General features: G+C 38.8%; 6 protein-coding genes across 9 annotated transcripts; 3 read left to right on the forward strand and 3 right to left on the reverse strand.

The window, feature by feature from the left end:
• Positions 1–7,865: 7,865 nt before the first annotated feature.
• On the forward strand, positions 7,866–15,673 carry LOC104111675 (uncharacterized). 4 transcript variants are annotated; one of them, XM_009621422.3, is made up of 9 exons: positions 7,866–8,191; positions 10,610–10,722; positions 10,802–10,977; positions 11,594–11,661; positions 11,766–11,867; positions 11,945–12,100; positions 14,330–14,449; positions 15,057–15,186; positions 15,263–15,673. In XM_009621422.3, exons 2-9 carry the CDS (start codon positions 10,622–10,624, stop codon positions 15,370–15,372), a joined length of 963 nt encoding a protein of 320 aa, XP_009619717.1. In that variant the 5' UTR covers positions 7,866–8,191; positions 10,610–10,621; the 3' UTR covers positions 15,373–15,673. The 4 variants fall into 4 exon arrangements, with proteins under 4 accessions (XP_009619717.1, XP_070051122.1, XP_018631668.1 ...); XM_070195021.1 differs by having other exon boundaries at positions 10,802–10,842; XM_018776152.2 differs by lacking the exon at positions 10,610–10,722.
• Positions 15,674–22,163: 6,490 nt separating this feature from the next.
• LOC138904391 (uncharacterized mitochondrial protein AtMg00820-like) lies at positions 22,164–22,592 on the forward strand. The gene has a single exon (XM_070192893.1). It carries the CDS (start codon positions 22,164–22,166, stop codon positions 22,590–22,592), a length of 429 nt encoding a protein of 142 aa, XP_070048994.1.
• Positions 22,593–27,645: 5,053 nt separating this feature from the next.
• On the forward strand, positions 27,646–28,912 carry LOC104111674 (uncharacterized). The gene has a single exon (XM_009621420.4). The coding sequence runs from the start codon at positions 27,747–27,749 to the stop codon at positions 28,623–28,625; it is 879 nt and encodes a 292-aa protein (XP_009619715.1). The 5' UTR covers positions 27,646–27,746; the 3' UTR covers positions 28,626–28,912.
• Positions 28,913–44,610: 15,698 nt separating this feature from the next.
• Positions 44,611–49,727, reverse strand: LOC138904393 (uncharacterized). Its single transcript, XM_070192894.1, has 4 exons — positions 49,390–49,727; positions 48,758–48,984; positions 47,074–47,519; positions 44,611–44,652 (listed from the first exon to the last, which is right to left on the reverse strand). The coding sequence occupies exons 1-4, from the start codon at positions 49,725–49,727 to the stop codon at positions 44,611–44,613; spliced, it is 1,053 nt and encodes a 350-aa protein (XP_070048995.1).
• Positions 49,728–50,873: 1,146 nt separating this feature from the next.
• LOC138904394 (uncharacterized) lies at positions 50,874–51,494 on the reverse strand. The gene has a single exon (XM_070192895.1). The coding sequence runs from the start codon at positions 51,492–51,494 to the stop codon at positions 50,874–50,876; it is 621 nt and encodes a 206-aa protein (XP_070048996.1).
• A 5,800-nt stretch (positions 51,495–57,294) lies between these two features.
• Positions 57,295–59,004, reverse strand: LOC138904395 (uncharacterized). Its single transcript, XM_070192897.1, has 2 exons — positions 58,584–59,004; positions 57,295–57,995 (listed from the first exon to the last, which is right to left on the reverse strand). The coding sequence occupies exons 1-2, from the start codon at positions 59,002–59,004 to the stop codon at positions 57,295–57,297; spliced, it is 1,122 nt and encodes a 373-aa protein (XP_070048998.1).
• Between the last annotated feature and the right edge of the window lie 13,085 nt (positions 59,005–72,089).

Raw genomic sequence — 72,089 nt, forward strand, 5'->3', positions numbered from 1 at the left:
CAAGATGTATCTGTGCCCGTTAGAATATGGGAATGGTCCCATAAAATCAATCCCCCAAACATCAAAAAGTTCTACCGCCAGAATATTTTGCAAGGGCATCTCGTGCTTCCTCGTGATAGTTCCAGTTCTTTGGCATCTATCACAATTTTTAACGAAGGCATGTGCATCCTTAAACAATTTTGGCCAATAAAAACCTGATTGTAGCACTTTTTGGGCGGTTCTATCCCCGCCGTGATGACCTCCATATGGTGACGCATGGCAGTCATGTAGTATAGCCTTCATCTCTTCCTCAGGAACACACCTTCTCACCAACTGATCTGCACACTGCCTATATAGGAATGGCTCATCCCACACGTAGAACCTTACATCATGTAGGAATCTTCTTCTATTGTCAGCTGTCCATTCTAGTGGCGTCACCCCACTTGCGATAAAATTCACATAATCTGCATACCATGGGGCTTCACCTGAGGTGACTGCTAATATTTGCTCATCCGGAAATGTTTCTTTAATTGACCCTCCTTCAGCTACATGGTCCCGACTTTCTAATCTGGACAAATGATCGGCCACTTGATTTTCTGTCCCTTTTCGATCTCGGATCTCTAAGTCAAATTCTTGCAAGAGGAGGACCCAACGAATCAGCCTCGGCTTGGCGTCTTTCTTTTCAAATAAGTATCTGATAGCTGAATGATCTGTGTAGACGATGACTTTGGTTCCCACTAGATAGGATCTGAACTTGTCAAACGCCCACACCACTGCAAGCAACTCCTTTTCAGTCACTGTATAATTCATCTGAGCTGGATTCATAGTTTTGCTTGCATAATAAATGGAGTGAAAGATTTTATCCCTCCTTTGCCCCAACACCGCTCCAATTGCTATGTCACTTGCATCGCACATCAACTCAAATGGTTGTGCCCAATCGGGGCCAATGATAATTGGTGCAGTCACCAATCTTCCCTTCAGCTCCTCAAATGCTTTCAGACATGCATTATCAAACTTGAAGGTAACATCTTTCTCTAGAAGCCTGCACAAAGGGGAAGAAATTTTCGAAAAATCTTTAATGAAACGACGATAAAAACCTGCATGACCCAAGAAACTGCGAATGCCTTTGATGGATGTCGGCGGGGGCAATTTTTCAATCGTCTCCACCTTTGCTTTATCCACCTGTAGACCATCTTTTGAAACCTTGTGCCCCAAAACTATACCTTCACGTACCATGAAATGGCACTTTTCCCAGTTTAGCACCAAGTTCGTCTCTTCACACCTAGCTAGCACTTTATCAAGGTTCATCAAACAACTATCAAAAGAACATCCAAACACAGAAAAATCATCCATGAATACTTCTACAAATCTTTCAACCATGTCAGTGAAAATAGCCATCATACACCTTTGAAAAGTCGCAGGTGCATTACAAAGACCGAAGGGCATTCTCTTGAACGCATACGTGCCATAAGGACATGTAAATGTAGTTTTCTCTTGGTCTTCTGGGGCTATAGCAATCTGATTATACCCCGAATAACCGTCCAGGAAATAGTAGTATTCCTGGCCAGCTAATCTATCAAGCATTTGGTCAATAAAAGGAAGGGGAAAGTGGTCTTTCCGGGTGGCATTGTTCAGTTTTCTGTAATCTATGCAAATTCTCCATCCAGTGACAGTTCTTGTAGGAATTAAGTCATTATTTTCATTAACTACTACGGTTATCCCCCCTTTCTTCGGCACACATTGAACGGGGCTTACCCATTTACTATCAGAGATTGGAAATACAATACCTGCATCAAGCCACTTAATCACTTCTTTTCTTACCACTTCTTTCATGATTGGATTTAGTCGGCGTTGGTGTTCTACACTTGGCTTGTGTCCGTCCTCCATGAGGATTTTGTGCATGCAGAAAGCTGGACTAATGCCTTTAATGTCAGACATTGTCCACCCAATTGCTCGCTTGTGCTCACGTAGCACCCTTAATAGCTTTTCTTCCTGTAATTTAGACAAGTGAGCAGAAATAATAACAGGTAAAGTGTCAGAACTTCCCAAATAAGCATATTGAAGGTGAGGGGGTAGGGGTTTAAGTTCCAAATTTGGAGCTTTTTCAATTGACGGCTTTGGTGGGGGGCCACTTGGCCTATTCAGGGGCTCAAACGGGATTATTCCTTGCATGTAACCACATGATGTATCTAGGATATGCATCATCTCCTCAACCTCATCATCCATCTCCAAGCTATCAAACATCATGATTGCTTTTTCTAAACAGTCGTCTAGATATACACTCGTGTCAAGAAGTTTCTCATCCACCTCCACCACAGATATCATAGAGAGCTCCTCATAGTGGCGGGGAAGTTGGATTGCTTTGTAGACATTGAAGACTGCTTCCTCGTTGTCCACTCTCATAATCATTTTCCCTTCTCTCACTTTAATTATTGCATCGCCAGTAGCCAAGAGAGGTCGTCCCAATATGATTGGAACTTGTTCATCAGCCTCGAAGTCTAGAATAATGAAGTCAGCTGGGAAGATGAATTTTCCAATTTGTAGCAGCACATCTTCAATCACTCCTTCGGGGTAGGCTATGGACCTATCAGCTAATTGCAACATCATGGTGGTTGGTCTCGGAGCTCCCAGACCTAATTGCTTAAACAAGGATAAAGGCTTCAGATTTATGCTTGCACCCAAATCACACAGAGCACGTCCCACGTCAATATTACCGATTTGTACTGGAATGGTGAAGCTGCCAGGATCCTTAAGCTTTTGGGGAAGCTTGTTTTGGACCCTTGATGTGCACTCCTCAGTAAGTGCAACCGTCTCGAACTCAGTCAATTTCCTCTTATGAGCCACTATGTCTTTTATGTACTTAGCGTACTTTGGAATTTCACGAAGTACATCCACTAATGGAATATTTAATTGAACCTGACTCAACATGGAGAGAAATTTGTTGAACATGCGATCGTCATTCCTTTTCTGCAATCTTTGGGGGAAAGGTGGTGGTGGCCTTGTAACCTCCATTCGCTCTGAACTTGCATCATCTTCCTTTGACTCTTGTGTTGCCTTAGGTGTCAACTCCCCCCCAGGTATAGGTTTTTCTTTTATCTTCCTTGGCACTTCCTCTAGTTCCCTCCCGTTTCTAAGTGTAACTACATTAACTTGAGGGTTCTTCTCTGTATCACTGGGAAGTGAGCCTGTAGGTCTAGTATTTTGGTTTGCTGCTAACTGCCCCATTTGCCTCTCAAGATTTCTGAAATCGGTCCTGAGCTGTTGATTGTCTAGCAACAACTTTTTCAGCAAGTCATTCGTACTTTCTTCCATTTGTTGGGGTGGCTTCTGAGGTTGAGTAAAATTCCCTTGAGGCCTATACTGATTCTGTTGACTTCCGCCCCATGAGAAGTTAGGATGATTCCTCCAGTTTGGGTTGTAAGTGTTCCCATATTGCGCATGTTGATTCATAGGACCTCTGTTTTGTTGCCCCACATAGTATATAGATTCAGGATTCGTGGGGCACATGTCAATCATATGACTGTCTCCGCATAGTTCGCAACAAATAGACATCTGCTGTACATGTTGCATTTGTTGTGTTGTCATTCTATTCATCTGATTTGCCAATTTTGCTATATCGGCTCTCATGGCAGAAAAGTCATCAAGCTCAATCAAACCGGCGGCCTTCTGTTTAATTCCCCTTCGTGAATCCCCCTCTCCTTGCCAATTATGGTCATTAGCAGTGAAATTATTTAGCAAGAGTTGTATTTCACTATACGGTCTTGCCATGCAACTACCCCCACAAGCTGAGTCAAGATTCATCTTTGATGCTTCATCTAACCCATCAACAAAAGTGTGACCCAATACCTCATCAGTTTGACAATGATGCGGGCAGTCTCTGAGTAGCTTCTTGTATCTTTCCCAAGCTTGACGAAGTGTCTCGCCATCCCGTTGTTGGAACCCAAGAATTTGGCTCCTCAGCGACTTTGTCTTCTTAGTTGGGAAAAACTTGATCAGGAATTTCCTTGCTAGATCATCCCAAGTGTGGATAGAGTTCGCGGGCTCCTTTTGCAACCATTCTTTAGCTTCCCCCAACAGTGAAAAAGGGAATAGTGTCAGCCTGACATAGTCCTTGGAGACGTTCGGATAATTGTAAGTGTCCGTGATTTCCAAGAAGTTCTGAATATGCCTCTGCGGGTCCTCATGAGATAGACCCACATATTGTCCTGTGGACTGAATCAGCTGTACCATGTACTGTTTGAGTTCAAAATGCCCAGTGATATCAGGCTTCACAATAGCCTGAGTCATATTCGCAAGATTGGGCCTTGCGGCTTCAATTACCGGACGCTCTTCATTGCCTGCCATATCTATTGGCTGTGGTTGGACTGCGATGTCCAACTCTCTTTCTATTCTCGTTCTAGCTTCGTGTTCCCTTCTCACTCTATGTAGTGTTCGTTCGATTTCTGGATCAAGAGGAATGAGGTTGTTTGCACTTCTACTCCTCTGCATTCGAGAGAAGACCCTGCGTTGACACAAACCAGGCAAACTGAAAATTAAAACTTGAAAACAAATATCTAATAAAAGCTTAACTTAGTCACGTAGCTAATTTCTAAGTCCCCGGCAACGGCGCCAAAAACTTGTTACGTCCAAACACACTCACGCAAGTATACGTGGTCGTCAAGTAATAAAGTAGTGAATAAAGTATCGTTCCCACGAAGACTTATGATTAACTTTGACTAATTCAAACTCGAATAGCTTATTGATTCAAGATATTTCTAACAAAATATATAATTTTCTAACTTACTACCTACGGACGATCAAATAATGAATCGCTAAGAATTCAACACAACACTTAAATAGTTTTGTTCAACAATCAATAGGATATAATATTCCAGGGTCACGGGTCATCTAGCATTCATGTTGCATTCGTATTTTAAAATAGCTAATTGATTTATCTGAATTGTTGATTCACAGGGTTAATTTCACTCGTAAGAATCTGTCGAGTTCTTACTCGCATGCTCAAGTTAACTTAATACCTATATGTCTATGGAATTAAGTTTAACAAGAACTCATTTACAATTCCTGTATTTTAACCGAGTAAGGCAATTAGGTATATGTCTATCCTAATCGCGAATCCTTTCCCCGATGCCCGGGTTTTGAAAACTTACTCTATTTACTTCTATATGCAGTCTAGGGTTCCCACTTTCGAGTTCAACTCTAGATTCGTAGATAGTATTTCACTGTTAATTACTCAGCAAAATAATTAGAAACAGAATTAAATAAACAACCCAATATGATAAACCCAACGTCGTCAAATTAAACTTCAAACATCAACATTCATGTATACCCATGACCCTAGAATAATAGGGTTCTTAGCCACTCATATTCAGGCAATCATCCCAAATTTCATAAGATTGCATAAAAATCAATAAAAGAAAGAAAGGATAAAACTCCAGACGAATTCCGTGGTCTTTGAACTTGGTTATAGCCTTTTTTCTTCTCTTCCCCCGTCTCTCTCCTCTACAAGAGGCGTTTTAAAGCTTATATATTGCGTCCAAAAGTTGTAATCTAGAGTTCTCCTAACTCTAGTCCAAATCGGCTTCAGGGGTTGATGCTAAGGCGGATGCGACGCATCCACCTCGTCCTCCATTTCTTAACTTTGCATGTGAGGGTAGACGCGACGCATCCAGCCTTCTCTTCTACTTCCCAGTTTCGCACGCGATGGCGAACGCTATGGCCCAACTTCACTGCTAAGGTTGCACGCAGGATGATGTTTTCCTAGGTTGGATGCGACGCATCCAACCCTTCTTCCTCTGGCTAAACCACCTTTTCTTCATATTTTGCACTCCGAACACCTTAAATCGTCACACATAACTTAATTAGTCATCAAACCAATAATTACACCATGTTGGGAGTTTTAAAGATTAAATAACATCAAGAAGTGGTTAAAACATGGGTAAAGTAACATCAACACATATCGAAATATGCCAAACATCAGTAAATTGATAACAATCTGATTTATGTTAAAATTGAGAGCCTATGGCTATTGCCAGACGGATTATAAAATGAAATGTGGGCAAGAGGTGGTGTGAGTAAATAATAATGATATTTGGCACGTGAATTGTCCGTACAGTTGTGATATGAAATGAGGGCACGGGGTGCCGAAAAAATATGATGATTTAATTATGGGCACGAGGTGTGAAAATATGAAAATGGGCTGAGACCCGTGTTTACGAAAAATATGAAAATGGGTTGAGACCCGTATTTTTATGATTATGAAATGAGGTGTCCGTGTCACATGATGGCTTTTTAATTGAAAGAATTATATTCCAAATATTTTTTTGAAAGTATTTTTATTCAAAAAGAATTATATGAAAGAATTGTATATGAAAGATATTTATTTGAGAAAATTATATTTGAAAAGATTTATATTTGAAAAAATAATTATTTGAGAAAACTACATTTAAAAGATAGTTATTTGGAAGAATTATATGTGAAGGATATTTATTTGAAAAACTTTAATTAATTGGGCGTACATGTATTTATTAATTGTTGTGTGATATTTATGGTATTCTTGTTGTCTTGCTGCGCATACCACAAGTTATTTTATCCTGCCCTTATTGCTATCTGTTTCCTAGTATTTTGTATATTATATTGCACAAGTTATTAGACTAGTGAGTGTCTTGACTGTACCTCGTCTCTACTCCATTAAGGTTAGTCTTGATACTTACTGGGTACCGATCGTGGTGTACTCATACTACACTTCTGCACATTTTGTGCAGAGCCAGGTATTGGAGATATTAGACTTGAGAAGAGTTAAAGCAGGACCGTAAGGATTCAAGGTAGAGCTACTTTGTCGTCGTAGTCCCTTGGAGTCTTTTCATTTTATTGTACTGTTAAATTTTAATCAAACAGTATTGTATATTCGGTCCTCGTGATCATTTCATGTATTCAGTTAGAGTTTGTGACTCAGTACTACCGGTCTTGGGAGGTGTCATATATATATATATATATATATATATATATATATATATTCCGTTGTTAGTTTTGGTTATTTATTTAATTAAAAAAAATGGCCTCAAAATGTAATAGAAATCGGCCTAACTAATCTTAGAGACTAGGTGCCATCACGACGCCTGTGGTGAGATTTTGGGTCGTGATAGTTACGAAGCCAATGAGCTTTCGGGGTTGAGTCCTTGGGTGAATGCATGAACGACCCAATCGTTCGCGACCGAAAGCAGATCCATCTGTTCCATCTGAAATCTCGACACAAATTCCCTGAGCATCTCGTTATCTCTTTGCTTTACTTTGAAAAGGTCTGACTTCCCGGTCTCTGTGAGCACATGATTTTTGCCCTAAGCATAAATCACTCCTAAAGAATCCAAAAAAAGAATCTTTACTTATTTTGATTTTTGTAGCATTTCTAATAGATTTCTCCTTATTTGTTTGTTTGTACTTTTTAATTAATTGCATTATTAGGAATATTTTGAACCATAGAAAACTACCAAAAATATTTTTATTTCATTCATGGCATTCTAATTGCATTTTAGAATTTAATCACATTTTTAATACAGTTGTCAAACGAAAATCACAAAAAAATACAGTAGTCATTTTGCATTTTAGCTTTTAGGTTTAAATTAGTAGTTTTCTTTCATTAGTTCAGATTGTTAGTTAATTAATTAGTTAATTGCTAGATTAAAATAGGTAATTAGGTTAATTTAGCAAATTAGTTTAGATTAGGATTTAACTAAGAGTGGCCATTTAAAACAAAGCAAAGGCAAGAAAAATGAAGGAGGCATCTGCAGGGCCAAATGGCCCAATAGCTCAATATTAGCCCAAATAGAGATAAAGAGAGGACTATAGAGGTTCATCAGAATTCATAGAGAATCCCCCCCCCCCCCCCCCCCCCCCCACGCATACATTCTGACCTCTCATTCATCAACACACACGAAAAAACTGAAGCAACTTTAAAAAAATTGAAAGAGCTTCAAAAAATAGATCTGGAAAGCCAAAACAAAAAGTTCCAAAATCAGAAGAAAGTTAGGATTTGAAGAGGATTTCTAAAGCAATTTCGTCTGTTGTTGATCATTCGGCATTCTCTGGGTTTAAGAGGTCGATTTAAACTCCAATTTTTGTTGGACTTCTGCTGCTCATTGCTGAATCTGCGTGTCGAGCTCCATCTGTTGTGCTTCACCTTTATTCGACATTTAGTTGTTCGTTTTACCTTCAGTAGGTAAGCCTCAAATTTGCCTGTCACTATTACGTTTTGAATGATAATTTGTTAACATCACTGTCAATTTGTTGTTTGGATTTGCTTGCATCATCATGTTTAGCTAACAATATGAACTGAAATTGGGACGTTGTTTGCTTGCATCGGATTTCGACCGCATAATTGCAAATTGAACAAGTCCACAGATCTGTATGAATTTCTTTATTGCTTTCGTCTCAGTATGGATTTTGAGAACAATAGCTACATAATTGTGCTTTAGTAGTTGAATCAAATTCAGTGGCAAAAACACCTCCAAAACCAGCGTAAAAATAGCTCAAAAATCGCTCTTAAACGCAGCTGGAAATCTTCCAAAAAATGCAGCAAAACCGGTTGGAAAGTTGCCGAAAAATAGCTCCAATGCAGCCCCCCAAAACGCTGAAACAGTCACCCAAAATGCCCCCCAAATAGTCCCAAAAAGCTCCAAATCCCACCCAAAACTCAGCAACTTCAGCCATGAAAACACCACCTTTTATACCATGAAAGACCCATGAAACTCCATGAAATCTCAGCCCGGAACCACCCATCAAAATACAGCCAAAGTCCCGATTTCGTCTTTTCAAGTTTGCTTTTTTGGTCGTTGAATTTCAACAGTATTCGGCACCAAAATTCTTTAGTGTATTTGTCAGTTCTTTTCTTTTCTTCAAGAATTGTTTCGGCCTTTTCTCTTGTGATTTACTTGTCAGTGATTTAATGGTTCATATCCTGTTACGTGAATTTGTTTTCTATTTGAAGAACCTGCATTTGTTGAGTTTGTTATTATTAAGTTTGTGTGAATAAAGTTGAATGGGAATAGTGACTTTTATGTTAATCTAGTGGGTTCATTAGATGATTTATCAAATACAAGATGTTATGTTAGGTTAATTGAATGCCATTGTGCGAGTGTTCTTTTAGTCTTCCTTTAAGAATTGTTTCCATGTTTGAGATTCTGTAAGTACTATGTGAGAAGGATTGAAACCATAATTGAGTCTAGAAGAAAATAAGCAGGCTTTAGGGTTGTGATTTTGGAGTTGGAAGTGTTAGGCTCTTAAACTTAAGGTATTGATTTGAATTAGTTTGGGCCAAAAGAATTCTACTAGTTCACCCTTCTATAACTAATCTATTACATTTTTTTCATAACTACTCCATAATTCATGGGCTTACAATAATCTCAAACTTGGAAGAAATAATCATGAACATCGTAACTTGCTTTAGGCGCGACTAAATAAATAAATCGTGGCTATGGGTACGGTTCCCGTAGCATAGTCGTGATATGTAATTCTCGAATCAAGTGCGTGTTTCACGCGACTTGACCGTAACTTCAAATAATAATAAAAATAAACATGTTGCAAATAGCGGGTGTGTTTCACGTGGCGCGATTCGCAATATGTACAAAACAAAATGAGTGCACGACATCGCGACTTATTCAAATAAATTTCATAATTACTAAAAGCGATTAAATAAACAACTAAAATCAGTATAGAAGCGGTAATGCACAATATGTTTTAAACGTGTAATAAATCAGATAATTAGGCCAATTATTAATTGTTGAGCGACCGTGCTAAAACCAAGGAACTCGGGAGTGCCTCACACCTTCTCCCGAGTTAATAGAATTTTTTACCCGGTCTTCTGTGTTCGCGGACCAACAAGAAAATTAATTTCCTCGATTTGGGATTTAAAAATAAACCAGTGACTTGGGACACCATAATAATTATTTCAAGTGGCAACTCTAAATAAATAAATAATCCTATTTCGAATAATGTCACTTAAATTGGAAAAATTCCCTATCCCTCGGGAAAAAAAGGAGGTGTGACAGATCTAGCGACTTTGCTGGGGAAACGAACCCAGAACTTCTGGTTCAGGGTTCAAAATTCGAGCTTAGAATAACTGTTATACTTGGCTTTTGTGATTGTGTGATATTACATGTTTGGGCCTGATACATTACGGTCCCCTTCCTGCTCTGCTTGGCCCACCGGGAAGTCGAGTCACGCAGCAGGCTCGATTTTACTCGTATGCATCGATATTTTGTCTATTGTAAACTATCTTTTAAGAATTTGGTAAAAGTTTGTTATATTTAAGATCAGGAGGAAAATACTATAGGACATTAGTAAAGTTAGTTGACTGTTCCAAATTGTTTAAATAATTGAACCCCGACCTTGTATGTTCTTCTTCCTTTTTCTTTTTGGAACTAATAGGGGCTTCGTTTTGAATTCTTTCAAATTTGTGTAATATAGAGCTTGCCAAAGAGAAGAAAAGAGATCCAATTTTATCTTTTATATGCAGAAAAGATTCAATTTTTATATTTTACGCTGAATAGGTTCAATTTTTTTTTGTTATATGTAGAACAGGTTCAATTTTGATCTGTTATATGCAGAAAAGATTCAAATTTTTATCTATTATATGCAGAAAAATTCATCTATGCAACGTGGGTTTTACAGAATGCGGTTGAATTGCTGCACTGATATTAAATTCTTCAGTTCTTCAACCCCTTTGGCTCCTATTCCACTCCCTTCTCCAAAGTATGATTTAGTTCCTTTTATTAAATATGCAAATTTTGTATTGTTTTTAATGGTTTTGCTTAATGGTTTTGATTTTTAGGGAAACACATCTTTGGTATGTAATACCAAATGAAGTGAAGGGTGAATCTCTTCTGAACAAATATATGGAAATTCTACCACCTTGTGAGAAAGAACATGTGTCTAGTATGCGTGGAGATGAGCTGAGAAAAAGTGCTTTACTCGCTCGTACGCTGGTTAGAACCACCATTGCAAGATGTAAGATACTATGTTGAGCTTTTTGATATTATTTGTTTGCTATTTGCATTTTACTTAAACCCCCCCTGATATTATGGAAGACGAGTTAGAATAGACTTTTAGTAGAAGCAATATCCATTTTGTTGTAAAGCTAATGCACCCGTTTGTGGGTGGTAATAAACTTTTATGTTATGTAAATGCAATTATTCTAGTTATTCTGATATCTATATTTGTTCCATTGCATAGTAAAAGGGCAGCCCGGTGCACGAAGCACACGCATGGTCTGGGGAAGGGCCGCACCCCAAGGGGTGTGATGTTGGCAGCCTACCCTGATGCAAGCACCAGTGGCTGATGCCATGGCTCGAACCCGTGACCTATAGCTCACACGGAGGCAACTTTACCGTTGCTCCAAGGCTCCCCTTCTTCCATTGCACAGTGATTTCACATTTTAGAAGCTTATTAGCTGTTAATCAAGAACTGGAAACTGACCTAAGGATATGTTAATGTCTTTTTGAATTGATTCATTTCAATGTTAGATTCAGCACTGTAATAGGTTATGTTATCACTACTGTATTGTCGTTGTGTGTTTGTAGAACTATAAATTGTTTATAACTCTGAAAGCGTTGGTTTTCCCTAGATCAGATAAATTCTTCGATCCAGCCCAGATCCCTCAAGTTTAGGAAGAGCATTCATGGGAAGCCTGAGGTTAGTGTGATTTGAGCTTTCAGTAGCTTTCCAGTTGTATGCTCATATTTTCTCTTTATGTGTTGTATTTATGTGCCATTGAGTTTATCTGATTATGTCTACAGGTAGATTGGCAACACTGTGATCATTGTGAGCCTCCTCCTTTGCATTTCAACATCTCACATACATCATCTCTGATAGCTTGTGGCGTGACAATAAATTCTCCTGTAAATATTTTGGTCCCTCAAGTCAGTGTATGCATACATTCAGCTGCATGGCAAATCACTTATTCTTTCATTTATAGATTGGTATTGATGTGGAAGCAAAGCAAAGGCCTGTAAAGCACAATGTTTTGACTTTAGCTAGAAGATACTTCACTGAACATGAACTTCACGTGTTGACTGCTATTAAAGATCCCCATCTTCAGCATCAGGAGTTTATCAAATTATGGACACTAAAGGTTAGTTTATTGATTTCGTGATTATTGTCTCAGTTTCTTTTAGTGATGACAATGTTTAATAAGCTCTATTTAACTAGTCTCACCAATCAAAAATCTTAAAGTGTGTACCAATACTTAGTCATAGTTGTGGTTTGAAGCTATGGCTTGTTTCATTCATGTGGTTTATTTGCCTCCTTATTTATCTCCGGTATTTAAAGGGAAGTCATCCGTACAACTTTAGATGCTTCCAGTTCTTCTGGTTTTGTTTTACTAGACTTTCTGCCCTTACTTCAATTTTCTTGTTTGTTTCCTTTTGAAACATAATCTTTCAAGCTGTGGTAATCGCTGGATATTGAGTATATTTTCTGTCTTTTAGCAATATAAAGCAAGTGGATGTTGTCTGAACATCATGCACTTCTCTTTAATTCATATTTACCATCTAAAAGATGCAAAATATGCATGGAAAGAAAGGATTGGGCAATTCTACCAGATATGGAGCTTATCTTATTATTAAGGGGAAAGCAAAGGTAAAACTTTTCAGCATGGGCCATTTTATTTGCATTTTGCTTTGTGAATCCCTCTAATAGTAACAACTACTATGCCTCAACCCAAGCAAGTCGGCATCCGATATGAGTTCCCACTGACTATGCCGCTCCATTTAAGCTCATCTTGAACACCCCCTGTAGTCGAGGTACACGCAAGCTGGCCCAGATACCAACGTTATAAAATAAAAAGAAAAAAAAGCCAGAATGACTTAGTTGGAGGAGTAATTGAGAGAACTTCCCTCGTGTAAATGAAAATAGAAGATGTTGGTATCTTACATTGACAAAGGGGCTCTGAGTGATGAATGGAATAGAATAACCTTTTCTGTTTATAATTCCACTAATTTACCAAAGAAAAGGGTTAAACTCTGAGCGTTAAAGAAGATTTGTGTGAGTTTCTAGAAGGCATAAATTGACTTTCTTGGATGGAATTGCAGTATATACGAAAACAAAGGGTTTATTTTAAGAGGTTTGCTTTCTCCATGTATTCTGGTTTCTAAGCAGTAACTTGTTGAATTGTTGAGGTGGTTGCGAACTTGCAGTTCAGGTTCATATTTCCCTGGAAATGTGAAGATTCTATCAAAAGAGTAGCTTATGCAAAAGAAGTATCTCGATCTAAGTTACTCCGACATGACAGTTTAGGTGCCACACCCGTGTCGACACGATACTAGTATGGGTGTGGGTATGGGATTCGTACCGGATCTGGTCAAACAATTTTGGGTACTCTGACCACGAGTCCACGACGTACAGAAAAATTCGAGACGAGATACAATTTGATTACCAAAATCAGAACTAAAACTAGGGTAAATTTGAAGAAAATAGCATATCTTATCTAGGAAATCAATCTTTTACTTATCTACAACTTGAGAATAAAAAGGAAATCCACACTTTACAAGCTATACGTAAGTATTCCACAAAATTTCTCATAAATTGGAGAGATTTTTATTTTTCTTAATTATGTTTAGCCGGATCCCCGCACCCGTATCCGTACTAGGATCCGTATCCTCGAATCTTAAAATTTACATCTTGAAAGATCCGACCTCTAGATCCGCACCCGTGTCCGAGCAACTTAGATCTCGATTGTTGGTGTCTGGAAGTTGAAACAAGCAGGTGGCTGGACAAGCAAGAGAGAGAACAATTTTTTCATTAAATACCAATAAGGAGTTAACAACTTTCATACAGGAAATTACTTATTGTACTGTAGTTCATACAGAAGTCCCTGTGCAAAACATACATCCTATATACATTACCAATATTAGCTGTCTGCCGACATCATTTAGGCCCACTACCTCAGTGCTTTGGCAATATATACAAAGTAGTAACGCACAACCAAAAGTTAGCAGCAACATACTATTTTTACAGAATAGAAAGAACCCCAGAAGTGCCAGATCCTTCATTACTAGCTTTTAAGAATGTATTCACTTGCGGTCTATCTTACTTGGATGTTGGCTTATGACTTCCAAGTGCATTTTCTGTAGGAAGCAAGCATCAAGGTCAAACTGCCTCATCAATACACATATATGTGAAAGTTATTCTCTAGCTAGCAAGCTTATCTAGAGAAGGCTTTTGCGCCTTTTAACCTATCTATCTGCTTGAATGTGTTATCTTTATTGATTGTATGTTAGGTAAATCGAAAGTGAAGGATCAAAGTTTTCTTGTTATTATCTACTATTAAGTTGAGCCTCTAAAAAAAGCAGATTGCTTGCAGGAGGCATATGTGAAAGCATTGGGGGGAGGTTTCTCAGGTGCACCTTTCAAGACGTTTACAGTTCGTTTTGGGAGTGCAATTGGAGAAAGCCCTCACCTCTCTCGAAATTCAAATACCGAGGTATGACACAGCTACTTTTGAACAAGTTTGGTAACTTTTTCAAATGAGCTTTCCTTAATATGACACAGCTACTTTTGAACAAGTTTGGTAACTTTTTCAAATGAGCTTTCCTTAATACAAAATAAATAAACTATCTCGACTGGACTTACATTTGAACTGAAAAAGACAGAAAAGTTATTGTTAAATGGTGATGGATTAATTTGTACATACATACATAACTCTCTCTTGGTGTGCTATTAATAAGACATTATTGACTTGGAAAAAAAAATGTCAAATGGTGATGGATTCAATCTGTCGTAGAGGCGATTTGTGGGGTTACCTAATTTTTTCAAATTCAGCAAAAATGATGCCAAGCTAACAGAATCACGTGTAAGATTAGGCTATACTTGAGCTCTTGAAACAGCCAGAACGCAATTTAATCCTTTCCCGACAGGACACTTTCCCAATTTGCAACTTTTTCCTGATTATTTTACCCACAACTTCTTAAACAAGCACCAGGGCCTCTTCTGTTACTTTCCCAGTCTAATAATAGCTTCATTCAAATAGAATATACGTATACCTCAGAGTTTGAGAGAATGCTTTTATTGATAAACATATTTTATTTCAGGCATCTGAAATATCAGTGGATATGTTTGACGATCCCAGTGATCTAACAAGCAATTGGCAGTTTATGCTCCTGGAGTTGGCCGGTTCTCATTATGCTGCCATTTGCACAGAAAAAGATGTCACAAGTGAAGGTTAGCATGTTTTTTTTTTCCTTTATGAATTATAGAATTACAACAAAGAAGAACCCTAAACATGTTGTTGATTTAGGTAATAAGAATGGTCCTATGAAGTTAACAGTATGGAAGACAATTCCATTTGTTGAAGACAAGTGTGTTTCTGGAACAGAGGCAGTTCGTGTACTTTGTGGCTTTAGATAATACATATTACATGCTGCTTGCTCTGTTTCAGTCTTGAAGCAGCCATTCGACTGAAAAATTCCTTCCGTGCGCTGGATGTCTAACATATTGAGTCCAGTTCGTGTACTGTGTCTTCTTTTGTGGGTAGCAGTTGTGTTATGACATGACAACTGTATATTGGCGCTAATGTTCTTTCAGTTAGTATTTGTTGAAAGCAAAGTGATCACGTCCTCTGAAATTGGTGATTTTTTTCCTTTTTGTTATAACGGTTGTGTCTGGACTAGCTTGCTCGCACATCAACTAATTCATTGGTTATCTGTCACTTCCCACCAGTATAAAGTACTGAGTAAATCTATCAAGGCTAAAGTAAATGGGAAGAAAATCACATACTAACATTTTTTGCCTTTGCTGTGATTTGAAACCTGGTCTTCCATGGTCCATTCAAACTTCATTGATTGCTAGGCTAGGTTCTAGGGATGGACGGCGTGGTGACAGTGGACGCGGGCGTATCCGTTACAACCTATACTAGCTGATAATCAGCACTAGCAACGGTGTTAAACACACTACTTAAGTATATTGAATATTATTAGCAATTTTAGTTATCTTACATATATATTGCTGCTATAGCCTGTACTGAAGATATATCTCTCGCCGTTGAGTTAATCTGCTGCTGTCTAAATTTATTGTTGTTCTATGGCAATATACCTCCCTAATTAAAGTAAAATTTTATCCATTCACTCTTTTCTCCCCCTTCAAACATCTAACCAGGCTCCAAGTGCATGTATATATAATTATACTTGTAATATTACTGCTAACTGCTCAGAAACCTAAATTGAGGAGATGTGTTTTTTTGTTTTTTTAGGGTTTAGTGATAAAATATCTCTATTGTGACCGCTATACATTAGTTCATAAATTTAGAAGTTAGATCATAGGCTACATAGAAGAAAGTAATATTGGAATTAAAAGTTTACGGATTATGTATTATGAGAAAGCTTGGTTTGAGGAAATTCCTAAAGCAACCAAACATTGACTACATCACTAAATGGTAGTATGTGATAATAGTCAACATTTGAACAAGCAAGTTTGTTGGTAGCTACTTTTGGAAAATATGTTCTGCTTTCCCTGCTTGACTGGGGCAAATCATTACAAAGAGTAAAGAAAATATTGATACATAAATCCATTATTATCAAAGTAAATGGAATTGGAGGTGAGTTTTGGAGCAACTGTAAAGTTGTCTCCATGTGACCTATATGTCATGGGGGTTCGAGCTGTGGAAGCAACCACTAGTGCTTGCATTATAGTAGACTGTTAACATTACACTCCTTAGGGGTGCAACCGTTTCTCGGATCTTGCTCGAACACGGGATGCCTTGTGCACCAGGCTGTCCATTTTTCTAAATGAAGTTGAATGTTAATTTGTCGTATTATTGTGGGGTAGAGAGGATGTTTCCGATAGACAAAGAGTAGGTTGCTCTATTGGTGAGAACCCTCTACTTCCAACCAAAATGTTGTGAGTTCGAGTCACCCTAAGAGCAAGGTGGGGAGTTCTTGGAGGGAGGGAGCCGAGGGCCTATCGGAAACAGTCTCTCTACCTCAGGGTAGGGGTAAAGTCTGCGTACACACTACCCTCCCCAGACCCCACTAGTGGGATTATACTGGGTTGTTATTGTTGTATTGTGAGAAAAATAATAAAAAATAGTTAGATTTACAACTGGTAACTGAAAAATAGCCACAGTTTCTAAGTAATCGAAATTTAGCCACTTTTTCATGTAAAGATTAAATCTGAACAAAAACACCATTAAGATTCAGATATATTCGACTTCGAATTTTTTACATATGAGTTTCTAGTGTTGGAGTTCTAACATAATATGCGAGAAGTTTATATGCAAGAGCTCTATAATCCCGCATATTATGCTGGAACTTTCCCTGTGCTAGAGTTCCAACACAATATGCTGGAAGTTTATACGTAGGAGCTCCATAATCCCGCATATTATATTGGAACTTTCCGTGTTTCAACAAAACAATGACTATTTTTCAATGACTTTGCAAACGCCGACTATTTTTTGATTACCATTGCGAAAACTAGCTAGCCCGTGCTATTTTCACTATTATTGTTCATTTTTTGTTTCTTCATAATCATCGTCATCCTATTTATCCATAATATTTCTTGTAGACACAACCAAAAAAAGAAGAAGAAAACCATGAATGAATCCAAAATTCTTACTAAATGATAAATGAAGTGAGTATAGAATATATTTACTCATGTTAAATTTGGACTGCAAACATAAAATAAATGAAAACTGAAGAGAGATCTTTATTATTCTGTTTTAAATTTTCCATAGTTACGAATAAATGAAGAAATATCTCTGACATATAAAATTTATGAAATTATTTGGTGCTTCCGTACAAATGGTCATAGAGTTGGCATATGCATTGCTGTCAAAAGAAATGGATCAGTCACGATTTGTACAAATTAAAATCTGTCCTGAATCTGGCTAAAAGTAACCTGTTATGAATAATTAACCGTTGCTTAGTTGGAGTTGGAAATCCAATCTCTTTCAATTAATATAATGGTTATTGTTTGTACATTAACGCTATAACTATAAAGGGAAGCTGGGATAGTTTCTCAATGAAACTGCACTTAAGGGTGTACTTTAGCGGTCAATGAAATGAGTTTAAAATTATAAGTTCTCGAGTTTAAATATGAGCATAGGCAAAATCACTAGGTAATTTTTTCCCTTTGTCCAAATCTTGGTGGATAAATGTTGGCCTAGTAACTCTATAAATCGCAGAATGTTCTCATTCTACATGACGCACAAAAGCAGAAGTTAAACGTGAATTGAGAGCAAAATAGCAAGACATTTTGCAAGCAGTTCGTATGTGATTCAAGTGTGCGAACCTGAAGTTACATGAACGAGATAGAAGAACCAGCTCCAAGTGTCTGTCTTTTATTCTAGTTCAATTGTAGCAGGTGTTTTCATATTGTACTTTTCAGCTTTATCTAAAGGCAACTGTAATAGGTACTCAGAGTATTCAAGTTAGAGTTAACTTGAAGTTGTCGCAACAGTTAGAGGCTGGTTGCCACAACAGGATTAGAGTTAATCCTAGATTTGCAAAAGTATTTTGTAAATGCAGTTTTTGGCTCAGTGATTTAGTGGAGAGTTTGGAAAAATCCTACTGGAAAGTAGGTCGTGGTTTTTTCACCTTTTGAGCCAGGTATTTTCCACGTAAAATACTTGTGTTCTTAAATTTTTGCATTTATTATTCCGCAGCAGTAGTATAAAAAACACATAGAAGAACCAGGTATTTCTATAATCTGTGCACGCGAAAAATTGAATACCACACAAATCACCCCCTCTTGTGTGGTATTGAAATTAAAACATCAATTGGTATCAGAGCAGGTTATCCTTGAAGAGGCTAACACCTTAGGAGAAGATCAAGATGAGTGCACTACCTGGGAACTGGGAAGGGCAATCCACTGCTAGGCCACCACTCTTCAAAGGCCAGTATTACTCTTGGTGAAAAAACAGGATGAGAGATCACATCATAGGAGAAGACTATGAGCTATGGGACATTGTCACAGATGGTCCACTGACTACCATGAATATAAATGCTGAAAGAGAAGAAGTGCCAAAAACAAGAGTTGACTGCACTGCTGACGACTTGAGAAAATGAGAGAAGAATGCTAAAGCCAAAAAATAGCTTGTTTGTGGACTCGGTCTAGATGAGTATAGTAGAATCCAAAGTTGTACCACTGTTAAGGAAATCTGGGACACTTTGCAAGTGGCCCATGAAGGAACACCTTAAGCGAAGAGGTCCAGAGGAACACTACTATATTCTCAATATGAGAATTTTACCATGAAGGAAGGGAAAACCATCCAAGAGATGTATACAAGGTTCACCACACTGACAAATGAACTTAAGTCTCTTGGAAGGATTATTTCTGAAGAAGATAGAGTTTAGAAGATTTTGACATGACAAATGAACTTAAGTCTCTTGGAAGGATTATTTCTGAAGAATATAGAGTTTAGAAGATTTTGACAAGGATTCTGCCAGTTACTTGGGAGAGCAAAATCACCGCCATTCAGGAGTCAAAGAACATTGCCACTCTTAAGTTGGATGAGCTAATTGAAAATCTCACTGCTTATGAACTTAGAAGGCAAATCATGAAGATGGATGTACCCAAGAAGGAATGGAGCATGGCACTCAGAATCACTGAAGTTTCTGATCTAGAAAATGATGAAATGGCTATGATCACAAAGGACTTCAAGAAGTACCTAAAGAGAGGAAATGGTCCTTCAAGAAGTGGAAGCTACAACAAACCAAAGGCTCCTGAAAGACAAACCAATGAGGGATGCTACAAGTGTGGTAAGACTGATCACCACATCAAGAACTGCCCTCAATGGAAAATTGAATGGAAGAAGGAAATAGCTGAACGAAGAAACAGGAAGAAGGAATAAGTTCAACCCAAGAAGAACAAAGGATCAACAAAGGCTATGGTTGCTGCTTGGGGAGAAAGCTCAGATGATGAAGATGGAGATGAACAAGCACTTATGGCCATTGGAGAATCTGATGAGGAATCTGAGGTAAGTGTAATTCATCTCAAAGACAAGATTAAATTTTTGTCTAAAGAAAGGCTATATGAATTACTTCTAGATTTCATTGATAAATCTGAGGATGTAAACAATGAAAATGAACAGTTGTCTAAGGAATGTGTGATTTTGAAAGCAAAGTGTAAGAACTTGGAACTTAGGGTTAATGAGACTATAAGTGAAAATACTGCATTAAAGAACCAGGTTCATGCATTTGAATCAAATGTCCTAGAACTTAGATCTGAAAACCTAAAACTGAAATTAGGAACAAGTAAGAAGACAGCTGATTGCACACAACTCACTCTAGAAGAAAATGTAGGTAAACCAAAAGATGAGTTGTATAAGAAGGATGAGCAGGTTAGAATTTTGAAGGAGGATCTAGGCAAAGTCAAGCATGAACTAGACATAACTTCTAAATGGAACAGGTCCTCCGATGTACTTTCATGGCTACAGGAACATCACAGTAGAAATAGAAGAGGAATTGGCTTTGGGAATCTGCCACCTAAATTGGATCCCAAAAGCAAGTATCTCACACTTCCTGAGAACAAAATTTACATTCACTGTGGTAAGACTGGTCACTATAAAAGTAAATGCACTGCAAAAGAAAAGGCTAGTCAAAAGAATAAAAAGTTTGTTCAAGGGAAAAATAGGCTGCCAGGTTGGGCTAAAAAGAATTTGATTCATCCTTTTGCCTATAGAAAGGGACCCAAACTAGTTTGGGTTCCTAAGACTAACCCCTGATTTCCTTTTGCAGGACCAAGTGAAGGGGAGCAGCCAAATATGGTACATGGATAGTGGTTGCTCAAAGCACATGACAAGAAGCAAGAACCAGTTCCTTTCACTTGAGGACCTCAAAGGAGGTAATGTCTCCTTTGGAAATGGGAAGAAAGGTGAGATCATTGGGGTTGGTAAGGTAGGCAAGACTGACTCTCACTCGATTGAGAATGTCTATTTGATAGACGGTCTAAAATACAGTCTAATTAGTATACCACAACTGTGTGATAGAAGTAACTTGGTAGCATTCACCTCTACAAAATGCTTTATGATTAATCTTACCACTGAAAAGATTGTTTTGCAGGGAAAAAGAGTAAACAATATATATATTGTAGATCTGTCCACACTGTCAGAAAATGAACTCACTTGCTTAAGTGTGTTGGACAATGATCCCCTCCTTTGGCACAAGAGACATGGACATGCAAGTCTGAGTCAACTCAACAAATTAGTTTCCAAGGACCTGGTGATAGGGCTGCCTAACATCAAGTTCAAGGGAGATAAAGTTTGTGAGGCTTGTGCAAGGGGGAAGCAGGTAAGATCCTCTTTTAAATGCAAGAAAGTGGTAAGCACCACCAGGACGATGAAACTGGTCCATATGGATCTCTGTGGTCCAATAAGAACATTAAACAGATGTGGTAAGAGATATGTGATGGTGCTTGTTGATGATTACTCTAGGTTTACTGAGACATTATTTTTAACATCTAAAGATGAAGCATTTGACATGTTCACTTCTTTTGGTAGAAAAACTCATAAACAACTAGGTAATCAACTTATATCAATTAGGTCTGATCATGGCACTGAATTTGAAAATGCTAAATTTGCTGAATTTTGTGATGAGCATTGCATAGATCATAATTTTTCTGCTCCTAGGACTCCACAACAAAATGGAGTAGTTGAAAAAAAGAATAGGAAACTTGAAGATATAGCTAGGACTATGCTTCTTTCTAGTAAACTACCCCATAGCTTCTGGGCAGAAGCTGTAAATACTACATGCTACATCATAAATTGGTGCATGACTAGACCTCTTGTAGAGAAAACTCCTTATGAGTTACTTAAAGGGAGAAAACCAAATATATCCCATCTTAGGGCATTTGGATGCAAGTGTTTTGTGCACAACAATGGTAAAGACTTCCTAGGCAAATTTGATCCCAGAAGTGATGAGGGAGTATTCTTGGGATATTCTTCACATAGTATAGCTTATAAGGTCTACAACAAAAGAACTATGTGTGTTGAAGAAAGTGGTCATGTGGTTTTTGATGAAACTAACATTCTTTCTGAGAGACAGGAATATGATGATGAAGTAATTGGGCTGGTGAGAAACTTAAATAAAACCACAGCCCAGACTAAAGCTGCACTGGAAGAAGGAACATGTGATGAAACAAGTCCTTCTACCCAGTGCAACCTAACAAGGGGAATATAACAAAGAGGAAATGATCCTCAAACCTCAATGGAATATGTCCCTGAACTTGTTCCACAGCAACAAAGCAGTGGAGGAACGTCAAGAGGAAACCAGTTGGTTGTAAAATCTTACAAGTATCAAAGTTCTCATCCCATTGAGAACATAATCACTGATCCAACCTTTGGAATCAAAATCAGATCTTCATTAAAAAATCTGTGTGCTTTTGATGCCTTCTTATCTCTTATTGAACCTAAAAATATTGCCAAGGCTTTGCAGGATGCAGACTGGGTAAATGCAATGCAAGATAAATTCAACCAGTTTGAAAGAAGTCAAGTTTGGCATCTGATACCAAGACCCAAGGACAAATCAGGAATTAGCACAAAATGGGTCTTCATAAACAAACTTGATAAAGATGGAACAGTTACAAGGAACAAGTCAAGATTGGTGGTTCAAGATATAGTCAAGATGAGGGCATAGACTATGATGAAACCTTTGCTCCAATTGCAAGGTTGGAAGCAATAAGGTTCCTCATAGCCTTTGCTGCTTACATGGAATTTACCCTTCACCAGATGGATGTCAAGAGTGCCTTCCTCAATGGCTATCTAAAGGAAGAAGTGTTTATCAAGCAACCTCCGGGGTTTGAAAGCAAGGAGAGTCCTGATCATGTGTACAAACTTGACAAAGCACTTTATGGGCTCAAGCAGGCGCCAAGAGCATGGTATGAAAGATTATCAAAGTTTTTGCTTGAGCATGATTACAAAAGAGGTAAAATTGACAATACTTAGTTCTTGAAGGAAAAATGTAAATATCTCTTGGTAGTTCAAATATATGTTGATGATATAATCTTTGGAGCAACTACTGATAAGTTAGGTAAAGAGTTTGCTAAACTAATAAGGAGTGAATTTGAAATGAGCATGATAAGTGAGCTTAATTTCTTTTTAGGCTTACAAATTAAATAAAATTCAAATGGAACTATGATTCATCAGCAGAAGTATGTAAAAGAGTTACTTAAAAGGTTTAAAATGGAAGATTCTAAAGAAATTGACACTCCTATTGCAAAAGCTACAAAGTTGGATATAGATGAACCTGATTCATCTATTGATCAGAAGTTGTATATAGATGAACCTGGTTCATCTATTGATTAAAAGTTGTATAGGGGAATGATTGGTTCATTGTTGTATCTCACTACTAGTAGACCTGGCATTGTTTTTAGTGTAGACCTTTGTGCAAGATTTCAGGCAAATCCGAAGGAGTCTCACTTGACTACTGTCAAGAGAATTTTGAGATATCTAAAAGGCACCACTGATCTCTGTCTATGGTATCCAAAAGGTAGTAATTTCAATCTTGTGGGATATGCTGATGCTGATTATACAAGTTTTCTTATGGATAGAAAGAGCACCTCAGGTATGGCACACTTTCTTGGCTCATGTCTTATATCTTGGGCCACCAAAAAGCAAAATTCAATGGCATGATCTACTGCTGAAGCTGAGTATGTTGCTGCTGCTTCATGTTGTGCTCAATTGTTGTGGATCAAACATCAATTAAAGGACTTTGGAATTGATGTTGGTTGTATTCCCATTTTTGTGATAACACTAGTGCTATTAGTATGACCAAGAACCCGGTTCACCATAAGAGAACTAAGCACATAGATGTTAGACATCACTTTTTGAGGGATAACTATGAAAAATGGTTGATCACTGTGGAATTTTGTGTTACTGACAAGAAAATAGCTGACATCTTCACAAAGGCCCTAAGTAGAGATCACTTTGAAAGGAACATGTTAGAATTAGGGATGATTAAGATCACCTAAAAGGACCAGTTCAGAATTTACAACGAAAAAAAATTGATTTTGTTTTTGCTTTTGGTTAGAAAATCTGAAAATGTGTATATAATTAGATTAATTTTTGCTCAGACTCATACTTTCAATAGTATACTCTTGTTCCATATGTTAAAATGACTCATTAATCTCTAATGATATTTTCTCTATTTTGGCAAATTTAGATTTACACAAGAGAATTATCAGTGAAGAACCTGGTTCATCAAGATAACACGATATATTTTCTACACTCTGCATAATTTGAAATAATAATATTTGGGTCATGAGCAAAGTCCTACTTAATTCCAAACTCCTTTTGTACTTATCCGTTACAAGTGAATCAGTTCTGTTCAAAAGAGTCCCAACCGAATTGAAGTACCTAGATTCTAGGGATACACTCCAAGGTCTTTTCAAAACTGAAATTCAGTTTAATTAGACTTCCACACCCACTATCATCCCTTCCACCACCCCAACCTCTAAGAAAAGAGTATAGATGCTTTCTCGCAAGGTTATTGAGGGGAGAGAACAAATCAAGAAAATAAATGAAAAATTAAAAGCGGGTAAGGAAGAAGAACCCCAGAAATCTGATGAATCATTCAAATCTGCTACTGAGGGGGAAGAAACTGTTTCTTATGAAATTGAACAGGTACAGATTTGAAGAATAGGTTTGTAATAGTAGGGTCTAAAGCAGGTGTTGAAACTACAAAGTCTGGAGGAATTGGTGGTAAAAAAGAAAAAGAAAAAGAAAAAAAGAGCAATGGTGTTCGAAGTGCTGTGAGGGGAAAGGGTAAAAGAATAATTGATTCTACACCCACTCCTGTGAGTTTAACCAGACACAGGTGCAATGGTTGTTTGGGGAGAAAAATCTACTGGAGTAGAGGAGAGTGTAAAGAAAACATGGGGAAGTGGGTTTGGCGAAGCCGCTGAAGCGCTGGTTCAACTTGAGAAAAATATAGATGAACCTGTTTCATCTGAACAGGAAACCCTCGCAGACTTACTGAAGAGAGTGACTGAAAGTTATAATCCAAAGAAGAAAGGGAGGTTGGTACAATCAAGGATCATTTTGGGGGCAAATATGCTGCCTTCTTATGACAATGAAGTCCATGTCACTCCTAAAGAACTTGGTTCATCTAAGAAGGTACCAGTGAATAGCAAGGTGCGAACCTTGGTGCAAGAAAGTGGGGCTAAGGATGCTGAGATTGAGAGGCTGAAGAAAAGGTTGTTTGAGATGGAGACTGAGAGAGATGCTCTCAGTACTGAGCTGGCAAGAGAAAAGGAGAAGAATGATGGCATTCTTCAGGATATGCTGAAACTCCTCCAAGCCAAAAACCAAACACCTAGTTCTTCCAAACCTTAAACTCCTAGCCCAGTGTAGATCTTTCAGTGACCCAGTTTGGGATTTTTTTTTGTTTGCTCATGTTTTCAGTATTTTTATTTCTTTTTATGCTTTGTGGAAGAATTGTATCAATCATCAATGAAATTCATTATTTTTGCTCTAACTGTTTGTTTATATTTCTTTGATGGTTAAAATTCTTAGCTTGATCTATGATGATTAATCCATGATTGCATTTGAAGTAGCCCAAGTGGCCATGAATAAGTTTTAAAATCTGGTTATCTCACATTTTTATGCAACTTTTCGATGAGGCCAAAATGGGGAAAACGGTTGTGCTTTACACTTTGAACAATGATGTTTATAACCTAATGAACCTGGTCCTTTATGATAAGTGGAAATTATTCTAACGTTGTGTTGATGTTGGGCTAAGTTGAAACAGGGCCTAAGCTTATGAAAAGCACAGAGTTTGTCATCATCAAAAAAGGGGAATTTGTTGGCCTAAGTGAAGGTTAGTTTTGAAGATTGACAAAGGAAGCTCAGGCATGAACCGAGTCCATCCCTTGTGTGCATAGACACGGGCAGATTCGAGCATATGGGATATACGTGAAGGAGATAAGCTTAACTTGGTCTAATTAATATCTCCTGATCGAAAATGGTTGCATAATTGATAAAGAGAAGGACTCCTTAATCAAAGAGAACACTATCCAAGGTAAGAGATGAGTTAGAGGTTGAGATCAACTAGAACTCTTCCACCAAGGAAGAGTAGCATTACAACACTAGTTATTTTTTACTCTACTAACTCTATAAATCATAGGATGTTCTCATTTTACATGGGACATACAAAAGCAGAAGTTAAACGTGAATTGAGAGCAAAATAGCAAGGCATTTTGTAAACAGTTCGTGTGTGATTCAAGTGTGCGAACCTGAAGCTACATGAACTAGATAGAAGAACCAGCTCCAAGTGTCTGTCTTTTATTCTAGTTCAATTGTAGTAGATGTTTTCATATTGTACCTTTCAGCTTTATCTAGAGGCAATTGTAATAGGTACTCAGAGTATTCAAGTTAGAGTTAACTTGAAGTTGTCGCAGCAGTTAGAGGCTGGTTGCCATAACGGGATTAGAGTTAATCCTAGGTTTACAAAAGTGTTTTGTAAATGCAGTTTTTGGCTTAGTGATTTAGTGGAGATTTTGGAAAAATCCTACTGGGAAGTAGGTCGTGATTTTTTCACCTTTTGAGTCAGGTGTTTTCCACGTAAAATACTTGTGTTCTTAAATTTCTACATTTATTATTCCCCAACAGTAGTATAAGGAATACATAGAAGAACCAGGTCCTTCTATAATCTGTGCACGCGAAAAATTGGACACCACATAAATCACCCCCTCTCTTGTGGGGTATTGAAGTTAAAACATCAATAGAGTTACTCGGTACCTATGCAGATAGAAGATAAAAAATATTTTCTAGATGCGCGCAAGCTGACCTGGACACAATAATTATAAAAACATACTTTTACCTTTGCGTATGTTTCCTAAACCCTCGTTCATTCTAGAATGATTTCCTAAACTTTCGATCATTAGTTGTTACACACACTTAATACATGTCAGTTTAAATGTAGTATAACAAGTAATGAACGAAAGTTTAGGAAATCATTGTGAAAGTTCAAAGAGATTTTGAAGTTCCCTTTCCCCCGCTTTCTTTTTCCAAACCAAAAAACAAAATAAAACTTCACTTTACGCAAACAAGAAAGGATTATTTTATAGAAAATTACTTACCATAGTTAAGTAGTAAAATAAGGTGACAATACATATATCAATTGACTAGAGCTGAAATTATATCATACATTTATATAAATATTAAGTGCCAATAAGTTAAGTGCATATTTATTTAGAGTCCTATATGCTTTTGGTAGCCAATTTATAAGATATTCTTTGTGTTAGTATTTTGAATCATTATACACACTAAACACTAACTTTTATATATGTAGTGCAAAATTGGTTTCCCTTTTTTATGATAAAAAGAAATATGCCTTGTGCATGATCCATTTGTCATTTTACAACTCATTTTCCTCTAATATGTACAAAATTTTAAGTAATCTTATTCTGGTTTTATAAAGTAGATTTCTTCTTTTGTAATACTCCTAACGATTTACAATAAAGTTTTGTATTTATATTCACAAAATATATAATATTGTTAGCACTACGTACAAGTTGCAAACAGATTATATAACATACCCCTTGAATTTATTGGTTACATTTATTTTAACTTTTTGTATTTGTTTAAGGACAGTGAGAATTAGACTTGCAACCATTATGTTATGTTTTTTAAAACTTTTATTTACTAAAATTTATTTGCCAGTCCTTTTTAAATATATACACTAAAGCTAATTTCAGTCCGCAGACCCAAATCGCCTCAGAGTTTGGAAAATCCTTTCAACTGTACTATACTCTCTCTCTCTCTCTCCCCCCCCCCTCTCTCTCTCTCAATAATGCCTCAAATTGATTTAGAACCACCAGTTCCTACCTATGCCGGCGGCAATAGTGACCGGAAAATTGCATGTGAAACTCTGGTGAACGTCACCGTCGTCAAACTGGAGAACGCTGATATTCCCGACGACGAAAAGGAACTTCCACCGGATTTTCCGCCGGAATCAATCTGTCTTCCAAAAGATGCCGAATTGGATTGGTTTGATAGAAACGCCGTTTTGGAGCGTAAAGAATCCGCCAAAGGTAACATTTCACACACAACGAACTTGATTCATCCGAGTTCGAATTCGAGCTCTCAAAGACTTCCGTTGACTTTGAAGACTAAGACGACTTCGTTTTTCGGATTACCGAAGAGTAGCTCAGTTGATTCGAAGCGAAAAACGTGTAAACCGGCCAATATACGTTTTTTCCCGACTAAACGGTCTGAATCGGCATTGAAAGCAGTTGCCGCTCCTGAACCGGTGTCGCCGAAGGTATCATGTATTGGAAGAGTAAGATCGAAGAAAGGTCGCCGCCGGCAATCATGTGAAGATGCGAAAAAATGTGAAATATCACTCGAGAGATCAAAGAGCAGAGGCGCTAAACGCAAAACCGGATTTTATTCACGTGTACTTTCGATGTTCCGGTTTGGTCGGAGTAACATTAAACCGGTCAAGTCTAGTATAGAGACAACGAATGATTCTAGACCGGAAGAGCCGGTTCAACCGAGAAAGAGCAACGCTGTGAGTGTTGAACGGGTGTCAGAGCCAGCCGGTTTGGGAGGGATGATGCGGTTCAAGTCGGGCCGGAGATCGGGATCCTGGGCCGCCGAGGAAATCGGCGTAGTAGTTGCAGAGGCGTTGGGTTCAGATCAGAAAGTGGGTCCCAATAGAAGAAATTGAATTCCAGTCTTGACAAGGCGGGAGCGAAAGTCTTAAGTGATGGTTAAAATTTGCACTCTGTGAAGTCGTTAGTCCGACGTGGCAGTAAGATTGACGGCAATTTTCACTTTTTCTTTTTCGTTTTCAACCAGCACTTTTCACTAGTTGAGGTAAAAATAGAACGGCACCTTTTTTTTTTCTTTCCAATTTTTGTTGGTTCATGCACTAGTAATTCGAGAATTATAATGTAAATTTTGTTATGAATAAAGTAGATAGTATAATGCAAAATATATAAATTTCTGCATAAATTATGGGATTATTAAATTTTAATATTTAAAATATATGTATGTTCAAATCTACTGACATACTATACTTTTTTAATTTTTAACAATATTATCCGTACAAGAAATAGAATCTATCGTTTTCTTACTTGAGTACCTTAGCAAAGCAAAAGTTTATAAGTTTCATATATTAGTAAATGCTTCAGATAAACTTTTAAATTCATTATTAAAAATATATATAATCGTGCATCAATGCCTGCGCACCGCAGTTGCTACTTATAATTACTACTTTGTGTGAATATTCACTTAATTAATAGGTACATTAGAAAGCATCCGAGGAAACAATAGCGGTCAAATAAGTTAGAATTCGCACTTGTGATATTACGGCTGAAGTTTAAGTTTCTTGATTAGTAATTGATTTCTTTGGAATTAGGACAACTTTGAATAATAGGACGGGTTAAAATATTGGTGTGCATGTAGATGGGCGGAGCTACACTAAACGAAGGATTATCACTTGGACACTTTTCTCTGGAATATTATATAGATTAAATATTACTTTTTACAAATTTATATTAAATTTTGAATACTCTCAAACATCTTTAGTGAGATAGGGGTTTGCCAAGATTCAAAGTGATGGAAAGGATTTAGCTTTTATACTTCGATAATCATAAATAATTGTCTAAGAGCTCGTTTGACCGACCGCTAAAAATTAGCACTTATTTTGAAGAGTACTTTTGTTCAAAAATGCTTTTTAAAAAAAAATAATAAATATTGAGTTTACAATTTGTATACTATTTAAAAGAGAAATTAATTTACAAATTTATTATAAAAATTAATTTTTTCTTTTTATTTAATTAGAATATAAACATAAAGTAAAAATATATATTAAAAATTTGAATCAATATAAAATAATATAATTATCCAAAGCAATAATATTAGGTATCCAGCATTACTTATAAATTTTATAATAATTTAAATATATCTAAATATATCTAAATATAATCATTCCGTATAAATTAAAAAATCTACTTCGTTAATCCTATATAAAAGAGAGATCTATTTCAAAGAAGAATAAGGAAAGTACTGATGAAAATAAATTAAATAAAAAGGGATGGTAAAAGCAAAAAAGGAATAGAAAAAAGCTAAATTAATGAAGGATAACTCAAAAAAATATAAATTTATAGTAAAGATACTTTTATCTTAAAACAATTAATTTTCTATTTCTGATTCTTGGAAGAAGCTAGAATTTGTAGTTTCTTCCCAAAAGCAGAAAAACTACTTCTGCTGCTATTCAAGAGCACTTCTCTAACTTGGTGAAACACATCAAATTTTTCCGACAAAAAAATACTTTTAACCTCTCAAAAACTTAGCCAAACATGCTCTAATTAACAATAAGGTAATGACCTGGAAATATGGTAATTAAACACAGCAGATCAACAAACCATAAAGGTAAGTTAAAAGTTAAATTTGTGAGGAACAAACAACATGCCCATAGGGAGAAGAGAAAACAATGACAATGGCATATGCAGAGACCTTAAATCGTACACTGTCGAAGGCAGAACGCACATGATTCTGCTTCAAAGGCGCTGCTTCCACGTTGTTATTTTTATTTCGCAAATAAACAATTAAACACAATTATGGTCTATGGAGCTCACCATTAAAAATTGAAGGACAGAAATTGACATTGCGATTCACATATGGTAATGAGATTCTTACCATACAAGGATGCAGTCTTTGTTGATTAACTTTGGTAGTAGTCTAGCTAGAAATGAGGGAGTTTAATCTTTATTCACCAATATTGCAAAATAATTTTTACATTATCGGATTACTTAAGTAATAATTACAAGTAACTATTATAAAAAGTAAGATTAATAACTTGAAAAAAATAAGACATGTCACATAATACAACAAGTTAGAATAATATTGATAGCATAAAAATTATTTACACCATTAATATATAGGTAAAGATGAAAATTTATAAGTCCCGTTTTTGTCAAACTTTTTTGTAAGTTTTTACCACGTTCACGGCTGCGTGAGAAAGAAAATATTTAACGAATGGGGTAGCCAACGAATTTTTTTTTAAAATATAATCACAAATAGATAAAAAGGACAAAAAGATATTTTTGAATTAGTTCCTGGATAACAATGTCGCTATTTTGTTGTACTTTACATATAACATGGTGAGTCTCCCCATCTCATTCAATTAGATATATGTAAGATTTTGCTTCTATTTTTATAAGATCAAACAACAAACATATAGTCCCCTCCACCCTGTCCTACTACATTTTCCTTTGTCCCATCGGTTTTCCCCCCAGGGGCCTAGTTAAGATATAAATACAAAATACTATAATAAATCAATGATTCAATTTTCAAGTCATGGGCTGGCGTTCAATATTCTTCTTCTTCTTCTTCTTTGTTATTAATAAGGAGTAAATTGTTCAAATAACACCTTATGAAGGCTCCAACACGTTTTCTCTCGTTCCAATTTATAATTGAGTTTGACACTATTAATTGAGTTTAAGCCGAGATATTAAGAAATTGTTTACACTATCAGGTCACACATAAGATATTTATAAGTGATCCTGCATGAAAAATGATAGTTATGATCTTGAAAATAATGCAGGATATTTGCTAAAATAGGTAAAAATGACTGATGGTGTAATTTGTTTTTACATAGTTAGTGTATAGTAATATTTTTTCTTGTAGATATTAGTTTTTTCCTTGTTTCCATCAGATGTCCAATACCTGCATTGTGTCCCGATTAATTCGGATTCCCGTTTAAGACCTATTTAAGGGAGAAACGCTCCCTAACAAAATTTTTTCCGTGTTCAGGATATTAGTTAAACTCATGTACATAATCTATATTTTTTTAAACTCTCCGCAAAAAGAAAAAAAAAGTCTATTTTTTCCCATTTCATATTGGTTCCTTCTTTCTTTGTGTATATATATTTTGTGCGTTTGCTTTCGTTCTCTCTTCTGTGTAAGGATGAGCTACTATTCTTTGCCAATATTGATCCTGGAATTGGTCAGCGGTCACGATGATTGACTATAAGGTAGTTCAAGTTTGAAGAAATGAAAGAATAATAATGGGATTTAACTAGAAATTGTACATTTATCAACCCCATTTTTCTATATTGACAATGACATTATTTCTGTTCATTGACGGGACTAGAAATCACCCACTACTACTTCTCTCTCCGTTTCAATTTATGTGAACTTATTTGACTGGGCACGGAGTTTAAAAAAAGAGAGAAGACTTTTGAATTTGTGGTGTAAAATGAGGCACATATATTTTGTGTGGCTATAAATTATTGAATAAAGGTAAATTGTTTCCAAATAAGGAAAGATGCCAATCTTTTTGACACGAACTAAAAAAGAAATAGGTTCGCATAAATTGAAATATGAAATATTATTTTTGCCATAACGCAAGTTATCACAGTCAATCGCAGTGGTACATAAGTTCACTGTTCACACTATGCAATAAAGTGAAATCTCTATAACACAATCTAACGAAATGGTTGTGATTTTTTGTGAAGTTGGTTGGAAAATGGCAAGAACGATGTTATATGAAATAAAGTAAAAGTTGAGAGATTTTGTGGTCATAAAAGAAATCTGATGATTTTATAGCAAATTATAACAAAAAGTAGAACAAAGTTGCAATTAAGTTATTTACTAAAGTATGTTTCTATGTTGAAAAACAAAATTTTGCCAGCAAAATAGAGAACGAAAAGAGACTAATATACATTCAGAGGCATTGAGGAAAACAAAAAAGAAACATCAGAAAGTCTCACCCTTTAAATAGCACAAGTTGGCCGTAAATATTCCATAATGTCTGCGCTCTCAAACATTTCTACTCCAGTATTTGGATCTTCTAAGTAGGGTTGCCTAGATAAAATTAGAACCAGAACTATGTTCTCTTCACTAATTCTATAAACTGTGCATATACAAAGATATACATGCGATGCGCGAAAGCAGACGTGGATCCAAGATTTTGAGGTTTCAGGTGCCACGTAGCTTTGAACATCCATGTGTCGTTATTTATATGTTGAGATAGAGAAAATATTTTGTCGGTTTGAGCAACTTTGGACTTCGATTCAGATTATTTATTTTTTTGGTATATAATATAAATCGATTGAACAAAAAACTATAGTACTATGGTTATGATTGAACGACATCAAAAGAAAATGTTATTTTAACTTTGTGTGAAAATAGTAAATACTTAACTAATAAGAGACACAAAAAGAAATTCAAAAGTTAACAAAAACTAAGATAGTTAGTAATAATTAAGAAGAAGAAAAAAGATTAATTTCCCTATATATATATATATATATATATATATAGAGAGAGAGAGAGAGAGAGAGAGAGAGAGAATCATAGAAAACTTGACGTGATGTAGCAAGCTCCAAAAGGTCCAAAAACTATTGCCACTGGGGTTTGATCCTTCACAACCTAGGCATAATCTCCGATCCTTTGCCATTGACACCTTTGTATCATCTATTACTATAGGTGGCACTTTAAATATATATGCATAGAGTTTCGACCGAAGCTTGCGGGTGGCGTACCACCCCTCGGGCCTAACTAGATCCACCCTAGCAAAAGGACGAGTTAATAGATAAACCTGAAAATGTCCAACTCTCTTGTACAATGCTTGACATGCTAAGTTAAGTCATTATTTCCCTATTCCAATATATCAAGAAACCAGATAAGAGGAATCGCAGTCATAAAATTTGTGTTCTATAGATCACTGAAAAAGACTTTCTGAACGCCAGAAACTAGAAAATAAGATGATGATTTCTGAAATAAGTAAAAAATGCTGTGTTTTTCACTACGCTTCTAAGAGACAAGTGAACCGAGTGCTGGTGTATTTGGAGTCTCTCCAATTCAGGGTAGACGACGAAGCCTGTTTACCACTTCTAATAATTATCAAGTCATGTCTAACTCAATAATTTGTTAGATTCTTGATATCTCATTACTTAATATATCTCCTATTTAATGGTTTAAATTTTTAGATTATGTAGTCATCCAATTCAATATGATGTCAGAGGAGAAAAAGCTAATAGAGATATATCCAAGATTGATTGTAATTATTTTCTCTCTTTATTTACAGATTTAGTTTCTGTATATTAGCCCATTCTTGATTGTAAAGATTGTTATTGATTGTATTGATATCTTTCCTCATCCTTATGGATCCACCATATTGTATAAATACTCTGTTTATTATTAATAAAGATCAACTCTTTCTCTTCTAAAACGCCCTGTAACTCTTCCTTAAACAGGTTTGATAGAATAGCAGAGCAAGTATTAGTAGCATAACAAAAAAGCCTTCCTCGTCATTAATATCTTTGCTCGCGGCAATTGTGGTCTCTCGGGAGAATCAATGACAGCAACTCCGCGAAGCATTTGTCGATTACTACGCCCTTTCTCGTCTCTAGGTGCCTAGGTATCCACCGTAAGCCTTTCCTATTTTGAACCTCGCCCTTCACTTTTAAGACTATGCCATCCTAAGGTGCTGCTAAATGGATAGATCAAATTAAACTGTTTTAAAAGCTATACAATTTTAAATCTCACCATCATCAACTACGAAAAGATTTTAATTTTCGTATACTTGCCGAGGAAAAAATAATTAGGGCTTCATGTGAGAGGCATGTTTCAGACCTAAAATAAATAAATGAATAATACATAGACGTCTCTCCTCTCTAAATACTTGCACTTTTAAGTGAGGTAATCACACAAGTTAACTACAGATGTATTGGGTATTGAGATTTTGATGATTAACAGAGTTTGTTTAGATCCAATGTTCGAAAAACCAGGTCCTCAATATAGCTGCTTAACTATTCTAAGAATCAGCTCCTCAGGGTAATGGACTAGCTCCTTAGGTTGATGATTGAACATCTGTGCAAGACATTAACTTTATCTCAAAGTTACCCAGGTTCGAGTTTGGTAGAAGAAGATTGCTACATGAGATAAGGGTTGTTGCACAAAAAGATATGGATAAATCAGTAAGAGACAAGAGCCCCAAAACTTATGGAGTTCTTGGAACAGTAGGAGTCCTATCAAACTAGAAGCTGACTATGCATAGGACTCCTAGAAGATCTTGAAGTCCAGGCGTTTAAATACTATCTATTTTAGACTTCTGAGATTATCCTTTTACACATCAACTGAAGAACTACATTTTGTACACTCTAGTCGAGTATCAGGGTTATGTTCTTCTTGAGTCAGTCTAGTGAATGTGTTTTATAAAACTGAGTTGTAATAAAAGTGTCACAAACAATTAGTGAGTTAGAGTGAGTGTTTTCTTTGCAAGTTAGAGTAGCTAATGAATCAAATAGTTGTAGTAGGAGTACTAGAGAGTATTGAATTACAGTCTTGTAATTGATACATTTTGGCTCATTGTTCTAGTGGAGTTGAAGTTAAAAATCCTATGCAGTAGGTCATGATCTTTGCACCTTTTGAGTTGGGTGATTTTTCACGTAAAAATTATTGTGTTTACTTTACTGATAATTTTACTTTACGTTTAAGGAACACGGTAAAGAACCAAGTTCTTTAGTAATTCATACGGGCACCCAAACTAATAATTAGTATTAGAGCAGGTTCTCTCTCACACACGGCTAACACTTAGAGAGATATTGGAAGCAAGATGAGTGCTCCACCTGGAATTAATGAAGGACAATCAACTACCAGACTATCCTTGTTTAATGGAAAATATTACAGTTGGTGGAAAGCAAAAATAGAAGACTTTCTGACAGCTGAAGACTATGAACTATGGACCATAGTGAACCAAGGTTCATTGACTCCTACTAAGCAAAATGCACAAAATGAAACAGTTCCTAAGGACCCATCTGAAATTTTAGTAGTAGATTTCAGAATGATGGAGAAGAAGGCAAAGGCTAAGAAAATCCTTATCTGTGGACTTGGTTCCAATGAGTAAAACATAATTTCTGCGTGCTCAAATGCAAAAGAGATATGAGATGCACTCCAAATTTCTCATTAAGGAACAAACCAAGTGAAGAGATCAAGGATAAAACTACTCATGAGAAACTACGAGCTCTTCTCCATGGAGGAGTTTGAGCCCATCCAGGAGATGATGACTAGGTTTACCATAATATCTAATGAACTGAAATTACTTGGAAAGGTGTTTACCTTAGAAGAGTTGGTCAGCAAAGTTCTAAGGATCCTTCCAGCTTCATGGGAATCAAAAGTCACAACAATCAAGGAAGCCAAGGAACTGGACAAAATCTCACTTGATGAGTTGGTTGGAAACTTAAATACTCATGAAATGAGAAAGATAGAACTTCACAAGGAATAACCAAAGAGGGATAAGGCCTTGGTCCTTAAATTTTCTGACGGAGAGGAATCTGACAATGATGATCCTGACCTAGCAATGTTTGCTAAGTTCAAGAGGTTCATGAAGAGATCCAAAAATACATCTATAAAAGAGATCGACAGTAAGCCTAAGTAGATTGACAAAGCTAATTATGATGGGTGCTACAAGTGTATCAAGCTAGATCACATGATCAAGGACTGCCCAATGTGGAAAATTGAGTAGAGGAAAGAACGAGCTGAAAAGGAAAAACGAGAGAAGATGAGAGAAAAAGGTTCCAACAAAGGAAAAATCCTAGGTAAAGGATTCACTGAAGCAATGAAGCAGGCCTTCTTGGCATCATATGAGGACAATGGAAGTGATAAAGAGGAAGAAAAAGAGGATGAAGCTATAAGTCTCTATGCTGTAATTGATAAACATCAGATAGTGGAGACAAAACCTCCAGTACTGGAATGCACATTGGAAGTCCTCCTCTATTTGATGGACATCACTATGATGAATGGAAGCTACGTATGGAAATGTTCCTTCAGGCCGCTGACCTTGACCTATGGGTAATTGTCAGTCATGGACCAATTCTCCTGACCAAAATGGATGGTGAAGGTAACAAGTGTAACAAGAGAGAAGAGGAATACGATGATGAAGATCATCAGTTAGTCCAGAAAAATGCTAGAGCAAAGGACCTGCTTTACAGAAGCTTGACCAGAAATATTATCTACAAAGTGTCCTCTTGTATCTCTGCCATGATATATGGAGGACCTTGGAAGCTGACTTTGGAGATGAAAATATTGAAATGGTACTGATGGCGATTGAAGAAAGCCAAACAGAAGAAGAAGTGATTGGAATGATAGTCATGAGTGATTCAGAAACTGAAGATAAAACAAATTAGGTAAATATCTCTAACTTAAAGGAAAACATTCATGTCGTATCTAAAAAACAATGATGGCCATAATTGTGACCATGATGAGTGAAATAGATAAAATGAGTGCTGGAAATGATCAGTTAGTAAGCAATCTTTCATGTGTCAAACTTGATCTCAAAGAGCTTGAATCTGACAAAGCTAATCTAGAAGGACATGTCAAAGACCTTAATAACCAGGTTCTTGAGCTCACTTCTAAAAATGAGAAGTCTCCTGATATATACGGTAAAGGAAAAATGAGTAATCTATAGGATAAGCTTGAAAAGGAATTAAAATGGGCTAAAGATAATCTTTGTGATGCTGAATGTAGGAATAAAGTCCTGCAAAAAAATTTAGAAAAGGTTAATTATGAACTATCTAGACTAAGCAAATGACATAGATCTTCAGATGCCTTAAATTTTCTAAATGAAAACTGCAGCTCTAGCAAATCAGGAATTGACTATAGAAAACATGTTCCCTAGTTTGATTCAAAGTATGTAGGAATTTTTGATAATAAAATGTGCACTTATTGTGGAAAGGTAAGACACTTTAGAGATACTTGTCTTGCTTTAATTCATGCTCAGTTTAGAAGTACCTTTGGTCTTACTAAAAATGTGAAGAAGGAAGAGGAACCAAAAGTAAAGCCTTTTGTTCATACTAAGTGCATTAAGGTTAATAAGAAAATATCTACTAATCCTCTTTCCTTCTGGGCAAGAAGAGATCTGATTCATCCCTTTTCAAACAAAGAGGAACCCAAGCTTGTCTGGGTTCTGAAGACTAACTTGTGATTTTTGGTGCAGGCTAAAGTGAGAGAGAACAATCAAGACTGGTATCTATATAGTGGATACTCAAGACATAAGACTGGAGAAAAGAAAAACTTCCTCTCACTGACAACCTTCCAAGGAGGGAGTGTGTCATTTAGAAATGGGAAAAAGGGCTAGATAACATGTATTGGCAAGGTTGGTAAGTCACTCTCTCATGCTATAAAAGATATGTATTATGTTATAGGTCTTAAACACAATCTTCTTAGCATCTCTCAAATGTGTGATAAAGGAAATGAAGTAAAATTCAATTCCTAAATCTGCACTATCGCTAAGCTTGATACTGATGAAGTTGTGTTAAAAGGTGTAAGCGACATAACAATGTTTACAAGATATCTATTATGTCTCTTCCTCAGAGTGAGCACACATGCTTAAGGAAGATGACCCACTACTATGTCATAAAAGACTGGGTCATGCCAGTCTTTCTCAACTCAACAAGTTGGCAGCAAAGGACTTGGTCCTTGGTCTACCAAACGTTGAGTTCTCCTTAGACATGGTTTGTGATGCCCGTGTTAGAGGAAAACATGTAAGGTCATCTTTTAAATCTAAAAAGGTTGTCAACACCTCCAAACCTCTGGAACTCTTTCACATGGACCTATGTGGACCAATGAGAGTGAGAAACAGGGGAGGTAAGAGGTATGTTTTTGTCATTGTAGATGACTTCTCCAAGTATACATGAACTCTGTTTTTGGGATCTAAAGATGAAAATTTTGATATTTTCTGTGTATTTGTCAGAATGATTCAACAAAAACTGGGTTGCAATGTATTAAGTATAAGAACAGACCATGGAACTGAGTTTGAAAATTCCAAATTCCTTGAGTTCTGTAACTCACATGGTATTGATCATAATTTCTCTGCACCTAGAACCCCACAACAAATGGGGTTGTAGAAAGAAATAATGGATCCCTAGAAGACATGGGAATGACCATGCTGATTGCTAGTGGACTGCCTAAGAGTTTCTGGGCTGAGGCAGTCAATACTGCCTGTTACTTGCTGAATAGGTGCATGGTCAGACCTATTCTTGTGTAAACTCCCTATGAGTTACTTCGAGGGAGAAGGCTTAACATCACTCACCTGAGAGCATTTGGGTGCAAATGTTTTGTGCATAATAATGGCAAAGAAGCTCTAGGTAAGTTTGATGACAGAAGTGATGAAGGAATTTTCTTGCGTTACTCTCCACATAATAAGGCATATAAAGTTTTTTAATAAAAGAACTATGTATGTAGAAGAAAATATTCATGTTATTTTTAATAAATCTAATAATTTGATTGAGAAAAGTCTGCAGGATGAAGACTATGACATATGACTCACTGGTGATGGAGCTCATAAGGAATCTGAACCTCAATCTGAAGATGGATCTGGAGATCACAAGGAAATTGACAGTGATCATGAGGAACAAGAAGAAGAGAGAACTACTCTAACTGCTAACCAGACTGATGAAGCTATACCTACTGAACCTGTTCCTTTAGGTCATTCCTTGGGTGAATCATCTCTAGGTATGCATATCATGCCATGGAAACATCAAAGTTCACATCCTCTTGAGAACATCATCTCTGATCCAAATGCAGGAGTGCAAACCAGGTCATCTCTGAGAAATCTATGTGCACTCACATCATTTCTCTCATGTTGAACCTAAGACCATTAAGGAAGCTCTAACGGATCCATATTGGATTATAGCCATGCAAGAGGAGCTAAATCAGTTTGAAAGAAGCAAGGTCTGGCACTTGGTACAAAGACCCAAGAATATAACTGTCATAGGTACCGGATGGGTGTTAAAAAATAAGCTGGATGAATAAGGAAATATCACAAGGAACAAGGCCAGACTGGTGGTTTAGGGATACAATCAAGAGGAGAGCATTGGCTATGATGAGACATTTTCACCTGTAGCTAGAATAGAAGCTATAAGAATTCTAATAGCATTTGCTGCACATATGGAGTTCACCTTGTATCAGATGGATGTAAAGTGTCACGACCCAAAATTCCACCATAGGCGTCGTGATGGCATTTAGTCTCTAAGAATTACAATTACATTTCGAGCCTTTTTTTTTATTTAGATAATCGAAACCAACAACGTAAATAAATATAAAAACCTCCCAAGACTGGTAATACTGAGTTACGAACTCTAACTGAATACATGCAATGATCTCAATGATCGAATATAAAATACTGTTCGAATAAGAGATGACATTACAATAAAAATAAAAAGGCTCCAAGGGACTGCGATGGCCAAACAGCCCTACCTTGAATCCTTGCGATCAACTCACTAACCTTGTCCGAGTCCGATATCTCCAATACCTGGCTCTGCACAAAAATGTGAAGAAGTGTAGTATGAGAACACCACAGTCGGTACCCAGTAAGTATCAAGACTAACGTTGGTGGAGTAGTGGCGAGGTACAGTCAAGACACTTACTAGTCAAATAACCTGTGCAATATAGCATACAAAAATAATCGAAAACAAATAGCAGTGATAACAACAATAATCAACTAGTGATATAAACAGTAAGGCAACAAAAACACCATAACCATTACTCAGACGAATAAGAAACACAGGTACAACTAATTAAACAAGTCCTTCAAATATAAATCTTTCACATATAATTCTTTCAAATAAACACCCTCCAATAATATTTTGAATATACTCCCTTCAAATAAATTTATTATATCATAATCATAAAATACGGTTCCCAACCCCCTTTTATATTTTCAAGACACCTCGTGCCCATATCTCTATCACAACCGCACGGACAACTCTCGTGCCAAATATGTCAATACATAAAATCCGCACCATTAATTTATTTTTAATAAAGTAAGGTTACAATTTTAAACCAAGTAAGAATTCAACAAAGAAATGAGTTTATTTTAGAAATAGTTTGAGTGAAAACAAATGACATTTCAGTTTAAATAAAATATCAGATAAGCTACTGATTTGGATGTAAAACTTATCATATTAAAACATAATAGTAATTTCTTTTATTTAAATCAAATCAAATCAAATTGACAAGGTGGGTTGCTCTGATGGTAAGCACCCTCCACTTCCAACCAAGAGGTTGTGAGTTCGAGTCACCCCAAGAGAAAGGTGGGGAGTTATCGGAGGGAAGGATGCCGAGGGTTTATTGGAAACAGCCTCTCTACCCCAGGGTAGGGGTAAGGTCTGCGTACACACTACCCTCCCCAGATCCCACTAGTGGGATTATACTAGGTTGTTGTTGTTGTTGTTGTTGTAAATCAAATCAATCATCAAGAATAAGTACAAACCAGAAATACAAATCCTCAAAAGTCACGTACGAAAAAAAGCCAAAGCCAACACAACACTACAAGAAATACAAAACACTTAATATTAAGTGAAATAATACATCACGAAAAACACATGAATTTACATATTACGGAAAAATAAAATAACCAAAGGCAAGTGCAACCATAGAGAAATATCAACAAAAAGGGCCTCGTAGTCCCAAATGATAAATAAATTTCAACAAACAACAATGCCCCCAGACCATCACAAGTAATCACAAATATATCCCTGACATAGCCCACCTTGTCTTGCCACATGCGCAATAATAAAGTAAATGCCCGCCCTGTCTCGCCGCACGCGCATAATAATATTCCCACATTGTCTCTCCATATGCGCAAACCCACATATATAGCCCGCCTTGTCACGCCGTATGTGCATATATCAATAGTAACAATAGCACGGCAGAAACCTCGTGCAAATACCCGAACAAACCTCTCAACAATATCACACGCCAATACCACAACATCTCATGAATTACATCTCAAGTGCTCAATTATCATAATATATCACAAATTGCACATCAAGTGCTCAAATATTACAACTTGCCACAGAAATCAACAATATATTATTTTTCACAATAAGGAGCCCATTTCGACCAAAATGTGCACAAAATCTTAACAAAATATTCGGGAGTGAACAACTCAATAAAATAATATTTCACAATTTAACACTTTGCCTCGGTATGATTTACAGCCTTTATAACTCAATACCAATTTCAACAACATGAACTGTAAAGTAATTCATCAAGGAACTATGCCTTCTTTAATTCAAATTTTTGGCAAATAGATTAATGCCTCATTTTAAATTTTTTTAATAAATTATTTGCAAATGAATAATCCATAATGAAATTATCTCCGGAAAATATCAACTCAACAAAAACACAGGATTCAAGGTGGCAATCACACCAAGTCATCATATAAACATAAATTCAATAAACAAGGATTCAGACATGACAAATAGAGGATTTAATAAGTGCCAATAATTTCTAATTTAGTACATAAGGACGTCTAAAAATTTTTAGCCGATATAATTTGCACATATACACCAAGTACGTACTCGTCACCTCGCGTACATGATTTTCAATTACACCATTTTCACATAAAACTCAATGCCTAAGGGGCAATTTTTCCCACTCAAGGTTAGGCAAGATACTTACCTCAAATCACGCTATCTCAATCCAACAGTAGACCTTTTTCCTCGACTATCCAACTCCGAATGGTTCGAATCTAGCCAAAATAATTCAATACAGTCAACACAAATTATAGGAATCAATCCCATATGAAAATACTAAATTTTCCAATAAAATCCGAAATTAACTCAAAAATTGCCCATGGGGCCCATGTCTTGGAATTCGACGAAAGTTACTAAATATGAACGCCCATTCAACCATGAGTCCAACCATACCAAAATTACTAAATTCCGATATCAACTCGACCCTCAATTCTTCAATTAAAGTCTTTGAAAATTTCTACCATTTTCAGCCCAATCTTTACCTATTTGAACTCAATAATCTTTCCACAAACCTTATTGATATGTGTATGTATAAATAATACTCTTACACCCAAGAGTCATACTCCCAATCACCCATCTTTACCCAAAAATGGCATTCTCAAGTCCCACCCTTAGTGTTCATGCAATATCCCATTATAACTTCAAATAAAACTCATAAACATGCTACCCATACTCCAATATGACATATATATGAAGCTCAAGTTAAGGGATTACCTCTTGGTCGAAGAATCTCACTTTTTCTCTTTTTGGTGTTCTTGAAGATTCAACCTATTTCCTATGGATTTGATCCATAAAAATATTAGTGTTATCACTAAATGATGTTATGTAATCATCCTTGTGCCAAACAAACTTACCTTGAAGTGTATCCATGGTGTAAGAGCTCCTCCTTCTCTCTAGAAATCAAATTCCAAGTTGAAGAACTAATGTTTTCTCTCTCTAAACTCTCTGTTTCAGCCCCTTTAAAATGCCCCTTGAAGCTGCGTAGGCTACGCACAAAGGCTACGCAGGGTAGAATTCTATCCCCCTTCAGTCAGAAGCTGCTGGATTTGCCTAGCAATGGTGCATAGGCTACGCTGCTATGCTGCGTAGGCTATGAAAGGCTCGCGTAGATGTTCTTCCACCCTTTAGTAAAAAGGTCACAACTTCTTATAGGAATCTCTAAATGAAAAAACGTTTGAATCATTAAAAACTAGACACATAGAACTTTCGTTTGATAGGTTATACACTATATAACTCTTCATATTTTGAGAGTTATTCTCTTTTTCATTTAGGTCTTGTGCGAACTCACTTGAAACTTTACCCCATCGTATAACTTCCAACTTGACTTAGCCTTGGGGATCTTCTTAGACCACACATCACTTATAATATACCTCGTAAACTTATTATCATATCTAATTGATATCCATCATATTAATAGTCCTCGTTTGCACAAAAAATAATATAATTAGCACACATCAACTTTCTAATTTTGCCAAAATACGCTGAATTGTTCTACGGACTTCCAACTCCAATTTCGGGTATACGCCTAAGTCCGAAATCTCTATACGAAACTATTGAAATAATCAAAACTCTATTCTGGGGTCATTTGCTCAAAAGTCAACTCTCTGGTCAACTCTTTTCTTTTAAGCTTCTTAAATAAGAATTGTTCTTCCAATTTGATCTCGAATCATTCGAAAATCAAAATCGACCGGCTGTAGCAACTCGTGCCTACACACACATCATACGTATGTCCATAATGTCACAACCTAATTCCATTATAGGCCGTGATGGTGCCTAATACCGTTATTAGGCAAGCCAACACTGATCAACTAGTGATTTCCCGCTTAGATAAATTTGTAAACGATAACTTTTTCCTTATTTAAAAAAAAGATTTAGGATTTTGCAATTTTAACATAAATAAATGGAAGCAATTAGTACTAGTCGTAATCATATGAGCAATCCAAAATCATAAGTCTACTAGTGTGTGTGCCAAGACCTGGTGTCACAAGTATGTGGGCAATCTAGTAGAATATACAAAACAATGCTAGCCTACTGTCTGAAAGGAAATAGACAGAAAATAAAAGAACATATGAGAGACTCTAGCTGCTGCAGAACGGCTCCAAAAGACAGTTCACCGGGAAATCTCGAGCTGGGAAATTAGTCTACGTGCCGGACTGGTGGCCAGATGCAACTGTCTCAAATCCTGTACAATCAAGTACAAAAGTGTACATAAAAATATGTACCCAGTAAGTATCTAGTCTAACCTCGAAGAAGAAGTGACGAGGGGTCGACTTCGACACTCACTAGGGCCAACAATATAATAATATGTGATTCTAAATAAGCATGATACACAGAACTAACAATAAACTCAGAACAAGAAATAACCATACAGTTCTTCCATCATATCTAAGAAACCAAAATACTTCCTTCATTTTTAACAAATGATCTCTAAAATAGCAAATTTATACCAATTATAAAAAAAAGGGCTTCCACTTCTATAATCACACACAAATTCCACCGAGGACGTTCGGCCCGATCCAACATAAAAATGTAAACTGTGCACTGCCAAAGGTCGAATGGCGCGAACCATAGATGCATCTATTAACCTAGCGAGGCGAACGACCCACTCCCATGACAGTAGTGGAAATAGTCACCCCGCTCGCGGAATATACTTGTGACGCGGTTAAATATAAATATAACGTAATTTTTCTTAATTCTTTTCAAAATATTAATTTACTTGAAACCTTTGAAATCTTGAAATCCTCAACTTAGTTCCATTCAATGCAAATAAACAATTATATTCAGATAATGGTACACACCAAAGCATGGTGTAAGCCTAGAACTACCCGAACATAACAAGAATAGTAGCTACATACGGACTCTTGTCACTTCGTGCGTACGTAGCTTCCACAATAATCATATATTAATTAAGCTCACCTATGGGGAAATTTCGCTCTTACAAGGTTAGAAAAGAGACTTACCTCGCTTTAAGGCCTACTTTCCGGTCCAAGCTTATGCCCAAACCATCAATTTGGTGCGGAGCAATCCAAAACTATCCAAATAGTGTAGAAACTAATCAATATAGGCTTAAAAGTTTGTATCCCTACCATTTAAGTAATTTCCCAACTCTAAATGCAAGATTCCTAAAATTCACCCCGATCCCATTTGCTCGAATTTCGGAAATTTTTAAAGAAAGTTGTTACCCACGACCTAAGGAACATAAATATATGATTATCACTAAGTTTCATGGTCAACTTCATGGTAAAAAATCTCATTCTTGTCAAACCCTAGGTTTTTCATCTAACCCATGATTTCTACTAATTTTCATGTTGAAATCTACCCAAAATCTACGTATTGAACTCACGATAGGTAGAAATTACTTACCTCCAAAAGCTAGGTCGAACTCCCTCTCAAGAAGCTCCAATAATCGCCCAAAGAGAGAGAAAATGAGTGAAAATGGCTTAAGTCCCGTATTAATTGAAGCTCACTGCCCCAACGATGTTTGCACCTGTGGTGCATAGGCCGCACTTGCGGATCCGCTTCTGCGGAGTAGGTGTCCGCTTCTGCGGAGTTGGCTGGGCCGGCTGGGGCCGCATCTGCGGAAGGTCTCCCACTTCTGCAGTCCCGCTTCTGCGTAAAAGGAGCCGCATCTGCGGAATCTTGCTGGCCATCCTTAGATCGCATCTGTAGGGACTTGGCTCGCACCTACGGCTGGCCAACCACATGTGCGGTTATGACAGATCTAGAGCACTCAGCTGTAGTTCCAAATTCTCAACTTAGTCTGAGCCTCGTCCGATTGGCACTTGGGGCCCCCCGGGGCCCCGCCCGAACATATCAACTAGTTTGGAATCACAAAACGGACTAGCTCGAACTCACGGAATGCCCGAAACAACATTAAAACTAAGAATCACACCCTAAAACCAATTGAATCAAACTTAAGAACTTCAAGTTCTTCAATTTACTTCCAATGCGCCGAAACGTACTTAAATGACACTACGGAACTATTCCCGATCTCAGAAATCCGTTTGGACCTTGATGTCGCTAAAACCCGCTCCAAACCAAATTTTAAAGGGCTTATAAAACCTTCAAGAACCAACTTTCACTATTGGGCGCCAAAACGCTCCTGGGTCATCCAAAACCCGATCTGAACTTACACCCAAGTCCGAAATCATCATACAAACCTATTGGAACCGTCAAATTCCGATTCCGAGGTTGTTTATTCAAAATGTTGACCGAAGTCAAACTTGGCCTATTAAGCCAACCTTAAGGAACCAAGTGTTCCAATTTCAACCCAAACTCTCCCAAATCCTGAACCAACCATCCCTGCAAGTCATAAATCAGTAAAAGCAAGTACGTGAAGTCTTATTTAGGAGAACAGGGTTCTAGAAAGCAAAACAACCGGTCGGGTCGTTCCATTCACCACCTCTTAAACAAACGTTCATCCCCGAACGAGTCTAGATTCATACCTGAAGTGCTGAATAAGTGTGGATGTCTGCTCCGCATGTCCTCCTAGGACTCTCAAGTCGCCTCTTCGACTGGTTGACCCCTCCACTGAACCTTTACCGTGAAAATCCTCTTGGACCTCAACTGGCGATCCTGTATAGCAACTGGCTCCTCCTCATACCCCAAGCTCTTATCTAGCTAAATAGTACTGAAGTCTAACACATGATACAAGTCGGCATGATACCTCCAGAGCATAGACACGTGAAAAATTGGATGAACTCCTGATAGACTGGGAGGTAAAGCAAGCTCATAAGCAACCTCCCCAACTCGCCTCAACACCTCAAATGGGCCTATAAATCTTGGGCTCAACTTGCCCTTCTTTCCAAATCTCATAATACCCTTCATCGGCGAGACTTTCAAGAGAACCTTCTCGCCTACCATAAATGATACATCACGCGCCTTCTGATCCGCATAACTCTTCTGTCTGGACTGCGCTGTGCGATGTCCCTCCTGAATCAACTTTACCTTTTCCAAGGCATCCTTCACCAGATCAGTACCATATATCCTAGCCTCGCTGGGCTCAAACCACCCGATGAGAGAATGACATCGCCGACCATATAAAGCCTCAAATGGGGCCATCTCGATGCTGGACTGATAACTGTTGTTATAAGCAAACTCAGCCAAAGGCAAGAATTGATCCCATTGTCCCCCAAAGTCAGCCACACATTCTCTCAGCATGTCCTCCAATATCTGAACTGTCTGCTCTGACTGGCCATCGGTCTGTGGATGGAATGCTGTGCTAAGCTCTATATGGGTCCCCAACTCACTCTGTACGGCCCTCCAAAAATGTGAGGTGAACTGAGGGCCTCTATCTAATATGATGGAAACAGGCACACCATGCATCAAACTATCTCCCGAATATAAATCTGGGCCAACTTCTCTGAAGTATATGCAGTCACAACCGGAATGAAGTGTGCCGACTTGGTTAACCTGTCGACAATGACCCAAACTGCATCAAACTTCCGCAAGGTCCATGGCAACCCAACTACGAAGTCCATAATGATGCGCTCCTATTTCCACTCAGGTATAGTCATCTGCTAAAGTAGGCCACCTGGCATTTGGTGCTCATGCTCGACCTGTTGGCAATTTAGACACCTAGCTACATACTCCACTATGTCTTTATTCATCCACCACCACCAATAATGTTGTCTCAGGTCACGATACATCTTCGTAGCACCTGGATGAATAGAATACCGAGAACTGTGTGCCTTCTCTAGAATCCTCTCCCTCAAGCCATCGACATTAGGAACACATAGACGACCCTGGAGTTGTAGAACACCATCATCGCCAATAGAAACCTCCTTGGCACCACCCTGTAGTACCGTCTCTCTAAGAACTGCCAAGTGCAGATCATCAAACTGTCGGGCTTTGATCTGCCCCAATAATGAAGACTGAGCAACAACACATGCAATAACTCGGTTGGGCTCTGAAATATCCAACCTCACAAGTCTGTTAGCCAAGGACTGAATGTCCAAAGCTAGTGGCCTCTCCTCCGCTGAAATAATTGCCAAGCTACCCATACTCTTTGCCTTCCTGCTTAAGGTATCTTCGATAACATTTGCCTTGTCCGGATGATAAAGAATAGTGATGTCGTAATCCTTCAGTAACTCGAGCCATCTACGCTACCTCAAATTGAGATCCCTTTGCTTAAGCAAATGCTGTAATTTGCGATGATTAGTATAAAACTCACATGACACCCCATACAGATAATGCCTCCATATCTTAAGAGCATGGACAATCGCGGCCAACTCCAAATCATGAACAAGGTAATTCTTCTCATGGATCTTCAGTTGACATGAAGCATATGCAATAACTCACCCCTCCTGCATCAAGACATAACCCAGAACAACTAGTGAAGCATCTCAATAAACAGTATACATCCTTGAACCGGAAGGCAACACTAGAACTGGTGCTATGGTCAAAGCTGTCTTGAGCTTCTGAAAGCTCGCATCACAATCATCGGACCAACAGAATAGAGCACCCTTCTGGGTCAATCTAGTCAAAGGTTCCGCAATGGATGAAAAGCCCTGCACAAACCGGCGATAATAACCTGCTAACCCCAGGAAACTCCTAATCTCAGTCACCAAAGTGGGATGAGGCCAACTCTGAACTGCCTCAATCTTCTTGGGATTCACTTTAATACCCTCTCCTGATACAACATGCCCCAAGAATGCCACTGACTCTAGCCAAAACTCACACATGGAGAACTTGGCATATAGCGTCTGTTCTCGCAATGTCTGAAGCACCACTCTCAAATGCTGCTCGTGCTCCCCCATGCTACGTGAGTAAATCAAGATGTCATCAATAAAGACAATGACGAAGGAATAAATATAAGGCTATAAAACCCGCTTCATCAGATCCATAAACACCACTGGGGCATTAGTCAAGCCAAATGATATCACTAAAAATTCATAATGGCCATATCTAGTACGGAAGGCAGTCTTCGGGACATATGAGTCCCGGATCTTTAACTGATGGTACCCCGATCTCAAGTAGATCTTAGATAATACCCTGGTACCCAGCAACTGGTCAAACAAATCATCAATACGTGGAAACAGGTACTTGTTCTTGATGGTAACTTTGTTCAACTGGCGGTAATCAATACACATCTGCATAGTTTCATCTTTCTTTTTCACAAATAACACTGGTGCACCCCAAGGTGATACACTTAGTCTGACAAACCCCTTTGCCAATAACTCCTCAAGCTGCTCCTTCACCTCTTTCGGAGCCATACGGTATGGTGTGATAGATATAAGCTGGGTGCCTGGAGTCAAATCAATACAGAAATCAATATCACGATCTGGCGGCATGCCTTGAAGGTCAGAAGGAAATATATCGGCAAATTCCCAGACTACTGGCACTGAATCAATCGTCAGAGACTCTGCGGTGGTATCCCGAACATATGCTAGATATGCCAAAAAACCCTTCTCGACTAGATGTCGAGACTTCAGAAAAGAGATAACCCGACTAGATTTACTAACGGAGGAGACCTTCCACTCCAATCTCGGCAACTCTGGCATTGCTAAAGTAACAGTCTTGGCATGACAATCAAGGATGGAATGATATGGGGATAACCAGTCCATGCTTAGGATAACCTCAAAGTCGATCATATCAAGTAACAAAAGGTCCGCTCTAGTCTCGTAACCATATAATGTAACCACACAGAACCGGTAGACCTGATCCACAACTACAGAATCGCCTACAGTAGTGGACTCATAAATAGGAGTACCCAAGGACTCACGAGGAATATCCAGTAAATGAGGAAACAGAGATGACACATATGAATAGGTAGACCCTGGATCAAATAGTACCGAAGCATCCCTACCGCATACAGAAATAACACCTGTGATCATGGCATCTAAGGCCACTGCATCTGGTCTGGCCGGAAAAGCATAGAATCTAGCTGGAGCGCCGGCTTGGTGGCCTCCGCCTGGCTGAACAATAGCTGGCTGCTCTCCCCCTGCCTGGTCTCCACCTCTAGGACGGCCCCTACCTGCCTGTCCTCCACCTCTGGGCGGTCAAACGGCTGGTGCTGTAATCATAGGTTGATGACCCTGATGTACTGCCTTGCCCCGAAGTCTGGGACAAAATCTCTTCATGTGACCCAGATCTCCATACTCGTAACAGCCTCTCGGTACCATAGACTTCTACCTCGAAGTCTGACCCTGATAGTCTGAATACCCACTAGAAGAACCCTGAATGGCTAGTGGGCGGTATGAACTCTTTAGCATGGCACTGAAATAATTAGTGGAAGAACCCTGATGAACTGGTGGGTGATAAGAACTGTCTGGCATAGCATTGAAATAGGGTCGTGCTGGAGCACCCCGAGGAGGTGGTGGTGGTGCTGGATATATGGGCTTTCAAGTTTGACCCCTCCCAAACTGACCTCCCCTAGCCGGGGCACCTCTAAACTCCCTCGAGAAACGGGTCCTCTTGTCCTACTGGATCTGCTCTCTACCCCTCTGGCAGTATCCCTCAATCCTCTGAGCAATCTCTACCACTAGCTAATAATCAGTACCCATCTCAACCTCCCTGGCCATGCTAACCCGAATACTGGGGTAAAACCCCGCAACAAATCTCCACACTCTCTCTGCGTCCATAGGAAATATCATAAGTGCATGGCGAGACAACTCAGAAAATCTCGCCTTATAATCGGTCACAGATATCTAACCCTGCTCGAGCTGCTCAAACTGACACCGCAACTCTTCCCTCTGAGAGGGTGGAATATACCAGTCCAATAGAAGCCGTGTAAACTGATCCCAAGTCATAGGAGGAAAACCAGCTGGTCTGCCAAGAAGGTAAGACTGCCACCATCTACGGGCCCTGCCCTCCAGCTGGAAAGTGGTGAAATCTACTCCATGGGACTCCAATATCCTCATGTTGTGCAGTCTGTCCCGGCACCGATCAATGAAGTACTGGGGGTCCTCGTGCCGCTCACCCCCAAAGATAGGAGGGTGTAGCCTAGTACATTTGTCCACTAGGTTCTGCGGATCGCCGTCCACAACTGGTCTAGGCTCAGGTGCTGCTGCGGTAACTAGATGGGCCCCGCCTATGGGTAGTATACCCGGAGTCTGATATACTACAGCTGTGCGCCTAGGAGCCTGAGCAGTAGGGGTCTGTGCTCCCCCTATTGCCTGAGATGTGGCTGGGTCTACTGGAAATAAACTAGCCTGAGCCATAGTGTCCATGAACAGCAACATACGTCCCATGACCTCCTGAAAGCCCGGTGCTGTCATGAAATCTACCGGGGCTGGCTCTGGAACAGGCACCTCGCCTTGATCCTCCATGATGGGATCCTCCACTGGATCTGCTGGTGGTGCTACTAGGGCAGCTCTGGGATGCCCTCATCCCCTCGATGCCCTCCCCCTGCCTCTACCTCGCCCTCTAGCAATGGGGGGAGCAGCTTCTCCCAGGTCTGAAATGTCCGCTCTACGCATCCTCACCATCTTTGAGAGAATAAAAGAAAGAAACTTAGTATACCATCAACTGCACGATAGGAGATGAATAAAGAGTAGTTTCCTAACACCCTATAGCCTCTCGAAGATAAGTACGGATGTTTCCGCAACGATCCGTAAGACTCTACTAGGCCTTCCCATAACTTGTGAGACCAATGTGAACCTAGTGCTCTGATACCATGTTGTCACGACCCAATTCCGTTATAGGCCGTGATGGCGCCCAACACCGTTGTTAGGCAAGCCAACACTGATCAACTAGTGATTTCCCGCTTAGATAAATTTGTAAACGATAGCTTTTTCCTTATTTAAAAAAAGGATTTAGGATTTTGCAATTTTAACATAAATAAATGGAAGCAACTAGTACTAGTCGTAATCATATGAGAAATCCAAAATCATAAGTCTACTAGCGTGTGTGCCAAGACGTGGTATCACAAGTATGTGGGCAATCTAGGAGAATACACAAAACAATGCTAGCCTACTATTTGAAAGGAAATAGACATAAAATAAAAGAATATAAGAGAGACTCCAGCTGCTGCAGAACGACTCCAAAGGACAGCTTACCGGGAAGTCTCGAGCTGGGAAATTAGTCTACGCGCCGGACTGGTGGCCAAATGCACCTGCCTCAAATCCTGTACAATCAAGTACAGAAGTGTAGCGTGAGTACATAAAAATATGTACCCAGTAAGTATCAAGTCTAACCTCGAAGAAGTAGTGACGGGGGATCGATTTCGACACTCACTAGGGCCAACAATATAATAATATGTGATTCTAAATAAGCATGATACACATAACTAACAATAAACTCAGAATAAGAAATAACTGTACAATTCTTCCATCATATCTAAGAAGCCAAAAATACTTCTTCATTTTTAACAAATGATCTCTAAAATATTAAATTTATACCAATTATAAAAAAAAGGGCTTCCACTTCTATAATCACACATAAATTCCACCGAGGACGTTCGGCCCGATCCAACATAAAAATGTAAACTGTGCACTTCCAAGGGTCGAACTACACAAACCATAGATGCATCTATTAACCTGCCGAGGCGAACGACCCGCTCCCAAGAGAGTAGTGGAAATAGTCACCCCGCTCGCGGAATATACTTGCGATGCGGTTAAATATAAATATAACGTAATTTTTCTCAATTATTTTCAAAATATTAATTTACTTGAAACCTTTGAAATCTTGAAATCCTCAACTTAGTTCCATTCAATGCAAATAAAAAATTATATTCAGATAACGGTACCCACCAAAGCATGGTGTAAGCCTAGAACTACCCGGACATAACAAGAATAGTAGCTATGTACGGACTCTCGTCACTTCGTACATACGTAGCCCCCACAATAATCAAATATTAATTAAGATCACCTATGGGGAAAGTTTCCTCTTACAAGGTTAGAAAAGAGACTGACCTCGCTTTAAGGCCTACTTTTCGGTCCAGGCTTATGCCCAAACCCTCAATTTGGTGCCGAGCAATCCAAAACTATCCAAATAGTGTAGAAACTAATCAATATAGGCTTAAAAGTTTGTATTCCTACCATTTAAGTAATTTTCCAACTCTAAATGCAAGATTCCTAAAATTCACCCCGGGCCCACATGCTCAGATTCCAGAAATTTTTAAAGAAAGTTGTTACCCACGACCTAAGGAACATAAATATACGATTATCACTAAGTTTCGTGGTCAACTTCGTGGTAAAAAATCTCATTCTTGTCAAACCCTAGGTTTTTCATCTAATCCACGATTTCTACTAATTTTCATGTTGAAAGCTACCCAAAATCGACGTATTGAACTCATGATAGGCAGAAATTACTTACCTCTAAAAGCTAGGTGGAAATCCCCCTCAAGAAGATCCAATAATCGCCTAAAGAGTGAAAGAAAATGAGTGAAAATGGCTTAAGTCCCGTATTAATTGAAGCTCCCTGCTCCAGCGATTTTTGCACCTGCGGTGCATAGGCCGCACTTACGGATCCAATTCTGCGGAGCAGGTGTCCGCTTCTGCGGAGTTGACTGGGCAGGCTGGGACCGCATTTGCGGAAGGGCTCCCGCTTCTGCATAGAAGGAGCCGCATCTGCGGAACCTGCCTGGCCATCCTTGGATCACATCAGCGGGGACTTGGCTCGCACCTGTGGATGGCCAACCGCATGTGCGATTATGACACATCTGGAGCACTCAGTTGCAATTCCAAATTCTCAAATTAGTCCGAGCCTCGTATGATTGGCACCCGGGGCCTCCCAGGTCCCCGCCAGAACATATCAACAAGTTTGGAATCACAAAACGGACTCGCTCGAACTCACGGAATGCTCGAAACAACATTAAAACTAAGAATCACACCCTAAAACCTATTGAATCAAACGTAAGAACTTCAAGTTCTTCAATTTACTTCCAATGCGCCGAAACATACTTATACTACTCGAAATGACACCAAATTTTTCCTGCAAGTCCTAAATAATACTACGGAACTATTTTCGATCTCAGAAATCCGTTTGGACCTCGATGTCGCCAAAACCCGCTCCAAACCAAATTTTAAAGGGCTTCTAAAACCTTTAAGAACCAACTTTCACTATTGGGCGCCAAAATGCTCCCGGGTCATCCAAAATCCGATCCGAACATTCTCCCAAGTCTGAAAGTATCATACGAACCTATTGAAATTGTCAAATCCCGATTCCGAGGTCGTTTACTCAAAATGCTGACCGAAGTCAAACTTGGCCTTTTAAGCTAATCTTAAGGAACCAAGTGTTCCGATTTCAACCCAAACTCTTCCAAATCCCCAACCAACCATCCCCGCAAGTCATAAATCAATAAAAGCAAGTACGAGAATTCTTATTTAGGGGAACAGGGTTCTAGAAAGTAAAATGACCGGTCGGGTCGTTACATTCTCCACCTCTTAAATAAACGTTGGTCCTTGAACGGGTCTAAATTCACACCTGAAGTGTTGAATAAGTGTGGATATCTGCTCCGCATGTCCTCCTCGACCTCTCAGGTCACCTCCTCGACTGGTTGGCTCCTCTACTGAACCTTTATTATAGAAATTCTCTTGGACCTCAACTGGCGGTCCTGTCTAGCAACAATAGCAATTGGCTCCTCCTTATAACCCAAGCTCTTATCTAGCTGAATAGTACTGAAGTCTAACACATGAGACAAGTCGACTTGATACCTCCGGAGCATAGACATGTGAAAAAGTGTATGAACCCCTAATAGACTGAGAGGTAAAGCAAGCTCATAAGCAACCTCCCCAACTCGCCTCAACACCTTAAATAGGCCTATAAATCTTGGGCTCAACTTGCCCTTCTTTCCGAATCTTATAATACCCTTCATCGGCGATACTTTCAAGAGAACCTTCTCGCCTACCACAAATGATACATCACGCGCCTTCTTATCCGCGTAACTCTTCTGTCTGGACTTCGCTGTGCGAAGTCGCTCCTGAATCAACTTTACCTTTTTCAAGGCATCCTTCACCAGATCAGTACCATATATCCTAGCCTCGCCGGGCTCAAACCACTCGATGGGAGAACGACATCGCCGACCATATAAAGCCTCAAATGGGGCCATCTCGATGCTGGACTGATAACTGTTGTTGTAAGAAAACTCGGCCAAAGGCAAGAATTGATCCCATTGTCCCCCAAAGTAAACCACACATGCTCTCAACATGTCCTGCAATATTTGAACTGTCCGCTCTGACTGGCCGTCGATCTGTGGATGGAATGCTATGCTGAGCTCTACACGGGTCCTCAACTCACTCTGTACGGACATCTAGAAATATGAGGTGAACTGAGGGCCTCTATCTGATATGATGGAAACATGCACACCATGCAACCGAACTATCTCCTGAATATAAATCTAGGCCAACTTCTCTGAAGTATATGTAGTCACAACCGAAATAAAGTGTGCCGACTTGGTCAACCTGTCGACAATGACCAAAACTGCATCAAGCTTTCGCAAGGTCCGTGTCAACCCAACTACGAAGTCCATAGTGATTCGCTCCCATTTCAACTCAGGTATAGTCATCTGCTGAAGTAGGTCACCTGGCCTTTGGTGCTCATACTTGACCTGCTACAATTTAGACACCTAGCTACATACTCCACTATGTCTTTATTCATCCGCCACCACCAATAATGTTGTCTCAGGTCACGATACATCTTTGTAGCACCTGGATGAATAGAATACCGAGAACTGTGTGCCTCCTCTAGAATCCTCTCCCTCAAGCCATCGACATTAGGAACACATAGACGGCCCTGGAGTCGCAGAACACCATCATTGCCAATAAAAACCTCCTTGGCACCACCCTATAGTACCGTCTCTCTAAGAACTGCCAAGTGCGGATCATCAAACTATCGGGCCTTGATCTGCCCCAATAATAAAGACTGAGCAACAACACATTCAAGAACTCGTCTGGGCTCTAAAATATCCAACCTCACAAGTTTGTTAGCCAAGGACTGAATGTCTAGAGCTAGTGGCCTCTCCTCCGCTGAAATAAATGCCAAGCTACCCATACTCTCTGCCTTCCTGCTTAAGGCATCTACGACCACATTTGCCTTGCCCAGATGATAAAGAATGGCGATGTTGTAATCCTTCAGTAACTCAAGCCATCTATGTTGCCTCAAATTGAGATCCCTTTGCTTGAACAAATGTTGTAAGCTGCGATAATCAGTATAAACCTCACATGATACCCCATACAGATAATGCCTCCATATCTTAAGAGCATGGACAATCGTGGCCAACTTTAAATCGTGCACATGGTAATTCTTCTTATGGATCTTCAGCTGACGTGAAGCATATGCAATAAATCACCCCTCCTGCATCAAGACATAACCCAGGCCAACTCGTGAAGCGTCGCAATAAACTGTATACATCCCCGATCCGGAAGGCAACTGGTGCTGTGGTCAAAGCTGTCTTGAGCTTCTGAAATCTCGCCTCATAATCATCGGACCAATGGAATAGAGCACCCTTCTGGGTCAATCTAGTCAAAGGTGCTACTATGGATGAAAAGCTCTGCACAAACTGACGATAATAACCTGCTAACCCCAGGAAACTCCTGATCTCAGTCACCGAAGTGGGATGAGGCCAACTCTGAACTGCCTCAATCTTCTTGGGATCCACCTTAATACCCTCTCCTGATACAACATGCCCCAAGAATGCCACTGACTCTAGCCAAAACTCACACTTGGAGAACTTGGCATATAGCTTCTGTTCTCACAATGTCTGAAGCACCACTCTCAAATGTTGCTCGTGCTCCCCCAGGCTAAGTGAGTAAATCAAGATGTCATCAATGAAGACAATAACGAAGGAATCAATATAAGGCCTGAACACCCGGTTCATCAGATCCATAAACGCTGTTGGGGCATTAATCAAGACAAATGACATCACTAGAATCTCATAATGGCCATATCTAGTAGGGAAGGCAGTCTTTGGGACATTTGAGTCCCGGATCTTTAACTGATGGTACCCCGATCTCAAGTTGATCTTAGAAAACACCCTGCAACTGGTCAAACAAATCATTAATACGCGACAACGGGTACTTTTTCTTGATGGCAACTTTGTTCAACTGGAGGTAATCAATGCATATCCGCATAGTTCCATCTTTCTTCTTCGCAAATAACACTGGTGCACCCCAAGGTGATATACTTGGTCTAACAAACCCCTTTTGCCAATAACTCCTCAAGCTGCTCCTTCAGCTTATTTGGAGCTATACGATACGGTGGGATAGATATAGGCTGGGTACCTAGAGCCAAATCAATACAGAAATCAATATCATAATCTGGCGGCATGCCTGGAAGGTCAGAAGGAAACATATCAGCAAATTCCCAGACTACTGGCACTGAATCACTCGTCGGAGACTCTGCGGTTGTATCCTGAACATATGCTAGATACGCCAAACAACCCTTCTCGACCAGATGTCGAGCCTTTAGAAAAGAGATAACCCGACTAGATGTACTAACAGAGGAACCCTTCCATTCCAATCTCGGCAATTCTGGCATCGCTAAAGTAACGGTCTTGGCATGAAAATCAAGGATGTCATGATATGAGGATAACCAGTCCATGCCTAGGATGACCTCAAAGTCGATCATATCAAGTAACAGAAGGTCTGCTCTAGTTTCGTAACCACATAATGTAACCACACAAGACCGGTAGACCCGATCCACAATCGCAGAATTGCCTACAGGAGTGGATACATAAACATGAGTACCCAAGAACTCATGAGGAATATCCAGGAAATGAGAAAATAGAGATGACACATATGAATAGGTATAACCTGGATCAAATAGTACTGAAGCATCCCTACCGCATACAGAAATAATACCTGTGATCACGGCATTTGAGGCCACTAGATCTGGTTTGGACAGAAAAGCATAGAATCTAGCTAGAGCGCCGACTGGTTGGCCTCCGCCTGGCTGAACAATAGCTGGCTAACCTCCCCCTGCCTGGCCTCCACCTTTAGGATGACCCCTACCTGCCTATCCTCCACCTCTGGGCGGTCGGACAGCTAGTGCTGTAATCATAGGCTGATGACCCTACTGTACTACCTTGCCCCAAAGTTTGGGACAAAATCTCTTCATGTGACCCAGATCTCCACACTCGTAACAATCTCTCGGTACCATAGACTGCTGCCCCGAAGTCTGACCCTGATGGCATGAATACCCACTAGAAGAACCCTGAATGGCTAGTGGGCGGTATGAACTCTTTGGCATGGCGCTGAAATAATCACTGGAAGAACCCTGATGAACTGGTGGGTGATAAGAACTACCTGGCATAGCACTGAAATAGGGTTGTGCTGGAGCACCCCGAGGAGGTGGTGGTGGTGCTGGATATGTGGGCCTGCTAGGCTGACCCCTCCCAAACTGACCTCTGCCCCTAGACGGGGCACCTCTAAACTCTCTCGAGAATCGGGTCCTCTTGTCCTACTGCATCTGCTCTCTACCCCTCTGGCTGTATCCCTCAATCCTCCGAGCAATCTCTACCACTAGCTGATAATCAGTACCCATCTCAACCTCCCCGGCCATGCTAGCCCGAATACTGGGGTGTAACCCCGCAATAAATCTCCACACTCTTTCTGCGTCCGTAGGAAGTATCATAAGTGCATGTCGAGACAGCTCAAAAAATCTCGCCTCATAATCGGTCACAAACATCTGACCCTGCTCGAGCTGCTCTAACTGACAACGCAACTCTTCCTTCTGAGAGGGTGGAACATAACTGTCCAATAGAAGCCGTGTAAACTGATCCCAAGTCATGGGAGGAGAAAACGCTGGTCTTCTAAGAAGGTAAGATTGCCACCATCTACGGGCCCTGCCCTCCAGCTGGAAAGAGGTGAAATATACTCCATGGGACTCTAATATCCTCATATAGTACAGTCTGTCCCTGTACCGAACAATGAAGTCCTAGGGGTCCTCATGCCACTCACCCCCGAAGATAGGAGGGTGTAGCCTAGTCCATCTGTCCAGTAGCTTCTGCAGATCGCCATCCGCAACTGGTCTAGGCTCAAGTGCTATTGCAGCAACTAGAAGGGCCCCGCCCACGGGTAGTGTGCCCAGAGTTTGATATACTACAGCTGCGTGCCCGGTAGGGGTCTGTGCTCCCCCTACTGCCTGAGATGTGGCTGGGTCTACTGGAAATAAACCATCCTGAGCCATAGTGTCCATGAATTGCAGCATACGGCCCATGAACTCCTGAAAGCCCAGTGCTGTCATGAAATCTACCGGGGCTGGCTTTGGAACAGGCACCTCGCCCTGCTCCTCCATGATGGGATCCTCCACTGGATCTGCTGGTGGTGCTACTGGGGCAGTTCTGGGATGCCCTCGTCCCCTCGGTGCCTTCCCCCGGCCTCTACCTCTGCCTCTAGCAATGGGGGGAGCAGCTTCTCCCGGGTCTGGAACGTCCGCTGTATGCGTCCTCACCATCTGTGAGAGAATAAAAGAAGGAAACTTAGTATACCATCAATTGCATGATAGGAGATGAATAAAAAGTAGTTTCCTAACACCCTATAGCCTCTCGAAGATAAGTACGTACATCTCTGCACCGATCCGCAAGACTCTACTAGGCCTGCCCATAACTCGTGAGACCAATGTGAACCTAGTGTTCTGATACCATGTTGTCACGACCCAATTCCGTTATAGGCCGTGATGGCGCCCAACACCGTTGTTAGGCAAGCCAACACTGATCAACTAATGATTTCTCGCTTAGATAAATTTGTAAACAATAGCCTTTTCCTTATTTAAAAAAAATATTTAGGATTTTGCAATTTTAACATAAATAAATGGAAGCAATTAGTACTAGTCGTAATCATATGAGCAAACCAAAACCATAAGTCTACTAGTGTGTGTGCCAAGACCTGGTGTCACAAGTATGTGGGCAATCTAGTAGAATATACAAAACAATGCTAGCCTACTGTCTGAAAGGAAATAGACAGAAAATAAAAGAACATAAGAGAGACTCCATCTGCTGCAGAACGGCTCCAAAGGACAGCACACCGGGAAGTTTCGAGCTGGGAAATTAGTCTACGCGCTGGATTGGTGGCCAGATGCACCTGCCTCTAATCCTGTACAATTAAGTATAGAAGTGTAGCGTGAGTACATAAAAATATGTACCCAATAAGTATCTAGTCTAACCTCGAAGAAGTAGTGACGAGGGGACGACTTCTCACTAGGGCCAACATTATAATAATATATGATTCTAAATAAATATAATACACAGAACTAATAATTAACTCAGAACAAGAAATAACCGTACAGTTCTTCCATCATATCTAAGAAACCAAAATACTTCCTTCATTTTTAACAAATGATCTCTAAAATAGTAAATTTATTCCAATTATAAAAAAGGGGCTTCCACTTCTATTGTCACACACAAATTCCACCAAGGACGTTCGGCCCGATCCCGCTCCCATGAGAGTAGTGGAAATAGTCACCCCGCTCGAGGAATATACTTGCGACACAGTTAAATATAAATATAACGTAATTTTTCTCAATTCTTTTCAAATTATTAATTTGAAACCTTTGAAATCTTGAAATCCTCAACTTAGTTCCATTCAATGCAAATAAATAATTATGTTCAGATAACGGTACCCACCAAAGCATGGTGTAAGCCTAGAACTACCCGGACATAACAAGAATAATAGCTACGTACGGACTCTCGTCACTTCGTGCGTATGTAGCTCCCAATAATCATATATTAATTAAGCTTACCTATGGGGAAATTTTCCTCTTACAAGGTTAGAAAAGAGACTTACCCCGCTTTAAGGCCTACTTTCCGGTCCAAGCTTATGCCCAAACCCTCAATTTTGTGCCGAGCAATCCAAAACTATCCAAATAGTGTAGAAACTAATCAATATATGCTTAAAAGTTCGTATCCCTACCATTTAAGTAATTTCCCAACTCTAAATGCAAAATTCCTAAAATTCACCCCGGGCCCACATGCTCGGATTCCGGAAAGTTTTAAAGAAAGTTGTTACCCACAACCTAAGGAACATAAATATATGATTATCACTAAGTTTCATGGTCAACTTCGTGGTAAAAAATCTCATTCTTGTCAAACCCTAGGTTTTTCATCTAACCCATGATTTCTACTAATTTTCATGTTGAAATCTACCCAAAATCTAAGTATTGAACTCACGATAGGTAGAAATTACTTACCTCCAAAAGCTAGGTGGAAATCCCTCTCAAGCAGCTCTAATAATCGCTCAAAGAGTGAGAAAATAAGTGAAAATGGCTTAAGTCCCGTATTAATTGAAGCTCACTTCCCCAGCGATTTTCACACCTGCGGTGCATAGGCCGCACCCGCGGATCCGCTTCTGCAGAGCAGGTGTCCGCTTATGCAGAGTTGGCTCGGCCGACTGGGGTCGCATCGGCGGAAGGGCTCCCGCTTCTGCATAGAAGGAGCCGCATTTGCGGAACCTGGCTGGGCATCCTTGGATCGCATCTGCGGGGACTTGGCTCGCACCTGTGGTTGGCCAACCGCAGGTGCGATTATGACAGATCTGTAGCACTCAACTGCTATTCCAAATTCTCAACTTAGTCTGAGCCTCGTCCGATTGGCACTCGGGGCCCCCTGGGTCCCAGCCCGAACATATCAACAAGTTTGGAATCACAAAATGGACTCGCTCGAACTCACGGAATGCCCAAAATAACATAAAACTAAGAATCACACCCTAAAACCGATTGAATTAAACTTAAGAACTTCAAGTTCTTCAATTTACTTCCAATGCACCGAAACGTACTTATACTACTCGGAATGATACCAAATTTTGCGTGCAAGTCTTAAATGACTCTACGGAACTATTCCAGATCTCGAAAATCCGTTTGGATCTTGATATCGCCAAAACCAGCTCCAAACCAAAATTTAAAGGGCTTCTAAAACCTTCAAGAATCAACTTTCACTATTGGGTGCCAAAATGCTCCCGGGTTATCCAAAATCCGATCCGAATATACGCCCAAGTCCAAAATCTACATACGAACCTATTGGAACCATCAAATTCCGATTCCGTGGTCGTTTACTCAAAATGTTGACCGAAGTCAAACTTGGCCTTTTAAGCCAACCTTAAGGAACCAAGTGTTCCGATTTCAACCCAAACTCTCCCAAATCCCGAACCAACCATCCTCGTAAGTCATAAATCAGTAAAAACAAGTACGAGAAGTCTTATTTAGGGGAACGAGGTTCTAGAAAGCAAAACGACCGGTCGGGTCGTTACACATAACCACACCTCTGGTCATAATAGTTGTTCATAATTAATTCCAGCATCCTCAATTAACCTCATATTAATCAAACTCTCATTTCATATTTTCACAATACTGACAACAATTTACCCGAATTAATAAGTCACATTTAACGCCACCTGGGCACTCACATTGTGGGGGCTAAAACTTCCATATTTACAACACAATTATGGATAAATATGCACAAAATCACGTAAAAGAATTATCAATTAAGTCTAACTGGCATGATTCTCCATTAGTACTATAGTTCAAATTTAATTTCACAAAGAAAGAATTTAAACTCGTAAATTTTTCACCACAAGGACCTCATCCTTATATAACTTCCACCGCGGCTTGTAGCTAGTTTAAATATTTCACATCATATAAAAGTGTGAGGATCTCGTACTCAACTCTGAATCACAAGTATTTTGCACATTGTGCCAACTGAAAATTTTCAATTTCCTTTCTTTCTTCTTTTTAATAAATTCCGTAAACTATTTTCACAGCACATAATGAACCCCCATACCAATAGGGCATGTAATTCATAAAATCAAACTCAATTATTCCGAAATCACATCAAAACCCACAGTAGTGAGTAATAGAAAGTCATTTTTGGACTTATAGCCCTCAATAGTGAACAAAAATAAAAATGATAGACACATGCTAACATCATCAAATCTCCCAACATGAATAAACACGTGAGTGGTGTACAAAATCACTAACTCACCATACATGGAGCATGATAGGAGATCTCACCTCGATAATTGGAATTGAATCAAAATAAGAACATTGCTCCTCTATTACAAATTAAATCATACATGTAACGATACCATCTGGTGTAGCGGCCTCGGCCATACCATATCAATTATATCAATGGGTCGGACCTCCCCCTCTAGGGCGCCCTCTACCTGCTCGTCCTCCACCCCTAACTGACTGTGAATGTGGGGTAGTAACTGGAATAGAGCCTGTAACCTGAGTATAAAATGAGATCCGCCTCTCCCAATTTTGGGACAATCTCTCATGATGTGCCTATTATCACCACACTGATAACAACCCCTCTGCGGGTTCGGCTGCTCATACTGAGTCTGTTCTAGATAACTGGAATAACCATTATAGGAACCCCGTGCCGGTGGTGCATTAAAAGAACTTTCTGGAGCACCCCGAGTATTCTGAAATTGTTTCCATGACCCAGCTGATACTGAAATGTAAAATTATTAAGGACGCGAAAATACCGCAAGTCCTAACATCATCCCATACAATTCTCAGCTCTTAATCATATACAAGTTTTGGAGAACCTTTCAATACCACATATATACATCTCAGGCCAAAACTGATATAACATATGACCCCGCAATCTGATCGTTGATAGTGGACTCCCCTCACTTGGCGCGAAGCCATAGGACACAGTCCGATGATCCACAATACTTACCTTCACCGCTCGTACGTCACCGGTCATAAGACACATCAAGCCATTTATTAGGCGTATGTCATCCTCGTGACAGTCAAAATTGCTTCCTCGAGTACCTTGACTGCTAGTATGTACCTTTCACTAAATGTAAATCTCATACGAACTACATAGTCTCTAATACCACCAACTATCTTCATATCTACATCCACCTCGTGACCCTACCACGATTGTGACGATTAGGCAATTACTTAAACCTTCTTAAGATCATACTTATCAACCAGATGTCAAAACCTGTTGCACCCCCATGTGTACAACTGAATGATCTCTCAATACTTTCGCATCCTCGATCTGGACAACACGTTGTAACAATGGTTGAGCAATCCTGGCTCCCTTATAACCCCTCTGTAGTATCACGAACAATTGGCACATAGTTGATACCGAGTGCACAATTTCATACAGAGTGGATGCAAAAGAACATAAGATATATGCTTCAAGCTGAATAAATGTCGCACGATAAGGAATGAAAGAAGTGAAAAGTTTTCCTACTAGCTATGTAGCGTCTCGAATATAAGTACAGACGTCTCCGTACCAATCCGCAACACTCTACCAAACTCGTTCGTGACTCGTAGATCCTATGAACCTAGAGCTCTGATACCAACTTGTCACGATCCAAAATTCCACCATAGGCGTCGTGATGAAACTTAGTCTCTAAGACTAGGTAAGCCGATTACAAATACATTTCGAGCCTTTTTTTAGATAATCGAAACCAACAACGGAAATAAATATAACAACCTTCCAAGACTGGTAATACTGAGTCACGAACTCTAATTGAATACATGCAATGATCTCAATGATCGAATATAAAATACTGTTCGAATAAGAGACGACAATACAATTAAAATGGAAAGGCTCCAAGGGACTGCGATGGCCAAGCAGCCCTACCTTGAATCCTTACGATCAACTCACTAACTTTGTCCGAGTCTGATATCTCCAATACCTGGCTCTGCACAAAAAATGTGCAGAAGTGTAGTATGAGTATACCACAATCGGTACCCAGTAAGTATCAAGACTAACCTCGGTGGAGTAGTGATGAGGTACAATCAAGACACTTATTAGTCAAATAACCTTTGCAATATAGCATACACAAATAATAAAAAACAAATAGTAGTGATAGCAACAATAATCAACTAGTGATATAAACAGTAAGGCATCAATAACACCATAATCATTACTTAGATGAATAAGAAACACAAGTACAACCAATTAAACAAGTCCTTCAAATATAAATATTTCACATATAATTCTTTCGAATAAACACCCTCCAATTATATTTCGAATATACTCCCTTCAAATAAATTTATCATATCATAATCATTAAATATGGTTCTCAACCCCCTTTCATATTCTCAAGGCACCTCGGGCCCATATCTCTATCACAATTGCACGGACAACTCTCGTGCCAAATATGTCAATACATAAAATCCGCACGATTAATTTATTTTCAATAAAGTAAGGTTACAATTTTAAACCAAGTAAGAATTCAATAAAGAAATGATTTAATTTTAGAAATAGTTTGAGTGAAAAAAAATGACATTTAAGTTTAAATAAAACATCAGATAAGCTACTGATTTGGATGTAAAACTTATCATATTAAAACATAATAGTAATTTCTTTTATTTAAATCAAATCAATCATCAAGAATAAATATAAACTAGAAATACAAATCCTCAAAAGTCTCGTACGAAAACAAAAGAAGCCAAAGACAACACAACACTACAAGCAATACAAAACACTTAATATTAAGTCAAATAATATATCACGGAAAACACATGTATTTACATATTACGGAAAAATAAAATAACCAAAGGCAAGTGCAACAATAGAGAAATATCAACAAAAAGGGCACTCTCGAGATACCGCCTCGTAGTCCCAAATGATAAATAAATTTTAACAAATAACAATGCCCCCATGCCATCACAAGTCATCACAAATATATCCCCGGCATAGCCCATCTTGTCTCTTCACGTGCGCAATAATAAAGTAAATGCCCACCTTGTCTCGCCGCACACGCATAATAATATTTTCACCTTGTCTCGCCTCATGCGCAAACCCACATATATAGCCCGTCTTGTCACGTCGCATGTGCATATATCAATAATAACAATAGCACAGCAGAAACCTCGTGCAAACACCCGAACAAACCTCTCAACAATATCACATGCCAATATCACAACATCTCATGAATTGTACCTGAAGTGATCAATTATCACAACATATCACAAATTGCCAAGTGCTCAAATATTACAACTTGCCACAGAAATCAACAATACATTATTTTTCAAAATAAGGAGCCCATGACTCGACCAAAATATGCACAAAATCTTAACAAAATATTTGGGAGTGAACAACTCAACAAAATAATATTTTACAATTTAACACTTTGTCTCGGTATGATTTACGACCTTTATAACTCAATATCAATTTCAACAACATGAATTGGAAAGTAATTCATTAAGGAACAACGCCTTCTTTATTCCAAATTTTTGGCAAATAGATTAATGCCTCATTTTAAAATTGTTTTAATAAATTATTTACAAATGAATAATCCATAATGAAATTATCTCCAGAAAATACCAACTCAACAAAAATACGGGATAAATCAAGGTGGCAATCACACTAAATTATCATATAAAAATAAATTCAACAAATAAGGATTCGGACATGACAAATACAGTATTTAATAAGTGCCAATAATTTCCAATTTAGTACATAAGGGTGTCTAAAAGTTTTTAGCCGATATAATTTGCACATATAAACCAAGTACGTACTCGTCACCTCGCGTACATAATTTTCAATTACACAGTTTCCACATAAAAATCAATACCTAAGGGGTAATTTTTTCCACTCAAGGTTAGGCAAGATACTTACCTCAAATCACGCTATCGCAATCAAATAGTAGACCTTTTCCTCGATTATCCAACTCCGCATAGTTTGAATCTAACCAAAAGTAATTCAATACAGTCAACACAAATTATAGGAATCAATCCCATATAAAAATACTAAATTTTCCAATAAAATCCGAAATTAATTCAAAAATTGCCCGTGGGGTCCACCTCTCGGAATCCAACGAAAGTTACGAAATATGAATGCCCATTCAACCACGAGTCCAACCATACCAAAATTACTAAACTCCGACATCAATTCGACTCTCAAATCTTCAATTAAAGTCTTTGTAAATTTCTATCATTTTCAACCTAATCTTTACCCATTTGAACTCAATAATCTTTTCACAAACCTTATTGGTACTTGTATGTATAAATAATACTCTTACACCCAAGAATCATACTCCCAATCACCCATCTTTACCCAAAAATGGCATTCTCAAGACCCACCCTTAGGGTTCATGCAATATCCCATTATAACTTCAAATAAAACTCATACACATGCTACCCATACTCCAATATGACATATATATATATATATATGAAGCTCAAGTGAAGGGATTATCTCTTGGTGGAAGAATCTTACTTTTCCTCTTTTTGGTGTTCTTGAAGATTCAACCCATTTCCTATGGATTTGATCTATAAAAATGTTAGTGTTATCACTAAATGATGTTATATAATCATCCTTGTGCCAAAACAACTTACCTTGAAGTGTATCCATGGTGGAAGAGCTCTTCCTTCTCTCTAGAAATCAAATTCCAAGTTGAAGAACTAATATTTTCTCTCTCTAAACCCCTTGTTTCAGCCCCTTTAAAATGCCCCTTAAGGTTGCATAGCCTCCTACGTAGGCTACGCACAAAGGATACGCAGGGTAGACTTCTATCCCCCTTCAGTTAGAAGCTGCTGGATTTTCCTACGCAATGGTGCGTAGGCTACGCTGCTATGCAAGGCTCGCATAGCTGTTCTGCCACCTTTTAGTAAAAAGGTCATAACTTTTTATCGGAATCTCCAAATGACAAAATGTTTGAATCATTAGATACTAGACACATAGATCTTTCGTTTGACAGGTTATACACTATATAACTCTTCATATCTTGAGAGTTATTCTCGTTTTCATTTAGGTCTTATGCGAACTCACTTGAAACTTTACCCCATCGTATAATTTCCAACTTGACTTAGCCTTGGGGATCTTCTTAGACCACACATCACTTATAATATGCCTTGTATACTTATTATCATATCCAAATGATATCCATCATATTAATAGTCCTCATCTGTACACAAAATAATATAATTAACACACATCAACTTTTTAATTTCGCTAAAATACGCTGAATTGTTCTATGGACATCCAACTCCAATTCCGGACATACGCCTAAGTCCAAAATCACCATACGAATATATTTGAATAATCAAAACTCTATTCCGGGGTCGTTTGTTCAAAAGTCAACTCTCCGGTCAGCCCTTTTCTTTTAAGCTTCTTAAATAAGAATTGTTCTTCCAATTTGATTCCCAATCATCCGAAAATCAAACTCGACCACACACGCAAGTCATAATACACATCACAAAACTTCTTGGGACCTTAAGTCGCTGAACGAGATGCTAATTTACAAAACGACAAGTCGGGTCGTTACATAAAGAGTGTATTCATGAATGGTTATCTAAAAGAGAAGTGTTTGTTAAACAACCTCTTGGGTTTGAAAGTGAAGAATTCCCTGACTATGTGTTCAAGCTAGACAAAGCCATGTATCGACTGAAACAGGCTCCAGGAGTTTGGTATGAAAGACTCTCAAAATTCCTCTTAACCAACAACTTTGTAAGAGGAAAGGTGGACAACATTCTGTGTCTGAGGAGCAAAGGCAAGAATGTTCTGATTGTGCAAGTCTATGTAGATGACATTATCTTTGGGACTACTAATGAAGCAATGTGCAAGGAATTTGCTGAGATAATGGGGAATGAGTTTGAAATGAGCATGATGGGTGAGCTGGACTTCTTCCCGGGGTTGCAAATCAAGCAAACACCTACTAGAATCATGATACACCAGCAGAAAGACATCAAGGAACTGCTGAAGAAATTCAACATAAAATCCTCTAAGTCTATTGACACTCCCATTGCCATTGCAACAAAGCTGGACCTTGATGAAGAAGGGGAAAGTGTTGAACAGAAACTATATGGAGGAATGATTGGGTCACTGTTGTATCTCACAGCAAGCAGGCCTGATTTGTATTCAATGTGAGATTGTGCGCAAGATTTCAGGCAAATCCCAAGGAGTCTCACCTAAAGTCTATCAAGAAGATATTAAGATATCTCAAAGGGACTCCTGACTTGTGCCTATGGTATCCCAGATGGTATAGCTTTGATCTAGTTGGTTATGCTGATGCTGACTATGCAGGTTTTCATTTTGACAAGAAAAGCACTTCAGGAACAACACATTTTCTAAGTTCTTGTCTGGTATCTTGGGGAACAAAGAATCAGAACTCAGTGGCTTTATCCACAGCCGAGGCTGAATATGTGTCAGCAACATCTTGTTGTGCCCAGTTGCTGTGGATAAGACAACAACTAAGAGACTATGGTATTTTTGTTGATTGTGTTCCCATTTTCTGTGACAATACTAGTTCTATAAACATTGCTAAAAATCCATGTCAGCACAAGAGAACCAAGCACATTGACATTAGACACCACTTTCTCAGAGACAATGTTGAAAAAGAAAATATTTCAATTAACTTCTGTAAAATTGAAGATCAAATTGCATATATTTTTACTAAAGCTCTGAGTAGAGATTACTTTGAAAGGAACAGACTGGAACTAGGTCTAATCAATACTTCCAACTAGTTGAACCCTAATGATTGGCTAGAAAAAGTATAGTTAAATGTAGATAGTCAAGTACAATATGTTTGATTCAGTCTCGTACTTGTATTAAGCATACACATCTGCTTAGAAAAAATCTGGTTGATAACTATCTTGTATGATACTAATGTATAGTATTGAAGCTTTATTGATGAAACAAGTAAGGAGTTACTAAGGAGTTGGTTCTTCGACTCAGGTACGTGCCATCTTGTCTTACTTCACTGGGACTTAATATCCTAAATTATTGCTATGCTCAGACTTCTAATCATGTTAGCATCACTTCTAGTTGTCATCTAGTTAAAGAGTAAGGGGGAATCGTAGAGCGATTAGAGTTTAATTACTCCTGAAATCCTAACAATCAAAGTAACCATTATAAGAGTCCCGTTAGAACTCAAATTCGGGCACCTTCTCTCTTCTAGTCAAATCAGGAGTAACGTATTTAAAAGCCCCTTATGATCAGCTTCTTATACCTCACTGTTTCTCTCAAACCCTAAGCAAGAATCAAGAAATAATTCTCTTTTCTCTCTTCATCGATTTTATTCTATGATCACCATGACTAAATCCAGCCAAACCCCTTCTAAAGCCAAATCATCATCCAACACTGAAGCCAAATCCAAAACATGAAGCTCAAATCAAAGAAAAGTGTCAAACCATCAAGTGAACCTGCACCAACGCCTCCTCCTCCTCTACCGATATCCTCCACTATACCTACACCATCATCCCTTGTTCTTGTTGCTCTCACCTTCCCATCTCCACTGGACCTTCACTTCCAAAACCAATCACCCATGCATCTGTGCCTACTTCAAAAAATACCTCTAAGTCAACCAAGGTCAAGGCTACTCCAAGAAAATCTGTCAAGAATGTAAAGGTAGTGTCTGATGCTACTGCTCAAGTAGCCACAATTGTCAAGAAATCTATAGTTCAGGGGGAATCAGTGCCAGTCACTACAAGTCAGGTACAACTCCGTCCTTCAAAATTAGATGTTTTGGTATCTATTATAGATGATGTACCTTTAGACACTCTTCCACCCACAAGTGATAAACCACAAGTGGAGGAACTAACTATAGAAAAGAGTGCAGGAACTCTGGAGAAAGAGGTAGATACCACTACTGTGGTGCCTGTGGTTCAGGGGGAAGGGAGTAAAGAACCAGTGCAAAAAGAGGCATCTGATGGTCTTTCATTCAGTTGGACGGAGGATGAGGATGATAATGGGGGTGAAAAAGAAGAAGGAGTTGTGGGCAGTCATGAGGAACATACTACTCAAGACATCGCTAATGAAGAGGAAAAGAGTGAGAATGAGGGAGCTTCTGGTGAATAGAAGGAGAGTGAGACAGAAAATAGGATAGGTGAACAAGTGGATAATTCTGTAGAAGAAGAAAAGAATAGTAAAGAAGAGGGTAATTCTGAAAGTGAAGGTGAGGATCAAGAAAAGGCAAGTGAGAGTGAAGGAGGTGATGAAGAAAGTGAGGAAGAGAATGAGAATATGAGTGAGAAATCTAAAGGCTTTATGACTGGGAACACTGTCATAGCCCCTTCAAAAGAAGCAAGTGGAGAGAAATGGACTAAAGAACTTGGGCCCTTGTTAACTCCTTTCACTGGAGATGAGGAGGTCAGCAGTGATGAAGATGACTTGCCCTTGTATGAGGTAGGGAAGAAACCTAGGAAGACTCTTGTGAAAGCAACAAAGTCTGCAGTTCCAAAAAGAAAAGAAGTGGCTCCTCCCGCCAGGACTCATCTTACACGGAGTAAAAGAAAGATTGTTGATGAAATCATTAAGGAGTCCAGAGGTGCCAAGAAGCCAAGGAAACAAGTTTTAGTTGTAGAACTTGTGGTTGAGTTGGATGGAGAAGATGAGTCTGAGTCTGCTTTGCTAGAAAAGTCCTCTACACAAAAGAGAAAGGTTGCCAAAGCTACAAAAACTGCTACCCCATCTGCAAGGGCCAGTAGAGGAAAGAAGAGAAAGAATGTGCCAGCTATGGTTGATAGACTCATAGAGTTCAGGAACATAAAAGTGCTAATTAATGGGAAGATTCTTGCAAACACTGATGAAAAGGGGATGGCTCAACTGGTTGAAAAATTGAGTTACAGGGATGGAAACACATGTTCGTCAAAGCTTTCCCCTTATATGTGTTCCTGTTGTGGCGGAGTTCTACGCAAACTTCAAATTTGATGGAAATGTGGTCAAAAGTAAGGTAAGGGGTTTTGAAATGGAGTTTGATGCTGAGGAGCTGGGGATGCTTATGAATATTTCCTATTTAGGATTTGACAATTACCTGAAGAAAAAGTGATCAGCCATAGACAATGATGTTGACATAGGAATTGTGGTCACAAGGAAGTTATCCCAAAAGTTTGAACTGGATCTCCCCCAGAAGGTGTACAAGACTGATATGACCCCCTTCCACAAGTTATTGTTTCACTTTGTCGATTCCTATTTTCTGCAGAGGTCTGAGAGAAGGCATGAGGCCACTCTGTTAGACATGGATGTAATGGAACTTCTTGACACTTGTAGACCTATTAATCTCCCCAGCATGATGATTCAGCAT

Source organism: Nicotiana tomentosiformis, chromosome 2 (genome assembly GCF_000390325.3).
Source record: "Nicotiana tomentosiformis chromosome 2, ASM39032v3, whole genome shotgun sequence".
Lineage (NCBI taxonomy): Eukaryota > Viridiplantae > Streptophyta > Magnoliopsida > Solanales > Solanaceae > Nicotiana > Nicotiana tomentosiformis.

Excerpts from the sequence above, each read along its gene's own strand:
- LOC104111675 (XM_009621422.3), top strand. The coding sequence starts at position 10,622 with ATGCAACGTGGGTTTTACAGAATGCGGTTGAATTGCTGCACTGATATT. Across the intron at positions 10,723-10,801 it reads ATTCCACTCCCTTCTCCAAA|GGAAACACATCTTTGGTATG; the intron begins GTATGATTTAGT and ends TTTGATTTTTAG. Across the intron at positions 14,450-15,056 it reads CTCGAAATTCAAATACCGAG|GCATCTGAAATATCAGTGGA; the intron begins GTATGACACAGC and ends ATTTTATTTCAG.
- LOC138904391 (XM_070192893.1), top strand. The coding sequence starts at position 22,164 with ATGGAATATGTCCCTGAACTTGTTCCACAGCAACAAAGCAGTGGAGGA.
- LOC104111674 (XM_009621420.4), top strand. The coding sequence starts at position 27,747 with ATGCCTCAAATTGATTTAGAACCACCAGTTCCTACCTATGCCGGCGGC.
- LOC138904393 (XM_070192894.1), bottom strand. The coding sequence starts at position 49,727 with ATGCCAGAGTTGCCGAGATTGGAGTGGAAGGTCTCCTCCGTTAGTAAA. Across the intron at positions 48,985-49,389 it reads GAGGAGTTATTGGCAAAGGG|CATGGGGGAGCACGAGCAGC; the intron begins GTTTGTCAGACT and ends TTACTCACGTAG. Across the intron at positions 44,653-47,073 it reads CATTTATGGTAGGCGAGAAG|AGATCATTTGTTAAAAATGA; the intron begins GTTCTCTTGAAA and ends TTGCTATTTTAG.
- LOC138904394 (XM_070192895.1), bottom strand. The coding sequence starts at position 51,494 with ATGGAGGATCAAGGCGAGGTGCCTGTTCCAGAGCCAGCCCCGGTAGAT.
- LOC138904395 (XM_070192897.1), bottom strand. The coding sequence starts at position 59,004 with ATGAGGATATTAGAGTCCCATGGAGTATATTTCACCTCTTTCCAGCTG. Across the intron at positions 57,996-58,583 it reads TGAGGGATACAGCCAGAGGG|ATCTAGTGGCCTCAAATGCC; the intron begins GTAGAGAGCAGA and ends TGTCCAAACCAG.